Source organism: Coptis chinensis, chromosome 4 (assembly GCF_015680905.1).
Source record: "Coptis chinensis isolate HL-2020 chromosome 4, ASM1568090v1, whole genome shotgun sequence".
In the NCBI taxonomy this organism is placed as follows: Eukaryota; Viridiplantae; Streptophyta; class Magnoliopsida; order Ranunculales; family Ranunculaceae; genus Coptis; species Coptis chinensis.
In genome coordinates, this window is record NC_141459.1 from 56,613,723 (window position 1) to 56,685,811 (window position 72,089).

At 38.0% G+C, this 72,089-nt stretch overlaps 3 protein-coding genes and 1 long non-coding RNA gene across 7 annotated transcripts in view; 1 reads left to right on the top strand and 3 right to left on the bottom strand.

The window, feature by feature from the left end:
• Window positions 1-27,320: 27,320 nt before the first annotated feature.
• DHNAT1 (Thioesterase superfamily protein) lies at window positions 27,321-28,797 on the bottom strand. 2 transcript variants are annotated; one of them, XM_086557199.1, is made up of 3 exons: window positions 28,614-28,797; window positions 27,916-28,262; window positions 27,321-27,616 (listed from the first exon to the last, which is right to left on the bottom strand). In XM_086557199.1, the coding sequence occupies exons 2-3, from the start codon at window positions 28,243-28,245 to the stop codon at window positions 27,464-27,466; spliced, it is 483 nt and encodes a 160-aa protein (XP_086413325.1). In that variant the 5' UTR covers window positions 28,246-28,262; window positions 28,614-28,797; the 3' UTR covers window positions 27,321-27,463. The 2 variants fall into 2 exon arrangements, with proteins under 2 accessions (XP_086413325.1, XP_086413324.1); XM_086557198.1 differs by lacking the exon at window positions 28,614-28,797 and adding an exon at window positions 28,445-28,584.
• A 138-nt stretch (window positions 28,798-28,935) lies between these two features.
• Window positions 28,936-33,419, top strand: LOC147504100 (uncharacterized). Its single transcript, XR_015192956.1, has 3 exons — window positions 28,936-29,088; window positions 29,552-29,729; window positions 33,296-33,419. It is a non-coding gene; the product is annotated as an uncharacterized LOC147504100 (long non-coding RNA).
• LOC147504101 (hyperosmolality-gated Ca2+ permeable channel 1.5-like) lies at window positions 29,379-50,143 on the bottom strand. 3 transcript variants are annotated; one of them, XM_086557195.1, is made up of 13 exons: window positions 49,966-50,143; window positions 47,971-48,107; window positions 47,765-47,828; window positions 46,846-46,951; window positions 45,684-45,819; window positions 42,369-42,470; window positions 41,457-41,576; window positions 41,221-41,301; window positions 40,704-41,044; window positions 37,698-37,943; window positions 35,572-35,896; window positions 33,270-33,503; window positions 29,379-29,792 (listed from the first exon to the last, which is right to left on the bottom strand). In XM_086557195.1, exons 2-13 carry the CDS (start codon window positions 48,076-48,078, stop codon window positions 29,538-29,540), a joined length of 2,118 nt encoding a protein of 705 aa, XP_086413321.1. In that variant the 5' UTR covers window positions 48,079-48,107; window positions 49,966-50,143; the 3' UTR covers window positions 29,379-29,537. The 3 variants fall into 3 exon arrangements, with proteins under 3 accessions (XP_086413321.1, XP_086413320.1, XP_086413323.1); XM_086557194.1 differs by having other exon boundaries at window positions 46,846-46,992; window positions 47,765-48,107; XM_086557197.1 differs by lacking the exons at window positions 45,684-45,819; window positions 46,846-46,951; window positions 47,765-47,828; window positions 47,971-48,107; window positions 49,966-50,143 and adding an exon at window positions 42,661-43,151.
• A 21,569-nt stretch (window positions 50,144-71,712) lies between these two features.
• The window catches only part of LOC147504102 (lysM domain receptor-like kinase 3), a 9,706-nt gene continuing 9,329 nt past the window's right edge, over window positions 71,713-72,089 (bottom strand). The window contains exon 12 of the mRNA XM_086557200.1: window positions 71,713-72,089. This exon is cut by the window's right edge and continues 82 nt beyond it. Within this exon, the coding sequence (XP_086413326.1) occupies window positions 72,007-72,089 (83 nt within the window). The 3' untranslated portion in view covers window positions 71,713-72,006.

Genomic DNA, 72,089 nt, shown 5'->3' on the forward strand with positions numbered 1-72,089 from the left:
GTTAAAAATAAAATATTTTATTTTCACTAGTCAAGTCTTAATAAATGAATTTCTCTAGTCTTATGTTCTTATTTTCTTCTTCTTCGTGCTCTTCATTCTTCATGGAAGGCTAGTCCTCTCCTTCAAGAGAGAAGATGAAGCCAGTGCTTAGGGTTTGGTGATTCTTTTGGTTCATGATGTTCTATAATCAGGTTAGTTCTTTATGTTTGTTTAGTTATTAGTTTCATTACCCAGACCAGGGGATGGTGATTCATTAAATAGTTGCCCAAACTCACATAAAATGAAAGAAGATATTAATAACACATACATATGAATAACATAGAAGTAGACATAATTGTTTAACAATGTTTCACCCAAGGAGGCATCAACACTTGTTTGATTACCCGATTGTAATCTACTTATGAGAACAACTTGAAGCAAAATGTTTGTGAATCAAAGGGGCTCTCTCTCTCTCTCTCTCTCTCTCTCTCTCTCTCTCTCTCTCTCTCTCTCAATTCTTTAGTCTTTAGTTTAATTAGTTAGTAATACACAATCTCTCCAATTCTTTAGTCTTTAGTTTAATTAGTTAGTAATACACAATCTCTCCAATTCTTTAGTCTTTAGTCTTTAGTTAATAATACACAATCTCTACAATAATAGTGTTTCGACCCCCACCTACGTGGCAAACGTCCATTAGTAGGGGTCTCTATTTTATTCATTTAATCAACAGGGCTAAAGCCCAATTCGCAATATCATGGATCAATGTATATGCCCATTAACTCATGTGTCTAAGGCTAAACCTTAGCCACATGGCTTGCCACCAATATACGTTGATTTATGTCCAGATTCATTTCTCATCAAAGAGATAGTTATCAGTTGACAGTTATACTCTATCACAATTACTCAAGATACAAGATTACTTGAGCTACAAGGACTCTCTACTCTACCTCTATAAATATCAAACTATTTTTCATAAGGAACTACGTGGAAACTTGATCCCTAGAGAATAGATCTTGGGTACGTAGGCAGCCATTATTTGGTTCAGTTTCATCTCCCCCAACATCAAAATCCTCTGTTTCTTAGTGCGTTCGTCACCATTGCTCTCGTTGTGTTGAAGCAGTTTACTACCGAAACATAATTGGCGCCGTCTGTGGGGAATAGAGAATTCATTATCACGTAAAACAATCAAGATGGTAAGCACAAGAAGCAGACCAAATAGTCAACATATTCCTCCTACTAACAAGAATCGCAACCCTCGAAATTCAAATCGGCCGATGCATGAACCGTTGAACAATCAAGTTGCTCCTAGTAGTAGGATCAATTCTCAACATCCGATCAGTATAAATAAGAACCACCACCGCCTCGCCTCGCCTCCCAAGAAAAGGCAGTACAAGTGCCGCCACCCTTAACAGCCTTGCAACAAGAAAATCGACAAGTCAGTAGTCCTCCATGCGGTCCTCCGTCTGTCCATGTCGATCCTTCAGTTGACATGGATATGGACGTGGACATTACTCTCACGCCAACTAGCGGAAAAGGTGATAGTAACACCAATTCACCCCCTAATATGGTTGGCGGGAGTTACTTAACGAGTCAAAAATTTAAACAGAATTTGAGAAGGAAGCGGCAAAGAGGCAAAGGCGGTGGACGATGTTGCAAATTCAACAACATCAAGGCGACCACGAAGGGATGCAGGTCATTCCAGTGTATGGGACCATCTTGACGATCCACTTCGTGCCGTCCCCGAAAGAACGTGCTATTTCTCAAGCACAATCAACCCGAGCACGCTCTAGGAGTAATGACCCTATTACCCGTACTTATGGGGAGAATCGGATTGGCGGGGATAACTACTACCCTAGACATGTCCGATCTCAAAGGAAGATTTACCTCGAGAAGCAATTTCGGGGAAGACCGCCATCCGAAATATGTCCGACACGACCGGAAGGCGGGCATCCCGCATAAAGAGCAACAAAACATGGAAAAGTGGTATAATTATTCCGACCACCCGGCCAAGGGTGACTACCGGCCTAGACAGGCTGGTTACAGGGATAGACAAAGACAATCACCGGTCGGAGCTGATCGTGCATACCGCCAAAGATCTCTAACTCCAATAAGAGATAATGGAAGGTATCCTTCTCCACATGGGCACGACCGGGGGCGTCCAGTTGTTCGAGCTAATACTTTAACTCTAACAGAACAACAGCTGAAAGAGTTGATTGCAAAAGAACTTAACGATAGAAAGTCAAGGGATGTGATAAGAGCCCAAAACTGTAGTTTTAACCCCTTAATAATCATACTGTTAGACCAATTATGTGAATAATAAGTAAGAGTTAACACTGATTACGCGTTTTTATGCATTTCAGGCTTCAAAGTCCATTATGTGCGGAAATGTGCCACTTTAGCGAGATAAATGAGCAAAAGTCAGCAGAACTTCGAATGCCATATCTTTGGACTCGGACCTGAATTGGGCCTACTTTATGTCAAAACGACCGCTCGGAAAAGAGCTTTGCAATGGTCTAAGCCTTGACCCAATCAGAGGAGCAGAAGTGGACGAAACGTCTGTTGAAGCCAACTGCAGCTGAAGAGGCCTTTTGGATGAAGAATTGGGTTTTGGGCCCGATTCTCGGCCCAAAACATGGCTCCAAGCCCATGCACGATTTTGGATCTGAATGTATAAAACAAAAGCTTAGTTCATTGTTAATGGTAGATAGTTAGGTTAGAAAATAAATTAGATTAGTTAGCCTCCATTAAACCTTAGTTCTAGATCTAGTTTTTATATTAAAGTAATTAGTTTTATTCTTGTTTTAAATTTAGTATTGAATGATTGTTCTCCCTTGAATTAGATAATAAAATAGTTGTTCTTGATTCAATTTCGATTTGTCAATTACAATTGTTAGATCTAATTTCATTTACTACGTGTTATTCAATGCTTAGTTGTTAATTAGATTTTTGTTATTGTTTAATTTAGATTAGTTAAATTTCATAAAGTTAGAATCTTTATATTATGTTTAGTTTAGATTCAATGGGAAATGTTAGTTTAATGAATCAAGGCTAAAACCTCCATTAGAGGGGTTGATGAAGCCTTGATAAAAACTTAGTTGTTAGTGTAGAATTGTTTGTAGATTCTATTCCACTCTAGAAAGTCGTGTTTCGCCATGAGAATGGGTAGAGCGACTTCACATGCTAGTTAGTACTGGGTAGAAATGCCATGAACACTAGGGATTAGAACTTCGAATTTCTTGCCGTAAGAACGTGAGAATCGAGATACAAGAATCTATACTAGGTTATTAAGTTGGATTCGAGGTGGATTCAATTCCCTCTAATCCTTTATCTAGATTCAAAAAACAAGCATATTTCCATAGTATTTCAGAAGTTAAATTCAACGTAGACTCATTTTAGTTTCATCGTAGTATAACACCCTTCAGTAAAAGCTCTCATTGACTTAAGAGTTTACTAGTTAGACTTAGAAAACAATCCTGCTAGAGAACTAGGAGTGGAACGAACTTCGTACTCCATTTAGTGCAATTCGCATTGAGAGTAGAAGCTTTGATAATTGAGACACGTAAAAGTACCAAGTTTAGTTTACTTACGTTTTGGATTCGTAGTACAAACGTAGGTAAACTATTCATTTTACATTTATCAAATGGCTGCCATCTTAGTTGCACTTTAGCATTGTTTTCTTTGTATAAGTAGTCATTTTTAAGTCCCATTAAACCCACCCACCCTTGTTTGATTCATACTGTGGTTATTCGTTTCAGCGTCGAAAAATTCGAAAAAAAAAATACACCTGAGCGCCCATCAAAGGCGACCAGCTTATGTTCTTGGAATTTCATCAATACACCGGCCAGCAAAAAGAGCACGACCCACCCGCTAAGTTACTGTAATTTTCTTCTACCACAGAGCGCGCCCGCTTCAAGGAGAGAGCGCCGACCCGCTAAGTTCTCGAAACTCGAATTTACACCGAAGCGCCATTTAAGAAAGAAGCAGCCGCCTTTAGCTGAAAATTCGGATTTCCACAGGTTTGATTCGAACTTCGAAGTTGTCAAGTTTTTCAGTGTTCTAATCTCTTATATACACGAAACACGCGTAAACAAGGCGCTATTCAAACGCCAGAAAGGAGGCATTCAGTACTCCTTCTTCCACTCCTCGATCTTCGTCGGAGGAGTTTTAATTCTAGTATAATCGGGCTTGTTTTTGTAGAAATAAATACAAACGCCTATCTAGAATTTCACACACTACACCCGATATTATATGGAAAGAAGAGACTCCTCTCTCGACTTTTATAAAGCTTTGGCGATAGCCCTAAATCTTGCATCGTTCTAGCGTAGACCCAACGGGGATTTTGAATTCCCCAAACATATTTAATTGTTACCCGTTTTCCATGGTCTAGACCATGAAAACCTTACCAACACATCGCGTAGGATTGAACAAGTCCTTACATTCCATTCCATCATCCTACCGTTGGTAACAGAACAGATTAAACCGAGGGTATTTCCCTTCACCTTAGCTGATAAAGGCGGCGTGCCTTGGTTAAGCGCCCAAAGCGCTAATTCTCGTGGACTCGTGGGCCAAACTTGTTGTTGTTTATGGAACATTTTTACCCACCCCTAAAGACGGATGAGATGCTTTCCAAGATTCATTTTTTCCGACAAAATCCTCATGAATCATTTTCGAGGCTTGGAATCGCTTTCACCGATCCGCTTATAGAGTGTCCACACCATAACTTAGCTAAAGACACACTAGTTCGTGCCTTTTCAAAGGACTTCAACATCACCATAAAGAAGTCCTTGACATAATGAATGGGGGTAGTTTCCTAAGTAAAGGAGCCAATGAGGCTTACAAATTTTAGAGGATCAAACTAAGCGAAATAACAACGGGGGTAGTGACGATTACTCTCCGCTCCGCTAGTTCTTCTTCCACGATTAAGGCTACCAAGATGTTTGAGGTTAAACCCGATCTAGAACTTAAAAATTTAATCGAATCTCTAACTAAAAAGGTTGAGGCCATTTCGTACAACAAAAGCCTATCCCGTCATGAATGTAAATTCAAATCCATGTAGTTTCATTTGGAGTCCCGAAAGCATCCGACTCTTAAAAATCTATAGCCTATGAACATTCTTGTTCCATTAATAGTGAACCTAACGCCCCTTGGAGACAAAATCCCAACTTCGGTTGGAGAAATAACCAACAAGTCACACCTTCACGGTACAATAATCAACATGTTAGGCCAACACACAGTTATAACCATGCTCCTCCGACAAGGGTGGTCGGGGGTAATTATAATAATTATAACAACCAAGCACAACCTCGACAAGGTCAAGCACAAGGTCAATATAGTTATAGTAATTATAATGCTAATGGAGGTATCGTTCGTTCGAAATAATAACTATCACAATCCGCCTATAAATAATCAACGCGAGATAGTTCATCCACACCACCCGTGACTATTACACCCACACAACCGGATCGTCTTGACACCTTCATACAAGTGAGCCAACAACTCTTCCAAACCATGGCTCAATCTAACCAACACATTCTACAATCTGTTAATAATTTAAACCAACAAGGTTAGCCCAAGAGAAAGCCCAACCAAAAAGTGTTTCCAGGCCAAGCGATACCCAACCCTAGAGCAACAAAACCGACCTTTGAGGTAAACGGTAATACTAGTACGGAAACTACAAACGTGGGTGAGCTAAATGCCATCACCACTCTCCGATTCGGAAGAGTGGTTGATAACAAAGTAACTATGCCTATAGTTACCCCATCGAGACTCCCTACAACGGATATCGAACTAGATACCGAAATAGAAACTGAAGAGCCTGGCGTAGAGGTACCGGTTAAACCACAACCTAAGAAACAAAAGCCAAGGTTAAACATCCTGTTGATTCATATGCTAATTATAGAGAGAAAACACCGTTTCCCCAAAAATTAGCCATGTTAACTAGGGATACAAATTATGAGGAGATTAGGAGCGTTTTCAAAAATCTAACTATAAACCTTCCCTTTCTCGAAGCTATTAAAAACTACCACACCATGCTAAGTTTCTTAAGGAGTTGTGTACTACTAGGCGTAAGACAAATATACCAAAAGACGCCTTTTTAACGAACAATTCCCAACGCTTATCTCGAAAATAATGGAATTGTTAAGTACAAGGACCCCGGGTCGCCCCTATGACAATGCACCTTAGGAGATTCTCACACGACGACAAGCTTATTAGACACGGGGGCTAGTGTTAACTTACTCCCATTTTATTTGTATAAACAAATAGGTCTAGAGGAGATGCAACCTACTAAAATGGCGTTGCAATTGTGACCGGTCTATTAAGTATCCTAAGGGTGTGGTTGAAAAACGTGCTAGTTAAAGTCCAAAATTTTTACTACCCGGCCGACTTCGTTGTCCTAGACAGAACTCACTAACGACTCTGTACCTATCATTTTAGGGCGCCCCTTCTTGGCTCGCTTAACGGCTCATAAAACGCGCGATGGTTCAATGTCCTTGTCCTTTGGCCATCTTTTCGTTGAGGTAAATGTTTTCAAAACGAGGACCAAGATATCCCGATTCATCTACAAATGGCGAGGTTAGCATGATGATCGAGCTTAGCTCAAGATTACTTCAAAAATATGTTTCGGAAAACAGATTAACAAATTCCTTTCCCTTCGAAATTGACTTTAACAATGACTCCCGGTAGTAGGCTAAATCGAAGAAGAATTCTGCAACTTTTTTTGCACCGCTTCTTTACCACTTAGCGAGTCCCCTTGCCAACAACCATTCATCCCTTGATGCTATGACGGAAGATGAATTTTTCAATCTCTATCCCGGTGATCCTTTTGACCCACCTATTGAGGAATGTCTTGCATATATCAAGATTTTCGATGATATGGACTTGAGAGCTCTAGCGAGAATCATTCACCTTCCATCACCAATATTCCCCACCCTCCACCTTTTCAAAGGAACCTCGAGTTTGCTTTTCGATCCTTTAGTTTCTCCTGTGCTTCATGATTTTTTAAATCCAACTATTAAACAAATACTTCCCAAGGATAAACCACTTGACACCTTCATTTTTAGACTTGAGATAGTCCCTAACTACACCATGAATGAGTTTTGTGCTAAACCCACATCCTCATTTTTCCCATGCTTTCCCTCTAAAACTTATCCCAATCCACCATATCTTCCACAACCATTCACTTTTCCACACTTATTCACTAGGACACCCTCTCATTCAAAGATGAAACATAAGGTGCCTACTCGGTTAAGTTATAGGTCTATCCGACTTCACTTTCATTCCACTAGGCTGCGTCGTAGGAAATCTTGGTGCTTGATTGTGTTTGGATATGTTTTTGTGATATTTATTTATGGAATGATCCACAACTATTTAGGTTGTTGATATATGATAAATGCATGTTCATACATATGTTTTAGATAAAGTCTCAGTATCGACTATAAATCCACTCAATTTCTGTGTTTGGTGCACTTCCTTTCATTTCAATATATTATTGAGTGCACCATTCAGGTAACCGGGCCCTCCCTATGGAGTGTGTGGCTGTAAGTACCGGATCCTAAGTCCACGTTTCACATAATTCGCGTTTTCCACTCTTGCATGTTTTTCTCGGTTTTGAGTCATGTTTTCTATGGTGTGAATTATGTCTTTATCGCTTATTGTTTTCCTTTATATTAAACCTAATTCATAAAAAGTAAAAAAGTTTAAAGATATATAAAAATAGTAATCTAGCACGTCTCGGGAATCGACTTTAAAAAGACCCACGTTTTAAAACAAATTTTTACAAACTGTTTTTCAAAATTTGTTGGGGGAAAAGTGTTTGGTTTTTCCATTCTTGATCACTCAAATTCCTATTCTTACCCCCACCTCGCTCCTTGAAGAGTAGCTAGATTTCTACTTGTTTGTTGTTTTGATGTTGTCTTTTATTATTTTTAGTAGATAGGATGTTACGTTGTTAAATTCAGTAGTTAATTTTGACTTTTGTAGTGAAATGTTGTTTGAATGACAATATGAATATAATGTCGTTATTTTCATTCAGGCGTGATTAGTTAATGTTGATCCCACCTTCCCAAACTGTTTGGGGGTGGTGTTATCTATTCCAGCATGATTTTATATAAACTTCATTCATTCTACACTCACAACCCACACTACACCTAACTTCCATCACTCACCTTTCACTCCCACGTTTCGTCTCATTTTTCAATTTTCAGCAACTCCGAAATTTCGCTTTACAGAGCGACTTTTCGCTTTTTTATTTTTTGTTCTGAATTTTTGCTCGAGGGTAATGGCTTCAAGCCCGAGCGACCCTCATCTCCTGGATCGGACCTAGAGGACTGGCGCTTCAAGTTGAGCGACCGCTAAAACACTGGAAATCAAAATACAAAGAAGCCGCCTACGCTCTAAGTTGAAGCGCCAGCGCCGACTTCCGTGGACCAGAAAAATTCCAGTTTTCTACGGGTAGTTTCCAGATCATTCATAGCTATTCCAGAGCGTAATTTTGAGATGACATCTCCTATAATAATACCGAAACAGTCTTTCAAGATTTGTTTCAAAAGCACTACTTATGGTGCTTGGTTTTCATGAGGTGATCACACACGTAGGCTAGGAACCGCTTATGGGTCTTGCTAGCAATTGTTCTTGGACTTGCCATGCCCGCTGAAATACAAGACCCATGATGCTATTGGGTAGATAATATGCATGTCCGGAGTGGAGGTAAGTTTTAGTTTTTAGTGTCCGCTTATGTCCCCAAGCAATTTAATTGTTAACCCCATAATGGGTGGAACTCTTATAGAGTAAGCGTCAATTTTATTTCCTATATTAGCACGTTCTAACCTTGTTTTGCAGATGTTTATGAATTTCAAGCGTTTCCATGGTATTTTTTCTACCCTCTTTATTTAAATGCTTTGAGGACAAAGCATGCTTCTTGTTGGGGGCATAGAAACACGTGTAATTAAGATATCTGCTAGGATATAAATATATATAATATGCATTTGTTTTCTAGTTAAAATTTCAAAAATTTAAAAATATAAATAAATAAGTTATGCTATACACTTAGGAATATTGGTATTGTTCTTTCTCCATGCTTTTAACAATCTAGAAGTCTCACATAGTCACATTTGCATCGAATAATTGTTAGAAACTTAGGTTAATATATAGGTAATAATCTTTACATCTATCTATAAATATATTACATGAGTATCTATGATTGTTAGCTTGATAAGTTTCTGAAATCTAGGCTAGAGTACTTATTCTACAAATCCTGTGAGAATATAGCCTAAAAGCCTTATATGAGCCGAAACATTTGAGAAATGACACAAGGGAGAAGTAAAATCCGGATAGAGAAATCACACGTCCACTTGCTTGATCACTATGCCATATCCTAAGTGAGAATTTAGGCATTTCTTTGGATCGATATAGCCGTAAATTCAAACCTATGAATTATTTTCCGCTAGTCGCCACTCTCGAGCCTCTTCTTTAGCCTTCCATACACCACAATTCCTTTACCCTGTTATAAAACAAAAACAAAAAAAAAAAAAAAAAAAATAATAAATCAACCTACCCAATTTAGAATAAGTCCGAGAATAGAATGAGTGAAGAAAGAAGAAGAGAAAACCATTGTAAACAAAAATTGTTAGTTGCTTCAGAAAATAAAGAAAAGAAGTTTCCATCCAAAGAAAAGAAAAAAATAGAAATAAAATAAAACTCCAAAAAATAGAATAAAAGGGAGTCAAAAGCCAAGGAAAAGAAAAAGAAAAAATATGGCTAAGGATGGAAACAAAGTGTAGAAGCAAAAAAGAAAATAACAAGGTTTTCTCTAAGTTACATAATCTGAAGACTCTATTATCTCGGACTTGTCCTTTTGAATATCCATTTCCTTCCTTCTTAAACCATCTCCTAATCCCGTAACACCTAATAAAGACCTCTAGCTCAATTAGGAATAGGTTAGTGTGATAGTAAGTGGCAGATGTGTTTGATCGACCGGCTTCCTTTGTTGTCATTGAGATTGTAAGGTAAAGTGTGCCCACTTTGTACCTTTGGAGTTTAAACTTGAGTGGAAAAATCAGAGTGTTGTTTCTTGACTATTATTGTGAGAACCTACTTGGGGACGCTATTCGAAGTTCTCGAAAACAAACCCGCTAAACATTTTATAGTACTACTCATTGTGTATATGTTTATTGTAGATGATAGATTATTATGCATATATTAACTTAGGTTTCTGACTTGGTTATTCTTATTCAATTGCTAGAGATGTATAGATAGTTGAGCATGAATAAAGGAAACAATAGTTTTATTTTCTTAGTCGTTGTAGTATAGATAAAGTTTGTGAGTACCTTCATCGGAAAACTCTCACGAGGCTATAACTCGTCCACTAGGGAATTCCTAGTGGTTTAAGGCCTTGTTGCATATGGTCAATGCAATCGCGACTCAGTAAACGAGAATAGTTAGAACTCCATTTTTGGTCACTTATTCTAATTTTCATCTTTGCTTGAGGACAAGCAAAATCTTTGTTTGGGGTGGTTTGATAAGAGCCCAAAACTGTAGTTTTAACCCCTTAATAATCATCTTTGTTAGACCAATTATGTGAATAATAAGTAAGAGTTAACACCGATTACGCGTTTTTATGCATTTCGGGCTTCAAAGTCCATTATGTGCGGAAATGTGCCACTTTAGCGAGATAAATGAGCAAAAAAGTCGTGAGAACTTCCGAATGCCATATCTTTGGACTCAGACTCGAATTGGGCCTACTTTATGTCAAAACGACCCGCTCGGAAAGAGCTTTGCAATGGTCTAAGCCTTGACCCAATCAGAGGAGCAGAAGTGGACGAAACGTCTGTTGAAGCCAACTGCAGCTGAAGAGGCCTTTTGGATTTGAAAGATTGGGTTTTGGGCACGATTCTCGGCCCAAAACATGGCTCCAAGCCCATGCACGATTTTTGGATCTGAATGTATAAAAACAAAAGCTTAGTTCATTGTTAATGGTAGATAGTTAGGTTAGAAAATAAATTAGATTAGTTAGCCTCCATTAAACCTTAGTTCTAGATCTAGTTTTTATATTAAAGTAATTAGTTTTATTCTTGTTTTAAATTTAGTATTGAATGATTGTTCTCCCTTGAATTAGATAATAAAATAGTTGTTCTTGATTCAATTCGATTTGTCAATTACAATTGTTAGATCTAATTTCATTTACTACGTGTTATTCAATGCTTAGTTGTTAATTAGATTTTTGTTATTGTTTAATTTAGATTAGTTAAATTTCATAAAGTTAGAATCTTTATATTATGTTTAGTTTAGATTCAATGGGAAATGTTAGTTTAATGAATCAAGGCTAAAACCTCCATTAGAGGGTTGATGAAGCCTTGATAAAAACTTAGTTGTTAGTGTAGAATTGTTTGTAGATTCTATTCCACTCTAGAAAGTCGTGTTTAAGCCATGAGAATGGGTAGGCGACTTCACATGCTAGTTAGTACTTTCGGTAGAAATGCCATGAACACTAGGGATTAGAACTCGAATTTCTTGCCGTAAGAACGTGAGAATCGAGATACAAGAATCTATACTAGGTTATTAAGTTGGATTCGAGGTGGATTCAATTCCCCTCTAATCCTTTATCTAGATTCAAAAACAAGCATATTTCCATAGTATTCGTAGTTAAATTCAACGTAGACTCATTTTAGTTTCATCGTAGTATAACACCCTTCGTAAAGCTCTCATTGACTTAAGAGCGACTAGTTAGACTTAGAAAACAATCCGTGCTAGAGAACTAGGAGTGGAACGAACTTCGTACTCCATTTAGTGCAATTCGCATTGAGAGTAGAAGCTTTGATAATTGAGACACGTAAAAGTACCAAGTTTAGTTTACTTACGTTTTGGATTCGTAGTACAAACGTAGGTAAACTATTCATTTTACATTTATCAGGATGTAAGAATGAAAAACTTGACAGTCAATGATGGCGTACTTGATAAGTTTTCGGTCGACATTCAAGAAGCTTACCACCATCCGGACTTCAAACAACCCGATTTTGAACTTTATGATGAGTCGGAAGGAGATCCTGGCTTGCATGTTCTATCGTTCAAAAATAAGTTGGTGTTATGGGGTGGAGATGATCCGCTCATATGTAAGCTCTTTCCATCGACTCTAAAGGGAGAAGCATTACGCTGGTTTAGTGAGTTGCCTTCAAGATCAATTCACCAATTCAATGAACTAGAAAATCGGTTTGTTAATCGTTTCCGCCACAATTGCAAGGCGCCAAAGGATGTCGACTCACTTCGAACATCAAGCAACAAGCGTGGCGAAGTTACATACTTTTGTTACTAGGTTCGAAAGGCAGCGAAGAGATGTTCGAAGTTTCGATGGGATGCTTCTTTTAGCCTTTAAAGAAGCATTATATTATGAAAGAGACGAAGTTCGAACTTCATTGTAAGGGATCTTTACCACTCTCTAATTAAAGATGTCCTAAAACTTCGATCACGATCGTATGTTAGGGCTGAACAACACATCCAGATCGAGGAGAACCTATCGGCGAAAAGCAAACAAGGGACAAAGATATTCGACAAAGATTTTTTCGATAGCAAGAATTTTAAGCCGAAGCAAGGACGGTCGGATCAACAACATAACGATGGAAAGAATGACAATCGAAGCAAGTCAATTTCAATCGTGATGGAAAAAAACTCTACGAGTTAAAACCGACCCTTTCGGTGCCAAGTACTCGATTATATATGAGAAGTTGAAAAGTGGGAATCTTCTTTCCCGGCCGTATCCACTTTCGGAAGATACCAAAGCGACAAGGGACAAAGCCTTATGGTGTAAATTCCATAATGACTATGGCCATGAGATAGAACTTTTGCCATCTCTCTCGGGTCGGATTCAGAAATTAGTGGAGAAAAGGACTTTTGAAGCGAATATCTTACGAAAAACTCTCAACAAAGGCGATTCTTTGCAACTTATGAGCATGTCATTAATGTCTCTCATTCTCATGTTGAGTCTCTTTCCAAAAGTCGAGTAAGAATCAAAAGCGTTTGAAAGTTAGTTATGTTGGTGAATTTAACCGTATCAACAAAGTCGATTTTGTCAAAGGAATCTAGACCGAGACTTGAAGAAGAGAGCCCTCCGATTCAGCGATGATGATCTCGAGGGTGTATATCACCCTCACTATGACGCAGGTTATAATTTCGTGGTTCATAGGTGCTTCTCGTGTTCAACGGGTAATGATCGACCACGGGGGCCACTTCAGCGTCATTTTAGGTGGATGTTATTCTCGGATGCAACTTCGGCGAGGGTATGATCATCGCCGAAGACAATCCTATCATCGGTTTTGGCGGGACAACATCTTGGCCGGTTGGAAGAATTACCTTACCAATCAAATTAATGAACAAAGAAGTTGAGCTTGATTTCTTATTGATGGACTGTCGATCCCACTATAACGCAATTTTGGGCAGAGATTGGATACATTCCATGGGGGTTGTAGTCTCCACATTTCATCAGTGTGTCAAGTTCCCATTCTCTGGGCATATTTGCAAGGTTCGTAGTGACCAGGTATCTGCCCATTCCTGTCATGACAAAGCAATGGATGACTATAAAAAATCTGAAGTTCGAGGTAATACGATCCTTGCAAGTGCCCTGCCCAAGTTACAGTTACCAAGCGGCGTGCCCTCCATCTATAATATTGAGGCTCATGTGCAAGGGCCGCTTATAGTGGATCGACTTTTGGAAGTACAAGTAGGAGATTCAGCAGAAGAAACCACTTTTATTTCCGCTGAACTTTCGAGTGTAGAACAACAAGAGTTGGTTTCCCTTTTACAGCGAAATAAGCGTATCTTCGCTTGGAAAATTGAGGAAATGCCGGGAATAGACCCTTTTGTTGCCTGTCATAAACTCAACATTGATCCAAGTTTCAGGCCAGTTCGCCAAAAACCAAGAAGAATGGCACCTGATCGGAAGCTCAAAGTTAAAGAGGAGATTGATAAGCTACTTGCGGTTAACTTTATCCGACGAGTTACTTACCCGAAATGGCTTGCTAATGTCGTTCGATTGCGGTAAAAAGAACGGACAAATCAGAATTTGTATTGACTTTACAAACCTTAACGCGGCTTGTCCGATTCATCCGTATCCATTGCCACGAATTTCCGAACTAGTGGATGCCACCGGATTCCAACGCCTATCTTTCATGGATGCTTCTTCTTGGTACTACCGGATCTCTTTGAATGTTGATGACCAAGAGTTCACCGCTTTCATTACCGACCAAGGCATTTTCTGCTACACTGTTATGCCTTTTGGTCTGAAAAATGCCGTTGCAACCTACCAAAAGCTTGTCAATACAATTTTTTCAGATCTGTTGGGGATAATAATGGAGGCTTATATTGATGATATAGTCGTTAAATCGAAGCTTACTGGTGATCATCTTTCCGATCTTCAACTTGTTTTTGATAGGCTTAACAAGTATAACATGAGACTCAATCCCGCCAAATGTTCTTTTGGCCTCTCTTCTGGAAAATTTCTGGGATACCTCATGACTCGTAGAGGTATTGAGGCTAATCCTGATCAGATCCGTGCCGTTATTGATATGCCATCACCAAAAAATAAGAAGGAAATTCAACGGCTTCTCGGGAAACTTTGCCGCTCTTCATAGATTTATTTCTAAATATTCCGATCGTTGTCATCCCTTCTTCCGGACTTTTAAAGGGGGCAACTTGGAACATTGATTGTGAGATGGCATTGCAACAACTGAAGAAATACTTGGTCGGGAATCCTCCTATATTGACAAGTCCTTCTTGGGTCAACCCATTGGCATGTACCTAGCAGCTACAACTCAATTTGTTAGTCTTTGTTCTTTTCATCGATGATGGTAGACCCATCTTTTTATCAATAAGGCGTTAACCGGAGCTGAGTCTCGTTATTCAAAGATGGAAAAAATGGCACTTGCATTGGTTCATGCCGCTCGTCGGTTAAAACCATACTTCCAGGGGAGGTTGGTCGGAGTTTATACTGAGTATCCCTTACGCAAGATCTTTCGTAATGCACAGAATCAAGCAGATTAGCGAATGGGAAAGTTATTTTAGTGCATATAGCATTGTCTTTGAAAGTCGCATCTTGCTGAAAAAGGACATGCTCTAGCTTCTTTGATAGCTAATTTTTCCGATTGATGATTCTCCTATTGACGATTTCTTGCGCCAAGAAGAATCTATGGAAGACATCTTTGCCACCAATAAGCGGGGGTGACGAAGACCAACTTGCAAAACGCAATTCCTAATCCGACCGACCTATGGATTGTTTATTCAGATGGCTCCCATAATAAATCACGGGTCCGGAATTGGATCGTTTTTGTTAAACCCGGCGGAGAGAAGATTGAGAAATCATGCGACTTGGCTTCGCCGCTTCAAATAACGGCCGAAAGTATGAGGCTGCCGTTTGTGCCTTGAGAACGGCTTTTGAAAGCTCGGTTATACACGGATTTCGCCTTGTAGCCAATCGGTTTGGCGGGTCTTTTTGAAGCAAGAGATGACCGTATGGCGGCTTATCTTGGTTTGATACATAGTCTTCTTTCGACAATTTGATAGCATCTCTATCACTCAAAGACCCAAAATGACATCGTCATGCAGATTCATTAGCTTATCTCTCGCGCGCCGTTAGAAGCGAAGAGTCAAGACACATCACTGTGGAGTTCCAGAAAGAGCCAAGCATTGACTTTACCGAAAAAAAATTGCATGACTTGTATGTACATGAAAGCAATTACTTGTTTTGCTTGAATGCAAATAGCGAAATCGACCCGATATAATCGCACCAATCATGACTTCGGAAAGCGGAAAAGGGAGATGGAAAATTCACAACATGACCATACTTTGGATCTTCCATTAGAATCTGTAGATCCATTTGTTCCTCCGAATTGGCTCCCCTCAAAACGGATAGTGATTTAGTACATGAAGCGGATGATAGTCCTAAAGTTCCGATATGATACTATCGAGCCGGTGATGATCTCCGATCGCCAAGATTGGCGTCTTCCTTATATCCACTACTTGCAAATTTCTTTGCTTCGCGGAACCAAAACTTCATTGAAAGAATCAAAAGCGATGCATGGAAGTTTTTGGTGATATCATTCTTGGACGGAAGTTTGCAATTATATCGCAAAGGCTCGGACTTAAACCCTATGTTGCGATGCCTCTCAAAACAGGGAAGGACTTCAAGTTTTGGAAGAGATTCACTCCGGCTTATCACGGGAAGCCACTCCAAGGGCTTAAGTTTAGCTCATAAGGCTATGACACAAGGCTATTGGTGGCCAGAGATGCAAAAGGATGCAAAACACCTATCTGAGAGGTGTGAGCCATGCCAAAAGCACGATAATATGAGTAAACTACCTGTTACTGAGTTGCATCCCATGCTAAGCCCGTGGCCATTTGCCAAATGGGGCTTAGACATTATTGGTCCTTTACCTAAAGCTCCGGGTAGTATACGATTCCTTCTTGTGGCAACCGATTACTTTACCAAATGGGTAGAAGCAAAGCCTTTGGTCCAAATCCATGCTTCCAATGTCAAAATGTTTTTGTGGAGAAATATTGTTTGTCGTTTTGGAATCCCTGCGGCACTTGTATCAGATAATGGTAAACAATTCGATCTTTGAAGAAATTAAATCGGGTTATTGCTAATTTGAAGATCACGGCATAACTTCTCCACACCTTATCATCCATGAAGCCAATGGGGGGCGAAGCCACCAATAAGGTGATTTTGGCCAACCTAAAAGGCGTTTGGGGCCAAAGGAAATTGGGTCAAGGAGTTACCATTTGTCTTGTGGGCTTATAGGACAACGCCAAAGTATTCAATTGCATTATCACCTTTTAACCTTGCATATGGTCTTTGAAGCAGTCTTACCTCTGAACTGATTTCGGTACATCTCGGTCGATTCTTTGTTGAAGCAGTTCTTCTAATGTATTTGCTTTGGCTCGGTCAAAAGCTCTTATTGATGAGGTTAAGCTTTGAGGGACTACAGCGACTTATTAAGTATCAAAGTGACATGAAGCGGAACTACGACAAGAAGATCCGTCCTAAGTCTTTTGCTCCTGAAGACTGGGTTCTCTGTAGAAACCCAAAGCTTATAGAATCAGGAAAGTTTGGGGAAAATTGGCAAGGACCCTACATCATAGATCGTCCAGCATCTAAGGGGTCATATTTCCTCCGTACTATTTCTGGAAGAATAATAGAGAAGCCATGGAATGCTTACCACCTTCGCAAGTTTTACCGTTAGAAAATTTTTTGCAATTTTACATTACTCCATCAATAACAAATCTATCCATCTATGTAGTTCGTTCTATTTTATCCATCAATAAAGGCATTCAACATCCATTCTCTTCGTTTGGTTGTCATTTTACATTTCTCTATTTGTCTGTACTTTTACTTTCAACAATGTCATTCATTAACGTTCATTCTAGGGAGGTCATACATATTATGCCTTTTTCGGTCCAAGTAAGTCGCATTCATGCCTACTTGACGGAAATCCAAGTCAATAAGATGGTTATTCTTGCTCGGAACAATTATTGCAATACTCCTACAATACAATATCCGTGCTAAATCCTCTACTAAGGCAATGGCGTTGTGTTTTAGTTTGGTCCCAGTGCACGGGTGACGACTTTGAACCTGTGACAACTCCAACAGTTGTCAGACCGTGCTTCACGTTCGGTACAAATATTTTAACACCTGAATAGCTAGGTTCATGGAGGACGATCATGTCCCCTTTGCCTTTCAATAACTTTCTCCAATGGTTCTATATTGGGAGGTTTTTCTCTCTACATGGGGGCGTCTCGTTCTTTTACATTCATAAATCAACAACACTAAGTTTTATACAGGTATGTTATCTGACATCACAATAATATTCAATAGCCAACACATACTTTAGTTTTATTCTCATAAAAAGAATTTTTTAGCTCTACGATATTACATACTCGCAATCACATGATCATTGGTTTGGGAAAATCCAATGGTTTCTTCCCAACTTTTCGCATATACAACTCGTACAAATCCTTGTAATTCATCTTCTCACGTTCTAGTTCATCGCCCGTTTCTATTAAAGTCTCTGTCAGTTGTCTTACGGACGATTCACAATGTGCCATTTGCACGTGATCTTGCCGAGCCATTTCGTTTAAATCTATCATTAAGCTTGTTATTTTTCTCTATCTCTTTTTGCGCACGTTTAAGTTCCTGATCTTTGGTCGCCACGAGTGACTTCAATTCTATCACATCTGCTTTTAAGTGTTTGTGTTCCTCCATTATCTCACAGGCTTTCCCAAATTCTTCGTGCGATCTCTCCTCTGCTTCTTCCGTCCACTCGGTTAAGTTTTTGTTTTCGTCTTCTAACTCTCGATGGTAAAGCTCAACGCTTTGTTTGCCTCTTCCAATTTTTGGTTGAGTATCTTCACTTTCTCTATCTCTTCTAAGGCATTGACTTCATTAAGAAGCGATATTTTTCTTAGCGACTTTTTTCATGAATTTCTTTGGCCCATTACTCGTCGTTTTAACCTGCGCGGCGAAAAATCTGGTTTCATCATCTTTCGGACTTAAACACAAGTTTGCAAATAACTAATAAAAATAATACTATCATACCTGGTTTATACTATCGAAGATCATTGACATTGCTTTCTGTCATATTCTCCGATGTTCTCCGTATTCTGGTCACATTTTTGATATTTTTCGAGCCCTTCCATTGGCGTAATCCCAGGCGATTCCTTCACTTCGTCTTCCAAACTTGAACATCTCTGCTTCAACTACCAATTTCATCGGATTAGTGTTGGAAACAAATTTCTTTACCGTCCTAACGCAATAATAGTAAAATCAGCGGTCAACTTACCATTAACGGATTTCGTGGTTTTCCTCCATGAGTAGTATTACCCACGCCGGTACTTGCCGATTGGTTGTTGGATTCTTTGCTCCTGCATTTTGTTTTGCCATTTGTTTTCTTTCACCAACTTTGTGTTCTTCGATGCACTATCTTTTGTAAGTATCACTGTTTCGTTCTTTTCCCGCCATTCTTTTCTGTATATACCAAACCGAAGCGAGATATTACATTTCACCACACTTTTACATATCTATGTTTTCTACGGTACATACCTTTTCCTCTTGATGTTGCGTATGTATTATATTTTCGTGCGGGATGTTTGGTGCATTGTAGTCTCGTCCCTCGAGGCATCATACATTGTAATGTTGGTTGTCTCTCTTGGTCTCCGTTAAGCCCATTTTTTCTTGTGGCGCATCTTCTTTTGTACAATTCACTTTTTTTGCTTGGCAAACTCGGCACTAGTTCTCATTTGTGTTAACTCCGTTCCATCTTCTTTTTCACTATATGCCGCCCTTTGCCGAATATTGCATTTCGAGACTCTTACTCTTCTTAGCCATTTAAGCTATGTGTCTCCTTGGACCTATCGGGCCGTTGTTCGATACCCCATAATGTCGGAAATCAACGATATCATCAAAGTAGCTCGGATCTACCAATCTTTCGTCGAGCATTCATGAAAGAAGAAGCGAATGTTGTTCTCTACTTCTTTGTCTAATTCAATATCGGTAGTGTACTTTCGCGTTTTACGTTAGACACAAAATAACTTCGTGTTAGTCAACAGTTTACTCATAGTACTATTTTCAATACTTATGTTTTGGCTTACCTCGAAATTTGTTCGGCACTTTAAACTCTGTCGGATTCCACTTCCCTCGCAAGCGGTACAGAAATCTATCCCATCCGGTGTATACTTTTGGAAACCCTTTAAAACTTCTGTTTGAATCCTTGAATTCAACTTCAAATTTTATGTACCCTTTCGTCAGTATGGCTTTCGGTCGTATCACGAAGAAGATTTCTTGAGCCCCGAACCTACGTTAAATTCATTTTGTAAACGGTGCGCTCTCGTAAAGATTAACCAGAACGATATTGGCAATTGTCCCGGTGCAATTTGCCACCACTCCAGTAATTGCGCTATTTCTTTGCTCAACGGAATTGCATTCCTGCAGTTTAATTGTGTGTAAGTCATTACTACTTCATCTTCTTCGACTTTTCGTTTCAAATTGCATTACACTTCTTCCATCTCAAATTTCTCAAATCCTAGTATTTTTGTATTTCCTTAGCGACCATCGACGCGGTTCGTGTAGTCATTTGCCAGATCGGTCACCTTCTTTCCACCTCACCAAGTCTGCGGTTGTCATCGAGTTTCCTTCTCGAGTATTTTTCGCCCGTATAGTACAGTAGTTCTACCTACAAAAAACGAAGAGAAAAATCGGGTCAGATTGCTCGAAAACCGGGTTCACTAAGTCCACAAGGACGAACCAGGCCAACTCAATGGGACATAGGTGCGGTTGCCCTTCTTAAAGGGCATTTCACCGTATCATGTGTGTTGATAATTTCCGCATGCACCAAGCCAGGTTATTAAGTGCGGTTACGGTGCCCGTCCTTAGGAGGCGTTGCACCATAGCATGTTTATTCATATTGGTTTGGTTCAGCGCCATCATCATCTTCCTCATGCCGAAGTCGCGCACCACATGCCGAAGTCGCGCCACACCGTCTTCCTTTTTGTATCGCCACCACATGTTGAATACAGCCGGCATCCTAAGGAAGGAATTCAACAGTTCAACGCCCATGCAAAAAAAAAAAAAAAAAAAAAACACAAAACATAATGCACAAAGAATTCTTACCGCGATATCCCATTACGCTTGACGGGTGAGTTTTGGGCCTTCCAAGCCCAGCATGGGTCTTCCAACGACAAGGTGATGAAACTACCTACATCAACTAAAGCTCCAACGCCAACAGCTCGTACAACATCGTCAAAGTATAGCGGCTTCCATCGTCAGACACACACATAACTCAGTGCAAGCAGTAATGCACACACGAGCATATTGACCATAGATTTCCCCTTCAACACGAAACGGACTCCCGGATACAATCTCCTAGTGAATATGCGAATATACAAAAAAAAAAAAAAAAAACAAAACAAAAAAAAAAAAAAAAAAAAAAAAAGATGAGGAGAGGGGTTACACGGCGTAGGAGGCAATGAGAAGAGGTTGATTATTCGATATAAGACCGTATGTATAAGTAAACAACAAAAAGTTTATTAGTGCTAGATCGTGATTTTTTTTTTTTTGCTAAGTATGTATTTCTCTGTGTTCATCTGTTTTATATATCTATTTGGTCGGTGTTTAAGTTAAGTATGTAATTCTGTTTAGCCAAACCGACTTCATGTGCAAGACTTGATGATAAGCATTATCAATCGGATTTAATTTTGGAGTCCTAGTTCTATGGTATTTTTCGCGTTCACATCCTCTCGTTATTTGGACATATTTGAATTCCAATTATTTCGTTCACGGACATTAGCGATTTTTCTCCACAATTTTCAACGGTCTAATCCAAGTCTCGCTATTCTCGGCGCACGCATTGTCGAATTAAAATTTCGTATTATTACAAGACGCGTTCGGTACAGTTTTCGACAATCGAGTTTTTTTGCAATTTTATTTTTATCTGTGCATTTTCGGCTATTTTTATTTTAACTTCGTCATTGCGTCCGTATCGTTACTTTGACATTTTTTTTTTCATTTCGCTAATTCGAATTTTTTTTCCGATTGTCCATTTTCTTATCGTTTACGTTCACACGACACTTTTTTATACACTCAGCTTACTCTTTTCTTAATGCACGTTTTCCGTGATTTTTCTTCTCTTCTTTGCCATGTGACCTTTGTTCGCCTGACAAAGAGGGGGCGGTGTTTCGACCCCCACCTACGTGGCAAACGTCCATTAGTAGGGGTCTCTATTTTATTCATTTAATCAACAGGGCTAAAGCCCAATTCGCAATATCATGGATCAATGTATAGGCCCATTAACTCATGTGTCTAAGGCTGAACCTTAACCACATGGCTTGCCACCAATATACGTTGATTTATGTCCAGATTCATTTCTCATCAAAGAGATAGTTATCAGTTGACAGTTATACTCTATCACAATTACTCAAGATACAAGATTACTTGAGCTACAAGGACTCTCTACTCTACCTCTATAAATATCAAACTATTTTTCATAAAGAACTACGTGGAAACTTGATCCCTAGATAATAGATCTTGGGTACATAGGCAGCCATTATTTGGTTCAGTTTCATCTCCCCCAACATCAAAATCCTCTGTTTCTTAGTGCGTTCGTCACCATTGCTCTCGTTGTGTTGAAGCAGTTTACTGCCGAAACAAATAGTTTTTCATCCCTCGACACCCCTTTCCACTCTCGTCCTTTATAAGTGATACAAGTCAGAAGCAGATTGATACCCCTTTCCACTCTCGTCCTTTACAAGTGATACAAGTCAGAAGTAGATTGATACCCTACTTATCCTTTACTTTATAGGGATATTAGGTTTTGATCTTGTGTGGTTTTGACCAACGACACCCATCATCCATATTCTCTTCCTATCTCCATTCCATCCATAAAAACCATGCTTGTCACATACCCAACTTTGTGTATATCAGTTTATAATGTTTGGTATGCACAAACAAAACACCTTCACACACGTAACTGCAAAGTATGAACAAACAATTCTTTATGGCACATCTAATCATCAGACCCAACAACTACTCACAAATTTTAATTTATGCAAGGCGTAAACTCAAATTCCCATAAACAAAACAACTACAAAAACTCCATTTGCATTGTATGTCTGCACAGTTGTTAGTGCATACCATGAATTTTTATGTGAAAACTACAGTAACACGCATTTATGCAAAGTAGTATGAACAGTTAATCTTCTTCACTTCCATCTTGTTGATCGAATTCAATTTCTCCATTTCTATCTTCTTCTTCTTCTTCTTCTTCATCATTATCTTTGACTTCAATTTATCGGAAACCAACAACAATTTTGTTGTTGTCTTGATCTTAAACTTGAAATTTTTTGTGAAAAATGTCATTTAATTTAAATTGAGATTTGTCAAAAACGCTAAGAAAATTAGAGATTGCAGTTGAGTTTTTGAAGTGAAGGAGTTTCGGGGGTTTGTAATTAGTTATTATTACTTAGAGAATATGTTTGTGGACAAGCAACTGTTTGTTGTCCATAAGACCTCAGCTGGTGATTGGTAGAGTGGCTGCCTGAAAATACTATTTTTGTCCAAAAAAACTGTTAAACTGTTCGAAAATGGTTTTGACCAATAGAAAAGTGTTGTTTGTAGACAAGTCTGTCCACAAAATTGGACTCTATTACTTATGAGGGATATAATTGTATTTATGTGAGAGTTGTGGGGTATTTTAGTCCTTTAAATATGAAGTCAACAAATGTCCTTGAGAGTGTTTTTGAAATGTTGGTGGTTTTTTGGGTTCATTATTTCGGAATAAAGTCCTTATCAATTATTCCCCCTTGTTGATAATAAGATGGTTGGACTTGATATGAAAGTTGTAATCACTTTTGACAGTGAACTTTCCATTGTGTGTGCCAATCCATTGAACACAGCCCATATCATCTGAGGCTCTTAGGCTAAGTCCAACGGTTTTGGACTCTTTATCCCTACTCCACTTCATGTGGCGCAGAATGCAAATAAATAAAGAAAGTCATATTACTCCATTTGAACTGGAGGCAAATGGGCAAATAAGTCATATTACTCGCCAAATATACTCAGTATCTCAATCAAAAAATGAGGCTCACCTCCCTCATTCAGAACCCGTTACACTAAACCACCCTCAAATCGCCCCGACCCACTAAACTCCCCTTTTTTCAAACCGTTTATATATAACCTCCCTGTTTTTGTAAAAATAATTAAACCCGGTCTAATTTTAAACTCCTCACCAAAATTGTTTCCTTTTCTACCCTTTCATATGGGAGAATACAAAAATAGAGATTTAAGATTGAAGAACACCGAGGATTATGAGAAAAAATAAATGAAGAGCACCGATTGAATAACATCGAAATAGTGATGTTCTTGTTTCGCCATTGAAGAAACAAGCTTCCACTTTCAATCTCTCTTAATCACCTTCGATTTTTATCAGTAATCAATTTCGATAGGTTTGGTTCGATCTCTCTCTCAATCACCTTCAATTTTTTTCTAGACAGGAGCTTGGTTTGTTTGAAAGATTTGATTTTGAATCTATTAACTAATTTTCTTCAACTATTTTAGATCTTCTTCAATTTCATCTTATTATTGGGTCTCAATCTTCTTCAAATTAATTGAATAGACTTGATGATATCATCTCAACTTGTGGGTTTGAACAAATAGTTCCATTTTTTCTATTCTTCTATCTTTTTTCCTTTCTTCCTTCAATTTTTCAGTGCAAATGTATTCTCACTATAAATTATACTATGTAGATATATTTTTACATATGAGTTTTTCTATGTAAATTTATTTTTGCATACTCGTTAAATTTATTTTCGCGTACTCGTTTTTCTATGCAAATTTATTTTTGCATACCAATTTTTCTATGTAAATTTATTTTTGCATAGTATGCAAATTTAATTTTTCAAACTAATTTTTCTATGCAAATCTTTTTTTGCATAGTAGTTTTATATGAAAAGTTGTTTTTGCATAAGAATTTTACGTTGTGGCTTCTTAATTCATGAAAAGTACTATGAACTTTGCTAATGTCAAAATGCATGGCATCCTTCACGATAATCTTCTAGAAGTGGTGCGGTGAAGAGAAGATGGTGTAGGAGATTCTTGAGACTTTGGACGATGCTGATGCTATAAAGGCCAGCAATCTTAATAACTCTTCAGATGACTTTGCAGCTTGGGATAAGAGGCTTCAAGCGGTTGAGATGCTTGGCATGAAAGTGGGCTTTTTACAGGCCGGATGAAATTAGCCTGACATCTGACATAATATATGTAAATATATTTTTACACAGTCATTATATGTAAATCTATATTTACATAATAACTTGACCTATGAAAACTTAAATTTATATAGTAACTTTTTGGTAATAAAAATTGCCCGACACCTAACATAATATATGTAAATGTAAAGTACAAAAGTTGTTCTCTATGAAGATGTAAGATGTAGACACAATCACTGAAGTTTATCTTGTATCGGTGGCATCTAGAATGAAGCAGAGTAATACAAGTTCACTATTATATTTAGGAATTGTGGTGCAAATAACCCAGGAACACAAATTGCAGGAGTTTATACAATTGGGAATAAGCGGCAAGGTTATCTGGCTTCCTGATTCTTTCACAAGATTTAGTACAACCTTTAACCTTTCTGCAAAGGTCACCGGGATTTGATTCATTAAATGCGTCAGCTATGTTGAGCTCCAATTTTAAACTACTAATTGCAAAAAAATGCATTCAAGGAAACTAAAACTTCATATTAACCACTTGTATAGATACAACTTGGTTATACTTGTAGATCAATAATAAACAAGCAAATGTACCATCATATATGTCTACCCAAACAAAGTTCCTAATCTAATCAAAACTAAACCAAGCTCAGAGACGACAATTATTTCCTAAGGCATGGAATTCACTTAGGATTAGGTGGGCGGTTGTTAGCAGTGGAGACCCTAGAACACCATTCAAGCAGCCTTGTGGCAGATAATCTCAATGAAGCACAAACAATCCTTCTTTGCTTCTATTGCTGTCTCAATTGCTTCCACAAGCTCTTCCTCATATCGAGGATTTAAATGTCTTGTACAACTTCTTCTTGCTTACATTCTGTTATAATGACAAAAAACTAATTAATAACAAAGATCATCTATGCAAAATTTAAAATGCAGAATTGTATTACTATGCAAATTTAAGAATGCAAAGTATAAATATTATGCAAATCTAAGAATGCAAAGTAAAAGTACTATGCAAAGTTAAGAATGCAGAGTAAAATTACCACCACACATTACACAAACATGAAAAAGCAAATAAAAAATACTGTGCAAATTTAAGAATGCATAGTACAAATACTATGCAAATCTAAGAATGCAGGGTAAAATTTAAGAATGCAGAGTAAAATTACCACCACACATTACACAAGCATGAAAAAACAAATAAAAAATACTATGCAAATTTAAGAATGAAGAGTAAAAACAACTACGAAAATATAAAAATGCATAGTAAAACTACTACATACACAAACATAAAAATCTAAAGTTGAAATTGCAAAACTATGAAAACTTGAACTGATTTTAACAAGATTTGGTTTGTTTGTAGTTTTTGGAGCAGCCATCTTCTCAATTTTATCTCCATCTCTTCTAGAACTTGAAGGTTTGATTTTAAGAATGCAGACTAAAACTACTACACAAATATAAGAATGCAGAGTAACCACAGACTACATCTTCAGAGATTTTGTGAATTTAGTCTGCAAATATAAGAATGCAGACTAACCACAGACTTTACATTCAACTTCAATAATTAAATTATATGGAAGATGCTTACCCATGCAAATGATGAGAAATATAAACACTTTGGTGGAGAACATCCAATTAGCTTCACCACTTCCTTGGGGAGATGGAAGAACACGTACCAATCAATAATCTACCATAAACAGTAAGAAAAATAAGTAAATTGCAAGTTTTTTCATTTCAAAATATTTGAATAATCTTTTGTCGAGAAATAAAGAGAGAGTGAAGAGAATTTATGGTGGTGTCGGGAAATAGAGAGAGAGAGTAAAGAGAGACGAGGGTTTATGGTGAGAGGAAAAAATTTCAAATGTGAAAAAGATGAAAGAGAGGCTAGGGTTGTTTACGGTGGTGTTGGGATAGTTTTCGGGGTTATTTTTGTCAGTTTATTTTTGTTTTATAAAAGAGGGGTGTTTTGTTAGTTTGTTCACATACGAGGAGGTTTTATGTAATTATTTTTTGGTGAGGAAGATTAAACCGAAAACCTGGTATCTCAATATTACTCTCTCTCTATATAGAGAGTAAATTGCAAATAGAAAGTGAAAACCTCCACTTTTATGGGGATAAAGAGCCATTGGACTCAGCCTTGGTATAGTGTTTTGAATTTCTTGACCAATAGTGGGTGGGAATAAACACTGCAGCTTGTTTACATTCCAGCCCACCCCTACTTAGGCAAAGGTCTTTCACTTTTAGAACCCCAAGCCCACCCCTACTTAGGCAAAAAGGTCTTTCACTTGTAGAGCCCCAACCCCTTCAGTATCAAGACAGTGATCCACGTTATTGAGTTACAATAGAAAACATTCACTTTTCTCTATATGGATAATGGATTATAACATACCCTTATCCATTTATTTATTTTCCTAGGGATTTACTGATTTACAAATCTGGGGAAAGGCCTCCCAAGTATCGGCAGTTACATCAAGATGGGTCTAATGCGACTTTCACACCTACTGAAAGAGTACGAACTAACATTCCAGTCTTTGAGGCATGCTTACATTTTAGAGATGGAGTATCCATTTTTAGTTTTTTGCTTTTTCTACATGATCACAGTCCAAAACCATTATTGTTGGCATTATCAATCATGTCAAAATTATTTGGTATGTAAATAGGATAGACATTACACATACACTTGATAACAGTAAACCTCATAACTGGGCGTACTTCGTACACATTCATTTTAAGAACAATCAACTCATAACTTGGCATACTTCTTGAGAGACTCAGCTGCATCCTTTGCACTTTCTGGCACTGTCATGTTGGATAGAATAGTCACCCTTGATGATGATATCAAAATTTTATCATCAGAGTTGGAAGGATCAAGTTTCCAAAGTTGAACCTCCCATACCTACACAACAAGTTGCAGTTTTATCTTTTTCATGCATAAATTGTTAGATCTTCAAAAACCAATACCTAATCCCCCTAGTGGCTTTACTGTAGCTAGCTTGCCTATAAAGGCATAAGCAACCTTAAATAGTTCAATTGCAACTTTGTACTTTGTAACAACACGATGAGATGGAAACTTTAAGGAAAACGTGCTTCTTTATTTAATCAAAGGACCCTAATTTGTTGGGAGAAGCATCATTATACATAATACAAATGTAAAAAGCAGCTTACTAAGAGGGAGAATGAAAGAAGAATTATAACCTGAATGGTTTTGCCAACATTAATAGGCATGGCTTGAGCAACCACAACGTCACCCAATTGAGCAGCTTTGATATGATTAATAGACAAATGTATTCCAGCCACTCGTTGGAACCCAGCTGCAATGTGAGCTCCCATACTAGCCAGAGCCTCAGCTATTAGAGCCGACACTCCACCGTGCAACACCTTAAATGGCTGGCATACTTTCTCAGTCACCTTTAACCTCCCCGTCACCTTCTTTGCAGATACTTCTTCCATCTCGAATCCGATTCCGTTTAGCGGAAGGTCCAATTCTGCCATTTTCGGCTTTGCCCCCATCACTGACTGATCCATATTGCCAATCCAATAATCTGAATTGGAAAAAAAAAACGTTTTATACAACTGAAGGTTACACAACTACTTGTAATTGAAGACAGAAGGATATGTTTTGTAAGGGGTTGCCCATCAATATTTGTAAGTTCAGATATCAACTTAGCACAACTACATAATTGACTTTACTTGATCAATTAATTAATACAATTCAATTATGTACCTAAAACCACCATTCAACAATATTTAAAAAGTAAACTACAATAAGTAAAAATTGTCACGGTAAATATAACTCCAAAAGTTTGAACAAGAAAAACTGCAAAAAACCAGTTAGTCCAAACACAAGAAAATTTATTGAAGTAGAGACAAGTTGAGTTGAGAAAATAGAGAACCTGCTTGGCAGAATGGTTCTTTTTTTATTCTATGAGAGGGAATAAAGGGAGGAAGACAGAACGTGAGAAGATTACAAAGAAACAGTCTAAGGAGGTAGGTGCCAGTTAAGCTTTGTCTTCGCCCATATATGCCAACTAACGTGTCCGTGTAGTTCAGTACTTCTTCAGCTTTGGTAGTTGGGGGGAGATAAGATTCATAGAAACAAGACAATAGGCCAACAAGCCCATCATAGCTACAGTTCCAATTATGGTATAGGCCCACTTAAAAATGAATATCTTTGATCTTTTGGAAGGACTAAATATTGGTTTGAATGATAGAAAAGTCAGCCTTTTTGTACTTGCAACTCAAGTTAACTTTCATATTGACAGAGCACTAGCTACCAACCACTCAAACGGTTGTACACAGCAAAAAAGATGGTTAACTTGAACACCAAGTATATACTGATAGAAGCAGAAGGGAAGCTAGAAAAGTCTGGTAATTCCCTTCAATCCCCTTCTCTTCTTCTCAATCTTCAAGGGATCGTTGAATCTACTGCTCTCGCCATGGCATAATTGTCTATCTGCTTCTTTTTTACGAACTATTATCTTCGCATATCTTCTATTACATCACCATCACCCGATGTTTCAATTCTAATTAAGACGTCAAGCTAGTCTAGTACCATGTAATGATGTAAGCGCATGTCACTTTGAGAGGATATATGTAACCGATCTGTATTCAACATTCTTTTGCAGTAAATATAAATATCAGCACATTATAAGGGTAACTTTGAACAGCAAAATTTATAGTAGATTGTTTATGATTGAAGCGCCAAAATCAGGAACACCTTTCTTTCCTAAGATACCTACCCATCTTTCTCATGTACGTTAAGATAGCCTAAATGTACAGTATATATAGTATATATAGTTCAAAACTTCAAATTAGCCTTAATCTTGTTCAGGAATATCTTCTGGCAGTAGAGGTGAAGATGAGCCACTAAATCTGCCGGGCAGCAGTGTGTTCATTCGAGATTGACGTTTCGTAGGGACCAGACTACTCTGTCCCCATTCAGCTGATACACGATCACTGTCTTCATCTTCTCCACTCTTGAAGACTGGGTGGAGGTAAGCATTTTGAAGGTACTCTTTCAAATTGAGGTTTCTCTCCCTTGTACGTTCTAGTGTATCTTTCATCATCGCTTCCTGAAAAGGATGATAAGAAACAGTTAAAAATATATACAATGCCGTGTAATAAAAATTATCAAACCCCTTAGGCATAGTACAAAATATCCCGATATATCACGATATTTTGGAATATCTATCCAGATTTCAAATAAAGATATATAAATATCACGATATGCTCAGAGATATATAGGACTACAAATATCAACAATATTTCAACGATATTTGTGATATTTGGAGATATTTTGCAATATTTGGAGTTATTTGACGATATTTTGTATATATAACAATTTTATTTAATATTTATCATTATATTTTAAATAAATATAAATAATGTATCATGATATATCAATAAATATCCACAATATCCACGATATTTGTCGATATTTTAGATACATCCACGATATTTGCATGTGAAACAATATCAAATATCTCCAAAGAAGGGTATATATCCATGATACATATCTAGAAATTGAATATCGATAAATACCCATATCCTGACATTTTGTACTATGTTAGGCAGTACATTTGCAAAAATGAAGGGGTAAAATAGATGTGCATGCAACTGAATTTGTGGAACAAATGACAATAAAACTAAACTGGGAGGTCTGGGAGGAATCTAACAAGTCACTTCCCAGATGCCCTCTGTAATGATAATATGATATACCATTCCATTTTTCTAGCTCAACAACTTTAATCTTTAATCAAGAATATATATATATGATATACTCAATATTAAGATCATTTCTACAAAATTTCAGCTCATTTGGAAACTTCTAACATTGGAAAAAAACAATTACAAAAATTCAACATTTCTGGACCGTTAGATTTCTTTTTAAAGATGACAACAATTTTTATCTATGTTAGAGGTTTCCAAATGAGCTGAAATTTTGGGAAGATAATCATTATGGTGAGTGCTTTATAACCACAAAAAATTAGGTTTGAATTCATTTTGTAGGTGAAGTTTTTTACGCATACTTATTTTAAGTTAACTTAAGTAGCTTACTTTTTTAAGTATATATATATATATATATATATATATATTTATATATATATATATATATATATATATATATATCAAACTCTTGTCTCACCAAAACAACTTTCATTAACAGTAACGCCCTTGGGCCTAAAACTTTTCTTTTGCCTTAGAAGCCTTGAACAAAAAGAAATTTAACCTAAAACGATCCTAAATAAAGTAGGAACCAATAAGATTGGCAACGTATACTTCACACTTTAGATTGTATCCACTTTAAATGAACGCACACATGCTGGGGGAAATTTCTCTTACCTAACACGGAACACACATAACCCACCAAAGGAGACTACGTTCATCATGGAAGCAGCTGCAGCCTGCAGGCACACCCCTTTGGATACAAAATGCATGCTTCTCAATGGCAGGTTCGTGCAATATATTAAGGTTGCGCAGGGAAAATTTTAAGGGAGATGATACAAAGATGTTGTCTTCCAACAGGGAGATGATAGTTCCATATCATTTTGGGTACAATGTTTGGCTGCCTAAGACGGCAACCACTTAGTGTGCAATATGCGGCCACTTGTGAATTAGCATCTAATAAGAATGCAAAGGTTGGTGACTATGCAGTGAGAAGTGGGAAAGGGCATGGGCAATTTTATTAAGATAGGGTTTTATAAATTAGAAGGTCAATGCTCGCACACACTTGTTCGCATCTAGTTAACAAGGGGAGAAGTATCAAGTAGGAAGATGGGTGAAATTGGGTATGGAATAGAAGCAAAGAGTTCACTATGAGATGATAGCCAAGTCCCAAGCCTTAAAGATCTAAGAGACCTCACAGAATCATTGCTATTCATTCTTATAGGACACTTTGGATGGCTTAAATTCCTTTTAGGGTGGCATTCTTCAGATGGGCAGAGCTGTCAGTTTTGAGGACTAGTCTTTCGGTAGTATTGATGAAGATGTGGATGATATTCTTATCCAGTAACCATCTGCCAATCGAGTGTGGGTACTTGTCTTTGCATTTTAGAACAAGCCTTGGGCACCGCCACATTGGATTAATGAAGCATTTGGTGGTGGCATCATCAGCCATATTTTCCAGAGGCAACCTGAATAGCGGAGCACCTTCCTAAAAGAATTGTATAGGTTCTTTGAAATGAAAGGATTCAGAGACTCGTTGAAAACAAGACAAAGGAGATGTAAAATTGTATGTTGTTAATGGAAAAAAAGTTTGGAGAGAAAAGAGAGAAAAAAAAAGGATATGGCCTTATTTGTTTCGGCCTTTTATCACTTCAGAATATATATATGAAAATAAGACTTTACACTAATAGAAACTTCCTAACAGAAGACATTTAAAATCGTCTTAGAAATCAAGGAAATCTTCTATGACTGGTGTAGGGGAGCAACGGCTTGAGGGACTACGTAAAATCTAACCTCAGAACCTAGCATTTTGCTAAGTGACTATTGTATTTTACATCATATTATCTTCCGAAGAAATGAAATACATCATTTACCGTTCATAAAAGGAAAAAAAAAGTTCTCAGACCTTTGAATGTATGACCCAGATCCACTACCAAATAGAAATAAATGCATACTTGTCACTTTGTATACTTGTCAAATGCCCAATTCAAGAAAAACAATGCAGCCACTATGGAGCAGCAAGTTTTATCAGAATTGGTATCCACCGTGAACCACAGCTTTTACGTAGACTTCTACCAGGATATGAATAAATATCTAAAGCCGACTCTCTCTCTCTTCTACCAGGATATGAATAAATATCTCTCTCTCTCTCTCTCTCTCTCTCTCTCTCTCTCTCTCTCTCTCTCTCTCTCTCTCTCTCTCTCTCTCTCTCTCTTTTCAACCAGGTCTTCATTCATTTTCTGGAAACCAGCACAGACTAAGCTAAAAGAAACAGTAATCATTGCATGCTAATCCAAACTAGTACTATCCAAAGCAAATATCAAAAAAAACATATAGACATAATAGTCCATAATTGCATCCTGATGCTTGACACAAGGTCTGTTCATGATGAAGCCTCATTCTTCTTGAGTAAGAAGGTAACATGTGCCAATATTTGGAACATTGCTATAAGAATTTAGTTATTTACAGTTGGCATTCACAATGTCAAGAAATGGACGTGGTTTTGGATCTGAACTCAGTCTATCACTCTATCCCATCCCTCAAATAAGTGGTTTTAGTATTGAGCTTATTCAATCTGATTGTCAAGAGTTTCTTTAATTCTTTCTAAATTTGGGGCCTTCCCAGTTGTTGATGTGGTTAAACAACTTATACACATACACAGTAATAGACACTATACAAATTTTGAGAACATTAGCACTTTAAGGGGGGGCTATATTTCTTTTTAGCGCATTTTCTCAACTATGTGCTGCAGTAAGTACTATATTATAAGCTTCTCCATGCAGCACATGGAGTCGGTTATCCTGTGTAAGTTTACAACAGTATTCATGCAGTACTACTACCAGCAAGTAATGACCTTACAATCCGTTAGGGAAATTCTGACATACCTTTAATGGGTATCTAACAAATGCAGGTTCAAAACGGCTTTTGCAGAACCTGTGAAACCATATCGTCAATACTGGAAGCACAATGAGGAAGGGCGTTGATTGCGCTGCTTGTTTTGTGCTTAAGAGTCCCATCAAAAGCAGTTGTGAAATAATCAATGCAGCTATAATGCGCCCATGTACATCAGGCCAGAATGCCGCTGCGCTTTCATATTCTTGATTGTAAACATTAATGATCTACAAAATAATGTAAGAACTTTAATTAGAAAAAAGCACTTTACCATGGAAAAAGTTCTAACTAGCAACCACCATCGATGTTGAAATACGAAAACATTCAAAGGTAATACGAAGGTTTCATTCCATTTAACTACCCCACTTTCCTCTTCCATTTTTATCAATCTTCAGTAATAAATAGAAACATCAATCTTTCAATAATTTCAACAAAAACACCAACCAACCAGCCAAATGTAAATTCAGATTTCTCAACTATTTCTTTAACATGGTTTGTTATTTTTCAATAACAGATTCTTATATGCCAATTTAACGTGGTTTTTCAATTGGGTACGTGGTATTAAACATGGGGCATCCAACTCAAAACCAATTCTTAATTGAAAATCGTTTCTCAGTCTCTGAGACCATCTGCACCACCTTTGTATTTGGTGAAGAATATTTTAACCTGTGGGTTGGGTTAATATCATACCCAACAAATGAAAGTTTTGGGAGACATTGGTCATTCAGAGGGCCATTCTTAAGAGGAAAAGTAATGCAATGCTTTTGTCTCAAATTAGAATGTGGATTTTCTCCGATGGGAACGCAACAGCTCAGAAAAGTAATTTGGTGCAAATATTTCACACATACCAAGCACAACATTGTAAGAGATGGCGTGTGCATTGTTCATGATGGAGCAACATATTAAGCTACATGTGGACACGTTTCACACTGATTTAATGTAGAGAGGACCATTCTAGCTATTGCAAGTGCTACTGCCATTGCCCATTATCAAGAGGGAAGTTCGTTCGTTAATAGAAGACCAAACTTGGATCTGCTTACAACCTTATAATAAGCTGCCTTTTAATATTTCCAATTTCCGCGCCTTGGGGGAAGGGGGTTTTTTTATATGAAAATTTTCCAACAGGTTATGTGGACTCTTCCCAAATTCAGGGCTCTATTTGTGATTTTACTATTTTAGCTTTTCAAAGGTAAAACTTGCTCACTTTTCCGTTTGTACTTGCAGAAAACAACCTGTTTATACTCACTATACTGTTTGTTAAAGTTCTAAGAGGACATCGTTGTGTGCAGATGGCCCATTGGGGGTTCTGGGGCAGCGCCCCCGACCCAAATATTTTAGAAGTCTCTATTATTGTAAACTCTTATTTTGAATATATATATTGAAGGGATACAAGGCCGAAATTAATAAGGCTGTATCCTCTTTTTCGCTTTCCTCCAAACTTCCTCTCCATCAACAACAATACAATTTTACTATGTTTATAGGATTGATAATGATTAGCCATAATACCTTCACCTAAGGAAAAAGTAGAGAAGTAAAATCATTTTGGCAGTAGCCATGACGCGTTGACATGTACCTAGTAACCATAATTAGTACCTAGGTTTGTAGGGGATTTCATTGAGTCGGCTTTTGTCCATTATGCTTGAATCTATAAAGCATAATCTACCTTGACCCTATTGGTCTGCTAGAAGCAATGCCGGTTCCATCTAAGAGGTAAAGTGATCAAATCGAGGAAAAAAACAATACTGTATGTACTTCTCACAGTCTTACTTATTTGTGATTATATGAAGTTGTCATAGAATTCTTTATAAATTTGTGACAATGTGGCTAACTAAGTAATTATAAATTTTATTTAAAAAATTACTAGTTCCAAAATTTGCCAAATATATACATATTTCGTCATGGCTAAATTTTGTCAAAATATTTCTTTAGTCAAGGGTCTGTATTTCTCCAAAATCACTCTTCCAAAATTACGAGTTTTTATTGAGTGCCTGAATTAACAAGAGCTGTAGTCCCAAAAGTATGTGGGGAGGCATTTTTTCTTTTGTTATTAGATTTTAGATGAACATGATTTCAAGATAACAAGTCTTTTGGATATTGACAACTCCAAGAGTTTTTATCTTCCCGGTTGTGGCAGTTCTCAAAAAATTCTAGCTCCCACTTTCTTTCTTGAATCTACACATGGATAAGTACAATTTGGTTTACACTTACTAATAAAATAAAATAAAACATATCTATTACGCAAAAAAATAACAAAAAGATTCTCAAAGTTGTATTGGTAGTATATTAAGTATCTACCTGATGGCGAAATACAACGTATGCCAGGCAAAAGAAGACCACGACGAAAGGCAGTAGAATGGGTGTCACTACAGCATACACCAGGCCAAGCAAGAAATAAAACTGTATTTGAGGTTCTCCTGTGTTAAAACCAAGACTCCCTGGATCCATTGCCTCTTCTCTGTCCTTCTCAGTCTTTACCATGAAGAAATTCTTTAAGTGGAAAATGATCAACGGTTTCAACCTTATAATCTCCCCAGCTACTCCGGCCCAACCATCGATCATTATGTAGGTTATGAAAAAAGTTGCTTTCATTGGAATAGATACACCAATTGTCTTGGGAATACTGCACCAAAAACAACCTGTTAAATATGGGGACCAAATAAAGCAATATTTACTGAGAAAATCAGTAGTAACAACCTAGTCAAGATGAAATTCAGAGATGCAGAAACACATAAAAAAAACTCTATGTGAACTTTTAGAGTTCTTGTCTTAGGAACTGTCACATCACAGCTACGTGATGTGTGACCATTTGTAAAATCAGCTGGCAGGCTTTCAAAATTGAGTCCAGTCAATGTATCTAAAAGAACTAAATAAGTGTTAGGTATCCTAAGAGTCATGATAGTTAATGGTGGAAGTGTCTAGGAGGTTTAGGGACTCTATATAAGGTTTGTAAGTTTGCTGAATAGTCAGTTGTATTTGTTTCCTGAGTCTTTCTTTTGTTATCTGTGGATAACTTGCTGATTTTAATTGTTTCTACACTTCAAACAGCCTAGTCTTTGTTGGTTTTCTTTTAAACTAAACCATTAATTCTTCCCTAGTAAGTCTAATTGCATTAGCTGCAACCAACACTCCACAGCATAAGCAAGACAATCTCCCAATTCATCATGTTCACTTAGTTTTGAGACCCCTCTTGGAAGAGTTAGACAAGAACACTGTAACAAATTGCTGATAACTAATGAATTGATGCCCGGGTTGCTATGCAAACTTTCGTTCCGTCCCGACTGCATTGCAGTAAACTAGTAACAAGGAGTCACAATGTGACTAAAGCTGGATTTGGCTTCCTTTGATTTTGTACCTTATACCACATTGCGTAGCAACCACTATTGAACTCAAATGTGTATATATTTCACTCTAAATACTGATTTCAAGAAGCATGAATTTAAAACATTTGAAATCACTTCATACATCTTGGATATTAGTCTGAGTCCAACAATGGTAGTCCCTCTATATCTCTAAAACTGAAAAAAAAACTGTGTTTTAAGGATAGAGAGTACGAAATTGCAGCCAATGGTTTGGAACATACTACACCACTTCAACTGGCGTAGTTTGAAACCATCCAATTTATTACGCCACTTCGACCAGAGCAAAATGAAAACAGAAAAATAAAATAAAATAATTCCATTCTACCCCACTTCAACTGGCACCAAATGACATCCATTGTTTTTCTACGCCACTTAAACTGGCGCCATTTGGTTTTTTTCAATTTGCGCCAATTCAACTCGCATAGAACGCACTTTGTATTCCTCAATATTACTCACTCTCTATATATAGAGAGTAAAATATAGATAGAGAGTAAAAGCCACCAGTTTGGACTCCACTTTTGTGGGAATAGGGATCCATTAGACTCAACCTTAGGAATTATAATAGTGCATGTACAAGAATATAATCTCTAAGAAAGAATTCAGATAGGTCTTTTGGCAATGACACATGAGGAAATGGTGATTTTATAAGTTAAACAGAAAGAACTCCCCGTCTACTTCCCTCCCCTCGCCTCCCACCCAGCGCCCACAAAAGAAGTAAATCTGGTGATTCCAAAAGACAAAATTCAGAGATGCGGCAGTGTAAAATCTATGATTTCAATGACTCCTCTTCTCCCCTTTGGGGGAGGGGAAAAAGAACTCTTCTTAATATGAACTCAGACCTCCGATGTCTGTGGACAAATTCATACACGATGGAAGTGCTGTTTTAGAAATATATGGATCCTATGGGTGTAGAATCAGCTTTAACATGAGTCTTGTCCCTTCAAGAAGATATAAGGCCAAGCTCAAACAGTTTTTAACTTAATTGAGCAACATATATTGATTAATGTCTAAAAGAATAAGCGTAACCAAACAAACATTGAGAATGGTAGCTAGAAAACATACTTGTTCGCTGGCTCATGGCTAAAAGAATGTAGCTGTTCAAATGCCGTTCCAGTGACTATGCTCCCAAGGAATACATTGACAAGCTTAAAAAGATAATATCTACTTGCAGATCTTCTCTCCAGATATGATATAGAGATGAAACCCTCAATTTTAGACATTATCATCAATATTGTTGGAAGAAGAATGAGGAATATCTTTAGTACAATTCCAGGAAGAAAACCTTGGATAAAAGCCTTAATGGCATGCCTGCATTGAAAGTCAAGCAATTAAGCTAAAAGTAAGAGAAAAATATACAAACGCTATACTTTAATCTGTACCAAAAGGCAGGTTTTGCAATTTCATTGACACTGATACACATTATTCATCTTTTGATTTATCCTTACAAGTAATTGATATAGAACGAGAAACCTGAATATACTTGTAAATGGTATAGTTTGTTTTGAACTTTAAACCAAGGAACTCCAAAACTTTGGGCAAAACATTATTATAATTTAGAGCAATATTCAGAACCTACAACTGTATGAACGCCGCTAAACTCCAAGTATCTTTTTATTCTCCTTAGGAGTATGTTCATATAGAGTCCAGAATATAAATCTTGAAGTACAACTGTCTAAGTAGTTTTGAATCCACATATATATTGAATATCAATAGGAAACAATAATAAAAGATGTTGACAACCTCCTTATTTAAAGCCCGCGACATGGGGAACGTCATAATACAGTATACTCAAAAAGGGGTTATGGCCCTGACATTGGGCAAGTATAACACATAATAATAAGAGTAATAGACAGTAAGAATGATAAGAATACGAATAAGAATCTACAACTGATGCATAGCTACTTCCCAAAACAAGACGGTACAACACACGTGTACAAATAAAAAACTTATGCAGAGTCTAGATTAAGGGGTCCTACCATGCAAATGAACAAAGAAACCCTAAAAAGCAATAAAGAGCTCACCAAAGCTACACTCAAAACAAAATGGAACTCCAACTAAATGACTCAAAGGGAGAGCTCCTCCAACACCCACTGCTTGGATCATGTATAAGTCATTACTTCATAGCCAAATGAGAGCTGCGATACTATCTACTAAGTTTGGGCAACCAACTCAAAACCAAATGGCGATTAGTTTGGGCATCCAACTTATAACCAAAAGCCCTAGGATATAATTATTTTAACTTAAAATCAAAAGGATTTTAGATACCCGATACGGGATTATACAACTCAACACACACCATCACACCTAGCATATCTTGAGCCATACACGTAAAATATTTTTAAATGGGTGATGTGTACATGGGCCTTTTGGGCCAGAGAAATAGTCCACTAATAGTCTACTCTGATACCATATTGAATTCGGGCATCCAACTGAAAACCTATTGGCAGTTGAGTGGAGTGGCTCCAGGAACTGTGCGAGGATTTACCTATTATGCAAGGGTTTACAGATCCCACATAGGACTATACTAACAATACTATTTTCTCCCACTCCCACATAGGAAACATATGACTCTTGAACTTATCATTTATTTATTTTTAATGATATTAGGAACATTTACTCTTGAACTTATCATTTATTTATTTTTAATGATATTAGGAGCTTTACTCCCCTCGACACGAGTATCGATTTAGACACCAGTACGGAGATTCAGACACGGCAATACTGAAAATCAAATTCGTAGACAAGAAGGTTATAGAAAAGATAAGTTAACTTTTAAAGTTACAGGATTTCAATTATAGTATTCACGTTCCTTTTGTCGTATCTTTTTTAAGGTACAATATCATCCATCTCTTCATCTAGAAGTGTCGGTGTTGTATCTGAGTCATGTGTCCATGTCAGACGCGCAACAGAGCCTTTGGCCCAACATCCAAGGATCTCAATTTGATAATTTGTAGGTAGATACAAAGATACTTTGGAACATAAACAAGAGACAAAAGGGAGAACATCTCAGATCTTAAGACACCTAGGGTAATAAAGTTGCGGCATTCTTTTATTCTCTTTCATATTTACACAATATAATATACATGTTCTTATCTGAACAAAATAAACATCTTAGCTGAGTCTCTTCATAACAACCTGATACATGCTTCCCAAATACTTTAAATGATACATGGGGCATGTAGTTTCGAAATCGGCTGTTTAACTTCAAGACCAGAAACTAGCTCAAACAAACAAAGGATCCCAAGGAGAAACCTCAATTGTTATGGTAGAAGGAGAGGGGCATTGATATAGTGAAATTGTATTGTTGTTAATGGAGAAGAAGTTTGGAGAAAAAGAGGATACGGCCTTATTGGTTTTGGCCTTGTATCTCTTCAATATATATATGAAAAAATAAGGGTTTACAATAATAGAAACTGCCTAAAATATTCAGGTCAGGGGCGCTGCCCCCGAACCCCTAATGTCCTCTTAGAACTCTAACAAATTCTATGGGTAAATTTGGAGAATATGATCAAATATGGATTAGTACAAAATAGGAGACAGGTATCTCGAGAGTTATCTTAGATGTCCTCTAAGAACTCTAACAGATATGACCCAAAGAACGAGGTCGGACATCTCCTAAACCATTTCCACCACTTCCACCCAAAGATCATGCGTCTCAGCAGTCCAAGAATGTCACTGACCTGCCTGTCCCTAATTGCTTGATGGGCAATCAGTATCCTGTCTCGGATCTGTTTACCATTCACAAAAGATCATTGGTCACCAGAACAAGATTGGAAATCACAGAAGTCTTAAAGATGATCTTACACAACAGGCTCACCAAACTTTCTTTTATCAGTAAAAGATGATTTATTAGTATAGATTTGGCAATTACATCAACACACCAAGAACAATAACAACCTATTCTTCAGGGAACAAAACCAGACCAAAGTACACCCATGTACGTGACCCCACGCCAAAAGACCCAAAAAAGAAAACAGAACCAAACGAAGATTAAACTAAGACAGTAAAAATAAACGTTAACATAAAGAAGGGACTGCTATCATGTGAATAGGTGTAGAACAAACTCACACTTCAATTACAGGTTTCAGAAATGGAGCGGCCTTCTCAATTCCAGTGATGTTTGCAAGGGACTGTACAAATGCTATTGGGATCATGAAAAAGAAGGTAAGGAAGAAGAATGCAACAGCTATAATCAACCTCCGAATTGTAAGTGTAACAAAAGGAACTGCAAGGTTGTGCCAATATACATCTCGCGGTTCTGGAGCCCATTCTGTTAACCACATAGTGGGATCTCTGGATTGTTGAGTTTGTGCAGAAACAGCAGCACCCCACCGGCTTTTGAAGGAAACAAATGCTGCTGGCATGATAGACTTAGGGTTGCTTATAATCCTTTCTCGCTCTGCCTCTATCTGCCATTGCGTAGAATCACCGTCCCAAATTAATAACAACATGAGAACATTTTTGGGAAGCATAATGTTAAAGAATTACTAAGTATAGAGCAAAACTATATTTGCCTTCAACCAGATAACTGATGACCGCTACATTCTTGAAAAGAATATCATGCATGAAGATAGGTAACACATACTTCCTCTGATATCTTCTCCATCTCAGATGTGTAAAAATCAATGGCATCCACTTCATCTCCGAAAAAGCCTAAAAGACCGGTCTGTTACACATCCAAAAAAAAAACAGAAAATGAACATTTATAAGCACGGACATAAAAAAAGTAATTAAAAAACATAAAACAATAATAAAGAAAAAATAGCCAATATATTGTTGAAAGAGATTGTGAAATCCAGCACAAGGTTTAATGTATAGTACCTTCATTCTTGGCCTTTTAGATTGGTTTCTAGAATATTTAAGTTGATAGTAATCAAGCCAGTTCTGCATCTTTTTCTTCTCCTTCACCAAATCTGCAAGCTCATTTGCATTGTATACAACCTGCATGACATACACAAAACTGACAAAAGTAAACAATAAGCTATGTCATAATAAAATAATAAAATTAAACAAAATAAAGGAAGGATAAGGAAGAGACATTGTTGTACTTTTACCATTTTGAAATGTAAAAAACCAGTACTCTTTTCTTTTATTGGTGAATAAACTTTTACAAATACAGCCAACTAAAAAGGCAAGTAAGATGAGAAGTAATACAATAGAGATTAGAGACTACAAGGAAAACAAATTATATAAAAAAAAAAAAACACACACACACACACACACACACACACACACTAGGAAAAGCACAAAGGCTTGCCCCATCTCACGATGGACTCCCATCTAAATACAAAATACTCAAAGGGCATTTAGTGCGTCTCCTCATGCACTTTGACCAGGCCCATTATTCTTTATTGAGAACTACTTTACTCCAAAACCCGAGTTATCAAACTGAAAGTCCCTCTAACAAGAGGCCACGAGAGAACACGGGTATGACAAATATATCAATCCAAACCACTTTGTGATCCGCTAAGTCACGCCAAATGTGCCAAAAAGTACAAGCTGTGGCAGAAGCATGCTAACGGGGACAAGCGCTAGTACTTTTAAATAAATAGAAACAAACAAACTGAGAAATTTTAAAAATTTGCATCAAACCCTCATAATATTCTTTTCCTCTTGCACTTTGATATACAATATACATTTTAGAAATTTGCATTAAAAGACACAAAATATGCCTCAAATATTTCACACTGCGAATTAGAGATGTTTACCATATAGTGGAACTATGACTTCTACCTGATGAGTGAGATAGTGATCAGGATGGTTGACCAGAAAAAAATGCTCTACAAGCTCACTAACTGTTTCGTCAGGGTCCGGTGGCACATTTCTCACAAGGACCTGCAAAGAACCATATCTCAGACAATCATGTGAATTGAAAACTTTCTGCTATAATCAAATTGGATATGCCGTATGTAAAGATATTTCAAAGACCATTTCATGTAAAATCGATTCTGTAACAGACACGTGCTTGAGCACATGGACATATATCGGAGGCACGACACATGCATGTCTTAGGATGCCAACTTACTTGCCAGAGGTTTGTATTTTTTTTCAGCATGTCCCTTCATGATTGAGGCATGATCCAAGTAAAGATGTGTTGTAGGTGATGCCAAAGGCACGTCTACATATGCTCGGTGCACGATCCCTACGGAAGGTATGTTAACATGTGCTAAAAGCTCATGGACACATGCCAAAAAAATAAACTGCGTTGACAGCAAAGAATTGAGGGAGCAGCACAGGCACATGTAACTGCTGATGCGTGTTCATGAATGTCTGTGCATTTGCGTACTTCAACAAGTATATAATATTTTAATATCAAAGGAATGATAATAATGTACAGGTGAATTATATACTTCTTTCTATCACCATCTGCGGACAACAATACGAAACAAATCATTTCGGGGTAATTTTGCATCAACCCCTAATACTATTCAACAAAATTGTATTCCCCACAAATGATTTGAAACAGCAGGCTTTTTCTCAATTATTATGATGGGCATCAAATTCAAATAACGTGCCGAAACGAATGAACAGTGGTGAACAGCGAAAACCGTTATAGGCATAAATACCCTATTATGAAATGAAGTATTTCAATTACTTCACTCAGTTTACAACAGAAACTGAAATTGAATCCCCTGATTCGAGACTTATCCACATCAAACTTTACAACAGAATCCTTGGTTGAAGAATTCTTATGCCTAAGTAAAGATTTACACTATACATAGGTCTATCTGTTAATAAAATGCACATCGTAAAAAAGGGTACCTTATATTAGTAAGAATGCGTAATAAGTGCACTTCATATTTGTAAGAGTACAATTTTCCATTTTCCAAAAAATCGAAACCCTAGATTACAGTATAACTAATTGTACCATTTTCCAGAAGAGCAAAACAGATAAACAAATAAAACAGATACACAGAAACGAAATACATCAAAGCACACTTACACCTAAAACACGCATCCAAGTTTTGGCCTTTGGCCTTGCAGAAAGTCAAAACCCTAGATCACATAATCAATTAATTGATTTTCGACCATGGAAAACATTGGAAAAAAAAAACAACAACAGCACCTAAATTTTGTATAAGAAATTAGAAAATCTCGTTGCGGGAGTAGAGGAAGATGAAGATCGGATGTTTGTCGCTTTTTAGATTTTTCAATGTTTGGTTGGACTAATATATGAAAAAGTCTACCTTTGCCTGATTTAACAAGTATCACCACCAATGTACACTTACTAATCAGCCCACCTAGGGGGTCTGGTAGGGGAATTACTGAAATTGGAACAGAAACCCTCTAAACGGTTATAGAGGACAGTATCCATAGCAATATAGCATTAGTGAAACTTTTGTGATCGACCATTTAAGGGCACTAGCAACATGCACACGTGCATTACATTGTGTAAAGATTTTAAAGAAAGTACCACTATTTGAATTTTTAGTTTTTCAAATAGTGTCTATGTCGTAGAGCATGAGCACACTGGATTTTGTTTAGTGGATTTCTGTCAATACATTGAAATATTTTCAAAATTATAAGAAAAACTTCAATACAATTTTTGAATATGTATAGAAATATTTCTGAAATCGATATATTGACGATATGTCCGAGTGAATATAATTCAGTGTGCTGATACTTTACAACATAGCCATTATTTGAAAAATCAAAACTTCAAATAATGGTAAAAACTTTAATATCTATTCAACAATACAAAATGTAATGAACATGTGTGCCACGTGTGTTGCTAGTGCCCTCAAAAATTTGCAGATAGAAGTTTCACTAATGTTAGTTGATTTTGTGTTGATGAATAGAGATTAAAGGTATGAATTTGTTAGGGTTTATGAAGAACTATGGTTCTTGTTATTTAACGTATGTGTAGATCTGTTAATTGTTGCTTCCGCCGATTAAATTTACATTAAAAACCATGAGCTGTGTTACTATAATTCCAGTAACAAAGTTCATGGTTTTACATCATTGAGATTAACAACCACACATTTGGTGTCTAAAGTCTTGCAATAAAATATATTGGTTCCTGAGCCGCTTCACTCATAGCCAATGGGTTTTATGTTGGATGCTCCAACGTTTAAGAAACAACTTTAAGAATAAAGTTAAAGTAATCGAGAACTGAAAGAGCTTGCTATGGAAATGGTGGGAGAAATTGGTGGCAAGGAAACACAGAAGGCTGAAGTGAGGGAAAGTAAGCTGTAAAACACTAAGGCAAGAAGGTGGCAAATCAGAAAGAAGACCAAGAGGCCATGGTAAGATTCGAGAACTGATGAAAAAGGAAGAGATGGCTGAGGTTGAAACAGATGATAGAGACGAGTAAGACCACGAAAATTGTGAAGACTGAAGAGGATGAGATAATAGACCTTGAATTCTCAGACGACATTTGGAGGCCGTGACAACCAGCGTTATCTATTTGAGCCACTCAGGTGGAAGACGGCACCTGATCAAGGCTGAGAAAGCATGTGTGTCAAATTAGTTACTTTTCTCTTTTGTGGAATGGTTCAATGGGTCATCTCATTGGTGGTTCGTCTTTTGCTGTCTGTTGTGTTGTATGTTTCTGGCTTTTCCTCTTTTGCGTCAGAATGGTGTACTTGGGTTTATCAGGTCTCATACTTGGCTGCTTATTGTAATTTAGGGCTATGTAATTAAGGGTAGATGTAGCATAGCATATGGGTTCTTGGTCACAGGGCTAGATTCTTGCTAGTATCCTTAGTGCTGATGTAATCAAAACTCTGAATGCATCAATAATACATCTTGTACTTGTAAAAATATAAATGTATAAAGTCAAACTAAAAATCCAGTAGCTCTCAGAGTCAGCTTGGAAACAAGATTAGAAAACAAATGATGGTTTTGACAGTTAAAATCCACGAAGATGAGGCAACTTGATAGCCATACTGATTTCAGTATATTGAGAAAGTGTAGGACAAGATAACTTCAACGGGATAAAATAGAGAAAGAGTGGAAAAACCAACAAACAGGCTTTTGCTGAAAAATAACACAATTACAGATGCCTGTTTAAAGTATATTGTATTGATAAAAAGACATAGATCTCACTGTAAATTGATCTGGACGGCGTTGCTCCGATGAAAGAAAATGCAACCTCATAGATTCTACTAGTCCATACTCCTTGTGCAGAACATAACATGTCCAAAAAGTAAAAACATACGCCAGCACTATGTGAGTCCAGAACCTGCAAAGAGATAAAGTTTAATCCAGTTATATAATGACCTAATCAGCTAATCACAATTGATTTACGATGTTAATCCAAATTCCAAACCAACTTAACGTACAGTTGTCTACTCACAATGGGAAACAGTTTTTCTCAGTAACCAATGTATGTATACAACATTAGCCATTTAGCCTGCTATTAAGTGCTAGGAAGGGAAATGGAAAACGGCATAGCAAAGGCAAGCAGAAAAGGTGAAACACAATGAAAAACCGCATTTAGCAATGGGTGTCTCAGAGATGCAAACACTTTTACCTTTGCTTACTGCAATAGTTAGGTCATCTAACATAGTTGGTAACTCAAAATGATCTTTCACTAGATCTTTTTCGTTTTTACAGAGGTTGACTATGGTAAGAATTTTGTTCAAAATTGAACACCACATAAAAAGGGAGACGTAGATTTAATTTTGAATTTCGATATCAGACTACTAGGAACGCAACAAATAGGGTAAGCTCTGTGTAGCCGGAAGAAGAGAACGGGGTGAGAAATAAAAAAATCTCGATGAAAATCTCTAATCCTTGCCCATAAGTCCATAACCGAAAGTTGCGTAACTTCACCTGGTCTTACGAGAACAGTCTCTAAACTTTGCAACAAGGCAACAACACTCACAATATCCCTATCAGTCAAGGAAAGATGAATGCCTAAGTCCCAACTCCCAACTAAGCTGCTCATTATTTAACCGCATGAAATCACAAATAGGACGACTCTTAAGAGCAGAGATGGCATGGGGTCTCGGAAAGAACAAGAACAATGCTTGCTCCTCCAACCACTTAATTATCACCAACTCATCATAGAACAAGCCAATGCTGATCTAGAATATTAAGGCTTAAGGATTAAGGCTTCAGTTTCCAAGGAACCAACAGATACTACTAGAAGTGCATAAGAACTAGTTGTTACATTTAATGCTATATGAGATTCAAGTTTCAAATTTAATGTTGAACAAATAATTTCCAATTAATGTCTGAAAAATGCAAAAGAGCGGCTCCACACCTTTTTGATCCAGTTGGAATGTTTGAAATAGAAAGCCTGTCTATGTCATTGAAAGTTACATGAGAATGTTCCAGCGTGTCATTGGTCCAATTGACAGGTACCAGCACTGTAAAAGCTATAAGTGTGATAGGGACAAATAGTTTAAGCCTGCAAGTAGGAAAATATGACAAAGATAATTTGAACTTGGAATAGACAGCAAAATACTTTGTATGGGTATACACTGTTAATAAGATTTTTTATGAAGTGTTAAACAAACTAAATGATGACCATTCAGCAAACAATTTGAAAAGGCCTAAACAACTTAACTTATGAAAATAATTGTACGTTTCATTTCTCAATAAAAAGGACAAACATCCACTTAAAATAACATTATGGCGTTATTTTCATCAACCAGTCGGCGCCAGCATCTCAATGGCATGAGACTATGAGTGCACATATTCAAGGGATGCTTAGGCAAAAGATACTTAAAGGTCAAGCAAAAGTCCCAACTAGTTTAGTTTTAGTGCCGCGTTGAAATAAAAATTTTAGGTATCTGCAACTTTTAACATGTAAAAGCTCACAAAACAATGCCTACTAGGATAAAAAAAATCCTATCTAAATGAAAAAGATAGCACTCGTTAAGATAACCCTCACTAGCCTGTTGATATACTATCTCTCTCTTTACTCAATTACACATTAGAGAAGATCATGTGAGACTTCCCTTCCGGCTCCAGTGTAGTCAGTGGTGAGAGGATACCCACCCACTCACAAGCAGCTCCCTAATACTTTTCGGTGTGACATAATAATATCCTTTCTGTAACTAAACAATTCAATTAATTCATTCTCATAAAGAACAACCAAATTCAACAAGCACAATTATAGAGCTGATAACTGAACAAAAAGAAAATGAAGTACATTGTTGGGATATATTTGGCCATACCCAAGTAAGTAAATCCGCAGGTAAACAGCAGAATCAAGTCCTGCATGATTAATAAGCTCCGGCTCTGGCATTTTCAATGCAGAAGGCATCCAGTTAAGAAAGGAAATATATGATCTATAATCCAAATTGACAAACTTGTGCACAAATGCTCCTGAATGCACCGGACAACTTCTTAGACCTTTGAGATACCATTTTGGAAAATATACCCTATCATTGAATGGCTGCAAGCGTAGTATGGCAAATGCAACAAAGAAAGCAAACACACTAAGAATATTAATGGCTGCGGCGACCCCTATGTCTCCAAGTGAAGCCATCAATCGCTTCCCAAGTCAATATAAGCTCCCTGCACACGAGAAAAATCTGAATGATAGGCAGTACAATTACAAAACAAGAAAGCATTTCTGTGTAGTCCAAGAAAAATGGAGCTAGGGGGGATTCATTATTGACAATAATAGGACAATACTTCGGAGAAAATCAAAGTAAACTTTGTTATAAATCATAACTAAAAGCTGTAATTAAAGATATAATGTAGAAATGATATGTACAAAACTAAATATTAAAAGGATTTTCAAAGATATGTTATGCATATGATCAATAGAAATACAAAGTATAGCACGGAGATGTCTTATCAGAATAATCCAAAAGCAAGCTCGAGACAAAATGAAGTACACTAAAGCTCACTGAACAAGTCCCATCAAAGACTCCCATCAGAACACAAAACTCCAAAAAGGAGTATCCGCCAGTCCTCCCATATCTTTGACCAAAGGAATATATGTCCCTTGATCAAAATAACAACCTCCTTCAGAAAAGACAAATTATCATCAAAGTTTCTCCTGTTTCGCTCCAGCCAAATAGCCCACATGATCGCACAAGGAATGATCATCTACAACTTACAGTTTCCAGAAGAAAGAACTCTAAAAACCAGGAACGTAAGAGCTCCTCCACGGAACAGGGAGCTATCCAAACAACCCATGATGGGCGAACGGAACAACACCAAACGTCCCAAGAATATGGAAAATGAATGACTGTGACTGACCAACTCTTCATGAGACAAACAAGAGGTACAAAAGTAAATGATAATTTTCTTTCTTCTGAAAATATAATCTATAGTAAGAACAGCACACCACTTTAAAAAAGACAGATGACATGGGCTCTCAGCTTCCAGATAAAAAGTACTAGCTAGGAAATACTATATTAAAAGAATGTACTCTTGATAGAAAATGTCTTATACATGCATTGTTTCAAAAGCGGACACTGCTTGCACAAAGGAGGTGAGATTTTTTTGATGCTTAAGATCGTACATGGGATATGGCTCAAAAATGCATGTGGTACTGCTAGGACAAAGACCCTAATACTATCGCCAAAGACAGCAGAATAAGAGAACACGTGCACGGCTAGAGATTATTATTTCTAGGGTTCTTGTCAGCTTAGTAACACAGGTAGAAAAGGACATCGCAATGGATGAATAACCCATTACTTGTATTTCGGATGTCTAAGGGTATCATGAGCATAGTGAGACAGAGATTTCTGGTTCTTTGTATGAATTAGGATCTAACTACGTCCTCATATGTTTTATCAGTGTGGACTCCCTGCTCTCATTTTTTTGTGGCTATAGGATGCAAACTTTGACATCAGTTTCTTTACTCAACGGACGGGAATCCTTCCAAAATCATTCTTTTAAAAAGCTCATCTAACTACATTACTGGGCAGCACATTCAAAGACATTGGCATATCGCGACGCAGTTTTCATCACAAAAGTAAAAGGAAATAGATCAAAAACAAATTCTCACTCATTTGATCAAAGTCCCGGATCAATCAAACCAATGAGTCTTCCAAAATAACCCACATCTTTTAGGACATTAACATTATATGAGCTTGTAATACTAATCATTTACTGTTCATTGGAGTACGTGGTACTTAAACAAAAGTTAATCTAGTCCACCTTCCACCTTAAAACCCATCACACTCAGGGAGGTCCAGTAAATAATATATTCAATGCAAGTTTGAAAATGCATTTCATTTATCATCTAAAAGTACAACCTTTATATATATGGTAACCTTTTTGTCACTATTTACATTTGGTAATTCCATGAGAATCACTATCAATTACACATTACATAAATTATCAAAAAACAAAGGCATGCATCAAGCCATCAACTAAAAATACACCAAAACAAAGAACATAAAGGTAATGGACTAACCTTAAACAGTTCCTTTCGTTTCAAGTTTTAAGAAGTGAGAGTGGAGCTAGATACATGTATAGTTTCTCGGGATTCGTGCATGCAGTGGAAGAGAAAAAGAAGTTTTTTTTTAACTTGTAAAAAAGTAGAGACTGTTGCGTTTCGGTTTTTAAGACGAGACAAAATTTTCTAGTTTCGGTTTAAACCCTGTTGAAAAGGTTTTGAGTTTTAAGAGCACGTGGGGTTAACGGCTACGTGTTACGTAAAGTTTCCAATGGGCTGGGCTAGTTGAACTCATGGGCCTCCACAATGAAAGTCCGTCATCTTAATGAGAAAGTTTTGTTAGGTTGGCCCAAATAGCTAAAAAACAACACAGAACAGTTCAAACCGCATATTGTTTGTTTGATCACAAGGTTTTTCTAGAAAAAAACAACGGTTAACAAAGTGCCAAATCCACTGAATATTGTAAGGAGGTAATATTCTCATTAACGAATATTAAGCACGCGTTAAGCATAAGCAGAGATCATAATGAACTCATGTCATCGACCTCCAAGATCGAGTCCTGATCAGCTCGCTTAATGTAGGTGGTACACTTCAGCTCGCTCAAGAATACCTCAAGACAAATGAATGACCTAAAGGAGAACGCTTCGAATAAAGACACCATCCCTAATCCAAATGTAATCATCATCAGAGTCTAACCTGTACTTCCAATCACCATGAAATGTGAACTACTGCACCCACTCCCAATCATCACACAATTCCTACCAAAACCAACCTAACACACATTCATAATCTCCACCCTACATATGTACAAGAGATTACACGTGTCTCGAAGGTCAATACTCTCTTATGCCTATAAATACCACCTACATGAACTACGTGAGACCTGATTCTTCTCTCCCCCCAGAATCAAGAGAAAATACGTAGGCAGCTCGCTCCTTAGCGAACTCGGTCTTTCCCAAATCCAAACCCCTTATTCTCCCTCCTTTGTATGTAAAGGAAAAACACACATTTACATTGGCGGCGTCTGTGGTCTCGATTACTTGAGAAACCACTTTCACACAAATCAAAAATCAAAAACCAAAAATCTCAAGCCCACGAAGCATGGTAAGCCTCGAAGCTCAAGTTTAAAGCCTCGCAAACCAACTATGTTTAACAAATGAGAGCATTTCCTTGCTCCGGCAGGAAAATGCTGCTCTTCGCGCACAAGTAGACAAGACGCACAACAACAACCAGCTAGGAACGTCATTGAGAATGGCATCAACGAAGTTAATCGCCAGAAATTAACGAACTATTGCAAAGGATCGGCCAAAGTGCAGTCAGAAAAGACGCAACCCAGATCGTCCAGAAAATGCTCAAGACGTACCGCGCATCGTCATTCACTACGGAGGTACTAAATAAACCATCTCCTCAAGATCAAGATTTCGTTCAGCCACGTTTTTCGATTTACGATGGCAGCACGTGCCTTGGTCAACACGTGGCTCGTTATATTCAAAGCTTGGCACTATATAGTGCACCAGAGTTCGATCACCTCCACTGCCGTTTGTTTCCTGCCAGTCTCAAAGATGGTGCACTTGATTGGTTTTTCTCACTAGAGCCAGACTCGATAAATACCTTCGAGCAACTTACTGATTCCTTTGCTAGTCAGTACGTGCATAATAGACGTAAGAAAGCTGATTTGGATTCGTTGTTCCAACTCTCACTTGGTGAAGACGAAACAATTCGTGAATTTCTAAGTCAGTTCAAAGTCAAACTACTATGCATGGAAGTAGGTCTGAAAGAGTCTTTCACCACCCTGGCATTCTACAATCTGCCGTGTGCGCAACACGGCACTCGCCAGATCGCTGATGAAAGAGCGCCCTAAGACTTTATTTGAGTTATACACTCGAGTCGACAAGTATATAAAGCTGCAGGAAGGCCTGAAACGCCAAGGCCTACCAGAAGAAGAAGAGGTCGTAGCAATATCAGATGACCCCCCAGCTTCAAAAAAGCGTCCCCGACAGCAAGAGCGGAAGCCGGGAAACAAAATGAATAACGACCAAGAGTTCACTATCCTGACACGCTCTCCCAGTTACATCTTGGAAAAGATCAAGTGAGCTTCATATTTCCAACCTAATGTGCGGCAACCAGCGGACCGACCTGACAAACCGTACTGCGCATTTCACCGAGCCAAGTGTCACGAGACCGATGCATGCTGGGGGCTAAAGCACTACCTTCAAGATCTCATCGAAGCAGGGAATATCAAACAGTACACCAACATTGCGGACGGCGATTTACGTCATAAGCTCATGGCTCGCAGAGTGCGCAGTCGATCCCCACCCCACCATGACCACAACAATGTTCAAGCTTGCTCCCGTAGCAGAGGATGTCCCAGAGACCGTTCCCGCCATGAACGCCGACAGCACTCGTCAGATCGCGACAACACCAAAATATTCATATGATCACTTTCCCTGATGATTCTGTAACATCTTCTAGAGAGAAGCGAAGGAATGTCGGCGCCCTTCAAGAAGTTTATCATTTTTTTCGCAAGCAGCACACGCCCCGCGCAGTTCAGTCGCAACGCAGGGGATATCACTTTCACAGAGGCCGACCTCAACAAGGTCTGTCTCCCTCACAACGATGCACTTGTCGTCCATGTCAAGATTAGCGACTAGATAGTCAAGCGCGTCCTGATAGACCCTGGGAATTCATGTGATATTTTGTTCTACCATACCATCCAAGAGATAAACTTACCCAAGTCAGTCTTTATAGATCCGATTGCTCCTCTCTACGGGTTCAATAGCTACAGGGCCGACCCAATCGGCGACATCATACTCCCAGTTTCGGTGGGATCTAGAGAAGACAAAGTCAGCTTCAATACACGCTTCAGCGTTCTAGACATCAAGTCGCCCTACAATGCTATTCTAGGACGACGTTGGATTCATCAAATGCAAGCTATACCATCCACGTTGCATCAAGTTCTCCACTTCCCAGGCATAAGAGGCATGATGGAGCTTCAAAGCAATCAGCTCGAAGCTTATCATTGTAACCAAATCCTTTCAGCGAACAAGACCGCCAACCTATATACTCACACAAGGAGCGATCCCACCAGCTACACAATGGCCAAAGACCTGGTTGCCGATCTAGTTCTGAAAAAGACTCAAGATGACTCCAAACTAGCACCAACATGGGAAGACCCATACATAGTGGAACGCGTGGTAGGCAATGGAGCGTACTGGATCAAAACCCAAGAGGGGAAATTATTGCCATGCCCTTGGAACATTTACTTGTTGAAAAAGTTTTATCAATAAAATTACTTCGTTGTATATTCCATGTTTTCTTTTGTTGAAAATTCAAGATTAATTTACTTATGTTTATTATTACAATCAACTCCATTTACTTGCGACGACAAGTTACGCAATTCGCACCGCAAGCACGACCAGTACACTTACACTATCGACACTTTCCGAAATTTCAACGCTATCAGTGAGCAATGCACTTTCATAAGCCAACACGCTATCCATGAGCAGAATGCTCTCTTGAGCTTACAGGCTCCACAGCCTCTCCGAGTCTTGCTAGTCGAGGACCTATACTTCTAGGATCGACTCAGCAAGAACGCTCTCAGTGAGCAATGCGCAATGCGCTTTCATAAGCTAGCACGCTCTCCGTGAGCAGAACGCTCTCTTGAGCTTACAGGCTCCACAGCCCCTCCGAGTTTCGCTAGTCGAGAACCTATACTTCTATGATCGACTCAGTGAGAATGCTCTCAGTGAGCAACGCACTTCCATAAGCCAACACGCTCTCCGTGAGCAGAACGCTCTCTTGAGCTTACAGGCTCCACAGCCTCTCTGAGTCTCGCTAGTCGAGGACATATACTTCTAGAATCGACTCAGTGAGAACGCTCTCAGTGAGCAACACGCTTCCATAAGCCAACACGCTCTCCATGAGCAGAACGCTCTCTTGAGCTTACAGGCTCCACAACCTCTCCGAGTCTCGCTAGTCGAGGACCTATACTTCTAGGATCGACTTAGCGAGAATGCTCTCAGTGAGCAACGCGCTTCCATAAGCCAACACGCTCTCCGTGAGCAGAATGCTCTCTTGAGCTTACAGGCTCCATAGCCTCTCCAAGTCTCGCTAGTCGAGGACCTATACTTCTAGGATTGACTCAGCGAGAACGCTCTCAGTGAGCAATGCGCTTCCATAAGCCAACACGCCTCTCTCTTGAGCTTACAGGTTCCACAGCCTCTCCGAGTCTCGCTAGTCGGGAACCTATACTTCTAGGATCGATTCAGCGAAAACGCGCATAGCGGGCAATACGCTTTCTTAAGCTACTACGCTCTCCGTGAGCAGCACGCTCTCTCATGCGCACAGGCTCCAGTGCCTTCCAAATCCACCTAGTGGCAAACTCTTAATTTTAGTCTCAGATTAACGAGAATGCTCTCAGCGAGTCTTGCTTCATAACGTAATGACCACAAAAGAAAGCGATAGTTACGAGCGAAACACTTCTTTAAGCTAAGTCTCAGGCTCCTTAGCCATTTCACACCGTACACATTATAAACAGGGTACTAGCTACAAGCATTCAAGCAGAAACATGCACTCCATACACATTCAATAGAAATACTCGCCCAATGTCAAGAAACTAGGTCCACCGATCTGCTAGGTCTACCCAGGAAATCCAGATCGGTATTTCTTACAATTTAACAAAACATCGAACCGCCACTTTCGTGAAAACCAGTTCTCTGTATCAAAATGATGAACTGCTCAGGCAAGCCTGAAGACACAACTCTATTGTTAACTCTCGTATAAGAGAGGAGAACATACAAAACACTCACAAATTTTCAAAAACTGAAAAGACAATAGTAGAATGCACCATCAAGCATCAGCCACAACATGCTTATCTTTCGGGGCAGCACTAGTAGAAGGAGTATGCCTTGCAGATCTCAACACCACACGCATACTTGGACCCTGCTCCCCGCCATCACTCGCCTTTTTCAGCTGGTGATATTTCTCATCCAGCTCGGCATATTGAGCACAGGCCATGGTATACGCATCCTGCGCCTTGCGCGCCACCCCCTGACATTGTTTGTCATATTCAGTCACTTTAGCTAGCTCCCCCTGCAGATCAGTCATACTAGCACAGCGTTCTCGTCAGTAGCATCCCAATACTTCTTGGTCATCACCTCCAATTTCTTCTTGTCAACTCCCCACGCAGCTCGCATACATCCCAACTCAACGTGCGGGTTAACGTCAGTATCAGCGTGCTGCACAGCGTTCTTCAATTTGTCATACCCTGCAAGAAACTGCAAGTACAATACTAAAGTTAAAATTGCCCAAGAAATGAAAAGAAAAACACAACGCATGAGAAGCTCACCAAACAAGCAGCCATGTCCATGGTCCCCAACAACGTCTCCATATCTTCGTCCTCAACCTCAACTTTATCACCATCCAACACGATCCTTTTCAGGAGACTGGTCGCTATGGGTGCCGAGTGGAAGCTGCAGTCAGAACGTTTCATAGCACACTTCTTCCCCGTCTTCCCCATATAGTAGAATTTGCTCCCTATATCCCCGAGACGCTGGGGCGAACTCTCACTAGCGACGTTGTGGCCTCGACCCGGGTCGCTATGTTCCTCAGCAGCCCAATCGGTCTCATCCGTCTGCTGAGGAGACCTGAATACAATGCCACCAGTCGAGCGACCTGAACTCCTGGGTCGCTTATTGCCCTTAGCTTCTGCAGCAACAACTTTTCTCTTACCTCGATCACCATCCACATGCGGATGGAACTCCATTTCCTCCATTATAAGAGGGGAGGTTTCCCTCAAACTCCCCTCCCCTCTAGTATACTTGCGGCACCTGGCCATTGTGCAATTAAAAAAGCACGCAACACGTAATTATTTGTGTCGTTGTTTGTATTACGTATCTTTTGCAAATCTTACTTAACCTAATATATATTGATTAGTATAGTGGCTAGCAAGGTATCAATCTTACTCTAAATAACTAAGTGATGATAATAGAAATTCCTAATTTAAATTACTCTAATGGATGCAAGTAAAAGATGTGGCTAAGTAATAATTAATATATAGTTGATTTGATTTGAGATTTAAGCTATGCATAAAATAAACTAAATTAAATATATAAATATGAATCAAGAGAGAGAATATCTTGGGAGAGATGAATCCACCAAAATTATAAAATTAGTCTAATAGATATACCTATCATGCTTAATATAAATCACCAATAGAAACTCACCATACCTACAAACCTTATGCTCATAACCATGATGATAATATGTGGCTTTCAACGTGTTTTCTATCTTTCCATCAAATACTTCTTCAATCTCCAATGATATCTTCTATCTAACCAAATTGTGCTTTAAGTGGCATTCAATATACAACTCTAGGTGCCATGGAAAATCCACATGGGGCATTAACCATACAACTAATTGAGGTGCCATAAAGAATCCAATTATCACACTAGAACACTAAAAACTAGAAGAAAAGAATCTAGGGTTTGTGGTATTTGGCTCTACACAATCTTGAATTACCCTAAGACCTCCTAACCTCCACAAGAGCGTTAGATCAATGGACGAATAAGAAGAAACTCAGTGATGGATTTAAACTAAAACATGATAGAAGAAGAACTAAACTAAAACATACGAAAAAGGCTTCATCTCCCCTCCCAAGAGAAGGGAGATTAGCCCCTCATACTATGCTATGAACACAATATGAAAAGGAATAATCTTTATAGCTATTAATGGTGAAAAGGTCTGAACTTTCTTCTCTCTTAATTCTAGATCTAAGATGCAAACACTAAATTTCCTAGATGATGTAAACTGAGATTTTTGTGCCTTATATATTGGCTTACATGCTCGTCTGGATAGAGATCCGAATCCTATGTTTATTTGGTGTCAAACTCTCTGTAATCTTTCTAGAAGCAATCCTGGAAAAGTTAGATTCGGTTGGACCGAAGTTGGACGTGGCCCACTTTGCTCTACGGGCTATTTCCCAAGCTACAGCTTCTGACAGCTTTCAGTTTCCTAATTCTTGTGAAAGTCTGACTTCTTTTCCATGTTGATCTCATCTTCCTATGAAGTCGAAATTAAGGCTTTGAGATCAGATTGAAGACTCTTCTAACTCAATTATTATCCTCTTTTAGAGTCCCATTAGGCTTGGCACTTATGGAGACAAATATGACATTTTTGCCCTAAGCCTTTAGCTGTAATTCCCAATGACTCCTTTTTGACTTGTTTGACTTCTTTTCCCTCCATATTTCACATTTAGGTTCTTTGACCTGCAAAAACTCAAATTGCATCATATTAGAATATTTAAATATAAAATGGAGACTAACATACACATAATTTGGGTTATAAATCATTACTTTTTAGCACTTATCAGAACCCCCAACTAGCATTTTGCTAGTCTCTTAGCAAATATATGTTATACTAGAGAAGTATTTAAAGCTAACAATACCTATTAAATAATAAACTAACTCACTTTCGCAGGTATCGCGGTTGCATTTACCATATACAACAAGGCCTTAAACCGTTAAGTTACCCTTAAAGGACGAGTTATAGCCTCGTGAGGGTTTTCAGTTGATATACCCACAAAATCAATTTTACATATGAACTATGGTGAAATCTAGATAAAATAACTTTTTCAGTTAAAATGTCTAAATCAAAAAGTTATTACTTATCATACCCATGATCATAAAACATTAGGCTAAGGTTCTATTCATAAAGATAAAAAAGACTGACTAATCATCCTAACTAGAGCTTATTCATTTTTAACCATTTTGATTCATTTCTCTTTTCCAAGTAACGAAATTTCTACCTTACCTTTGGATTAGTATTTTGACTTCAAATCTCACCATTTCATACACTCACAAGAAAGTCTCTCTCAGATAAGTTTTCTATTTTACCTCCATATGTAGGGAAATGAGTAAAAAAATATAACATCCCACATATTTAGTCAGAATGACGGAAATTTTCAAATATATAAATAAAGTCTCATGGAACGAATGTCAATCACATTTGAAGTGTCGGGTCCTTCACTTTAGCATCCTCTCACCTATTATACACTTCATATCATACTTTAGTGATAAGTCTGGGTATTAAAACGAGGCTTAGGACAGGTTAACAAGAAAAGGGTAAAAAGGATTCAAAATTTTTTGAGAATATACTAAAGACTTTGTGCTAGCTTTTGACCTTCTTGGAAATTTTCTTCACTTGTAGACTGCAACACTTGACCTTTATCACTACTTTTGCTCAATTATTTATATTTCTTTTCTTTTTTTTTTTTTTTTTTTTTAGCAAAAGGAATGATTTTCTTCATTTGATTTTGGTAAAATTTCCTTCAAAATCTTCTTCGTTCTAGCTTTCTCTTTAGTTCTTTAGAAATCCTCAGAAATATGGGTAAGGCTAATAATATGGGATATACTCCTTATCTGGAGTTAGGTTTAAGATGATTGGTTTAAGAATAAAAGGTTTAATATATAAGGCTCAAAAGTGGTTAACATGATAATCCTACTAGGTGGGATAAAGGTCGATTGGTTTACTACTTGACTTATCAAGATGATATTCCGCTTTGAATAGACTACAAGACCTAATGGCTATCTCCCCCAGTTGATGCCACCCTCGTGATTGACCAAATCAAGAATAAATGAGACTACACAACGAATTTAAGCACTGAAAAATGGTTGAGTCAACTTGGACTCAGATTTACGTAAAGACTCTCCAAGAAATTAAAATTGAAAGGCTCAAGTCTCACAGGTCAAGTCTCTGTACTAATCATCTAGTTTGGTAGAAGTTTAAGTTGCTTTTTCATTTGAAATTCCTCTAGTGGTGTATTATATGAACTTACTCTAGAGTAAGACTTTTATCAGTGAGATCTATTTCTAGTAATAGAAACTTAGTCTAAAAGTCTTACTAATCCTGGTCATGACTTATAATTTCCAATTTCATTAGCCAGTTTAAATGATAAAAATATACTTTTCACCTAGAATCACCATAATTCACATATGAACTTTCCAAATATTGTAATTAAAATATTGCAAAATTTTAATTCTCACCCCCTAAATAAATTAGGCATTGTCCTCAATGACTAAATAAAATAACTGAAAGCTTACCATAATTGAAATAATCAGAGAAACGGAGGGATATTACCTTAAATGCGTGCAAAATTACATCAGCTAAAATCTGTAGAATTTATATCCTTAATAAAACAAATAAGAGTGATGATTTATAAGGATCAATAATTACTACAACGACTAAATATTTGTCATGTGCTCAATCCGTAGAGTGATACGTCTCTAAAAAGACAGAGAAAATGTGCTAGAGTGGAATGTAAGAGTCACATGTACAAAATGAAAAATAAAAATTAAAAATTAAACAAAATAATAAAATAATAAAATAATAATAATAATAATAATAATAATAATAATAATAATAATAATTTAAATCAATAGTTTCATTTTTTTTTGCATGGAATACAAGATTTGTCTCTGCCTACAAATAAAAGTGATAAAACCATAATAGACAATCAAATACATGAGTGATCAAAAATAGTTTTTAAAGAAAATGCGGAATTGTGAGCTGAGTTCAAATTTTTCTACCAGAAAATCAGTTATGATAATAAGCTCGGATTCATTATCCCAATACAACTCCATTTTCCAAGGTCGCTCGCCTTCTCATAATCGATTCGACAATCATAAAAACATCAAACAATATATCTTCAAGACATTTGTCACCCTTAGAATAAAAGAGACAGTCCCAACCCCGATTTTCACATTCTTGTTTTAAAAAAAAAATTCAGTTCATGGCATTGTTATCAAACAACTCTCCTTAACAGAGTTCTGCGTGAATTTATCGTTTAGCTGCCATGTGCAACTGTTTGCAAACTTATCCTCGAGCTTTCATAATGCGTATGGCCAAACAGAGGGTAAAATAACACAACAACACTACTGGAACAATACTGCAAACAGTTGCTTAGTAAACCAAAAAAATCGTCCTGTACAAAAAAAACTTGTTTCTCTGGAATTTTTCAAGCCTAACTACAGCACCCTTCCTTCTTCACAGTTCAACACCCATTAATACCTTCATGTTTTTCCCATTCTCCTCAATCAACACCAAGCCAAAAAAAAAAAAACTGAAAAATTAATTCAAATCGCGAATTTCAGCCACCTAGAATCGAAGCTGAGCGGTGATACATTCATCGTGGTTAATATGGGAATCAGGACGTCCCATTATGCTTGACCTGCGGTCGATCTTGTCGGTGAGCAAGTGCTGAACACGACGATAAGTGCGTCTGATCGGCTGGAAGTTGCGAGTTGTGGTGGGGGCAGCTGGAAGTGTGTCTGGAAGTGTGCAACTTGTGGTGGGTGCGGCTGGAAGTGTGTCTGGAAGAAGAAGAAAAAGTGTGGAAGGGTGCGGCTGGAAGTATGCGACTTGTGATGGATGCGGCTGGTAGTGTGTGTCTGGAAAAAGAAGAAGAAGTGGAAGGGTGCGGCTGGAAGAAGAAAAAAACGTTTTTTTTTTTTTAGTTGTTGGGCTTTTTGTTTTTTTTTTAGTTTTTAGGCCCAAAATTGATTATAGAGAGTTTGACTAGGATTGGGATTCAAAACAAGGTGGGATTCTAACTTACTGGTCAGGAATAGAGAGCTAGTCTGTAATGGAGAAGAATTCCACCTTACTAAAGCACAACTTAACATATATATGCATCGCGCATACACTTTTTAGCTCATATCAATTTCATTCTTATTCATAAAAACTAATCACTCACTCCATAAACTATTGATATTTTAAGAAATTAAAAACAACTAATCCCATGACAATAGAAAAATAAAATTAACATCTATGTAAACTCTTCCATATACTATACCATAACGAGTAAAAATAGATTAATTCTCCGTGTTCTTGATACTTAAAGTTCCTTCCCGAACCTTTTGTGGTGATGGGATAGAGAATACAGAGATGTAGAAAGTGTTGATGTAGTGAACGCAAGAGACGCTACAAAATATAGCTTTATAGGAAAACTTTCGAAGTGCTCCACGTCGTTACTAGTCCTAATCGTGAAGCTTCTGACTTCGACGTATTTGGGTAGATTTCAACTCCTATCTTAACTTTCGAATTCCAAAATCTATCGCGACTCTCTCCTCTTTTTCCTTGCACTAACTAGGTTATGTTGGACTATCCTAAGTCCTCTATCGTTGTTTGAATTGGATTTGGAGAAAGCTATTCACGGTTGGAAATATAAAAGCTCAAGAATAATCAACTCACCGAATTCTTTAGCTTTATATTTCAAAGACAAAGTTCAGTGCACGATCTATTTTATTTTATTTTTGTTCGATTTTCTTGTCATGAGATACTATCTATTTAAACTACTTGGGTTGCCTCCCATAAGCGCTACGTTTAATGTCGCCAGCCGACACAGAGGGGGAAAACTTAAGGTTACCCCCCTAACTAGCTTAGGTAATTGATTTTTTTTTTTTTTTTTAAAAAAAAATTTGTGGGTCTTTTATAGTCACATTTTCTAGACTTAAAACTTGTTTGTAATCCAATTTTTGATCTTTTGATCTTTCTTCTTTTCCATGCGTGGCCTATACATTTTAGTAGAGGGCGAGTCATTTTAATTAAATCTTTGATAAATCTACGATTAAAAGTAGCTTGACATAAAGATGCTCGAATGTCTTCTATTTTTTTTTTATGAGGTTGACCAGTGTCTAGTGGATGGGTTGCATCTAGCAATGCATTAGTCTGGTGTATAACACTATCCTTGTTATAATTCATGCCTAATTGTGGTACACATGATAAAAATGGATCTTTGTAGTGAGTGTTCCTAAAACTTTTATTAGCTATTGTGTGTATTGCACATAGATCATCCATCTTTTCCGTATCATCGTCAGGGTTTCTAAATAATGTAAAGATGTTTACATCTACTCTCATATTCCCTAAAGTGATGGACATGTTCCCATTCCTACAATTAATTAAAGCTTCTGCTGTAGCTAAGAATGGTCTACCCAAGATGATAGGAATTTGGTTTCCATTTGTAGGTAAAGTGTCAAGAACTATAAAATCAACGGGGTAATAAAAATCAGAGACCTTGATAATCACATCCTCTATTATTCTTCGTGGAATCTTAATAGATCTATCAGCTAACTGTAGTCTAACATTTGTTGGTTTCAAGTCTTTTAACCCTAGTTTGTTTATAAACCGAGTATGGTAATAAATTCACACTAGCACCTAAATCCAATAATGCTTGATCAGTGTAGTCGTCTCCTATTCTACACGTAACTGTAGGACTACCGGGGTCCTTATGTTTTACTACGGCTTTGTTCTGTAGAAAGGATGAACACCCTTGTGCAAGGAAAACTTCTTTTGGGATATTTGTTTTCTTTTTTACTAGGTCTTTTATGAATTTGGCATAGGAAGGCATTTGTTTAATTGCACTTAGAAAAGGAATATTGATATGTAGATTTTTAAAAATATTCATGATCTCATTATATTGTGCTTCCTTTTTGTTATCTTTTAACCTAGAGGGGAATGGTGCGGGTGGAATTTTTTCAGTTACTTGCTCTTTGGTTTTCTCAGTTTCAACTGGCTTTTCCTTATCTTTTGTTATAACAACTTCATCAGAATCAGGTATGTCAACTTTGTTATCTACTTTCTTCCCTGACCTAAGGGTAGATATTGAGTTAACTGCCTCTGTGGGTGCGGATGAAGGGTGGTTTCAACTTGATAAACATTTCTACCTTTTGGATTTTGTTCAGGTTGGCTTGGTAAGGTTCCTTTGGGTCTCTCGGCTAGACTAGCTAGTATCTGATTGAATTGTTGGCTTATCCGTTGAAGTTATTTGTTGAGCCATAATATCAATTTTTTGGTCAATTCTTTTGAATTCATTCTCGGTTTTGGTGGCTAAAGCTTTCATGCTTTCATCTGCGGTGTTGGGTTGGGTTTGGTAATTAGCCATAGGATCAATAGCTAATTCTTTGTTCATGTTTGTTTGTTTGTTGTTGTTGTTGTTGTGGATAATACTGTGGAGAAGGTACTACTGCGCCTCTATTATTCATGTATTGTTGCCTATTGTTCCCTTGATAACCCTGAAAACCATATTGGTTTTGCTGTGGAGACATGTTCTGTCTCCATTGATAATTATTTCGTGGATCTTGGTTATAGTTATTACTAAAGTTATGGGCAACAAAAACTGGACAAACTAGTGTATCATGGTCTGTGGCAAAACAACTTTCACAAAATTGATTGGCACTCATTGCTTGTTGAGGTTGATTATTCATTGGAGGGTTTGAAGTAAATGAATCAAATTTCTTGTTTAAGTTTTCGATTCCTGTGGTTAAACTAACTAGTGTAGCTTTTAATTCTTGATCATTATCGTTTCTAACCTCATACATACCTGGTTTATTAAAACTTATCCCCCCATCTACCCGTGCCATGTCCTCATGGTCACTACTATTGGCCCAATCCTTAGAACTCTCAGAAAAGTTTTGCAAAAGTGTATGCTTCATCTAGGAGTAAGACTAGTAAATCTTCCTCCATTCATTGATTCAATTAACTTGACGGTTCATAGGTGAAAGACCTTTTATAAAGTAATGTACGATATTAAGTACGTCAAAACCATGATGTGGACAGCGGACAAGTAAATCATTAAATCTATCCCATGTTGTATGAAACTCTTCATTAGGTTTTCCTTTGAAGGTTGAAATAGCCAATTGCATGGCTTCAGTTTTACGTAAAGGGTAATATTGTTTCATAAACTTTTGTGATAGTTGCTCCCAAGTAGTTATAGAATTAGAGGGTAGGGATCTATACCAACGTAGTGCGGCATCCTCAAAAGTCAATGGGAACAACCTTAATCTAGTCTCTTCAGGGGAAAGATGAGGTGCTTTAAAAGTACTTAATATGCTCAAGAACTTACTCAGATGATTATACGGTTCTTCATTTGTTTTGCCATAATATCTTGGCAACATATTAAGAATGGTGGGCTTAATCTCATAGTTATTGTTATTGTCGGGCATCACTATGCAGTTCGGTGGTTGAACCGCGATAGGTTGAAACAAGGTGCTAAGAGTTCTTTGATCAGCCATGGTGTCTAATGGTACTCTCTCTGGTGTATCCTCTAAATCTACTAGTGGTGTGTGTGTTTCAGAATCAGAATTAGATCCTGAGTTTGATGGTGTGGTCTCCTCCAAAACCAGAATTGGAAGATTGTTACAAGAATTAGCTCTTATGATTAGATGTTTACGAGGTGAATCACGAAACCAAGTTTTCATGCACTAGATAATAAAGCTATGTAAAATAATCTAATATGCACTTAATTAACTAAATTAAATTATCAAACTATATGATGCTAACTATTAATGCTAATTATGAAACCCGCTAACAGGGGATTCACGGTGGAAGAGAAGCACTTACTGTTACAGCAAGCAAAACAAGTCCAAAAAAATTTGAAATTTTTATAGAAGCTACCTGATATGTCCAGAAAGTAGCCTGTAAAATTTCAGAGCAATCGGAGCTTGGTAAGTCCCTCTTCTTTACTGTTCAATCCTGCAGAGTCCAGTGAGAAGTTTTCTGCACACACTGTAAACAATCGATTGAATAAATAAGTAAAAGAGCACTAAAAATCACGAAATTTTTACTGGAGTCTCCTGACGTGTCAGGGATGATCTTGAAAAAGTTTGGATTATTTAGAATTTTATAGATCCTTCTTCTCGACTGTTCTTCCAGAGACCTTGGTCCTGAAAAGCTGCAGAAACATACTGAAAACAAGCAACTAGTTAAGTGGTCAAAACAGGTAAAAAAATATTCAAATTTTTACTGGAAGCTCCTGACGAATCGAGGTTCCTCCTGTAAAAAATTTAGAATTTTTGATATTGTGCAAATAACTCTGCTCGACTGTTTTTACAGATGCTTGTGTCCTAAAAACTGAAAACGAGGTACTGCAAAGACGATGTTAGTTACTAAGGTAAGACAAGTACTAAAAATTCCAAAAAAATTTAATAAATTACCGATACTGTATAGATCAACTCTGTAAAATTTTAGAATTTTTTGAAATTTATAAATACGTTTTCTGTACTGTTCTTTTCTGTTAAACAAACACTAAACTTTATGGAAATACTTTCTACTATGCAAATCTAATTGAATTATGCTAAATTAATATAATTATGCTAAATATGCAATTTAAACTATATGAATTCTTAAATTAAAGTAAACTAAATTAAATATTATATCACCTAATCAATTTAGAGCGGGCAGCGGCGCCATTGAAAAAGCACGCAACACGTAATTATTTGTGTCGTTGTTTGTATTACGTATCTTTTGCAAATCTTACTTAGCCTAATATATATTGATTAGTATAGTGGCTAGCAAGGTATCAATCATACTATAAATAACTAAGTGATGATAATAGAAATTCCTAATCTAAATTACTCTAATGGATGCAAGTAAAAGATGTGGCTAAGTAATAATTAATATATAGTTGATTTGATTTGAGATTTAAGCTATGCATAAAATAAACTAAATTAAATATATAAATATGAATCAAGAGAGAGAATATCTTGGGAGAGATGAATCCACCAAAATAATAGAATTATTCTAATAGATCTACCTATCATGCTTAATATAAATCACCAATAGAAACTCACCATACCTACAAACCTTATGCTCATAACCATGATGATAATATGTGGCTTTCAACGTGCTTTCTATCTTTCCATCAAATACTTCTTCAATCTCCAATGATATCTTCTATCTAACCAAATTGTGCTTTAAGTGACATTCAATATACAACTCTAGGTGCCATGGAAAATCCACATGTGGCATTAACCATATAACTAATTGAGGTGCCATAAAGAATCCAATCATCACACTAGAACACTAAAAACTAGAAGAAAAGAATCTAGGGTTTGTGGTATTTGGCTCTACACAATCTTGAATTACCCTAAGACCTCCTAACCTCCATGTGAGGCGTTAGATCAATGGACTAATAAGAAAAACTCAATGAGGGATTTAAACTAAAACATGATAGAAGAAGAACTAAACTAAAACATACGAAAAGGCTTCATCTCCCTCCCAAAGAGAAGGGAGATTAGCCCCTCATACTATGCTATGAACACAATATGAAAAGGAATAATCTTTATAGCTATTAATGGTGAAAAGGTCTGAACTTTCTTCTCTCTTAATTCTAGATCTAAGATGCAAACACTAAATTTCCTAGATGATGTAAATTGAGATTTTTGTGCCTTATATATTGGCTTACATGCTCGTCTGGATAGAGATCCGAATCCCATGTTTATTTGGTGTCAAACTCTCTGTAATCTTTCTAGAAGCAATCCTGGAAAAGTTAGATTCGGTTGGACCGAAGTTGGACGTGGCCCCACTTGCCCTCATTGGCTATTTCCCAAGTTGCAGCCTTCGACTGACTTTCAGTTTCCTAATTCTTGTGAAAGTCTGACTTCTTTTCCATGTTGATCTCATCTTCCTATGAAGTCGAAATTAAGGCTTTGAGATCAGATTGAAGACTCTTCTAACTCAATTATTATCCTCTTTTAGAGTCCCATTAGGCTTGGCACTTATGGAGACAAATATGACATTTTTGCCCTAGGCCTTTAGCTGTAATTCCCAATGACTCCTTTTTGACTTGTTTGACTTCTTTTCCCTCCATATTTCACATTTAGGTTCTTTGACCTGCAAAAACTCAAATTGCATCATATTAGAATATTTAAATATAAAATGGAGACTAACATACACATAATTTGGGTTATAAATCATTACTTTTTAGCACTTATCAGCAATCTACAAGCAAAACTGACATTAAGCGAGTTAACAACCAAACCACAGTGTCCCGATCAAAAGATATAACTAAAGATGTAAACAAACATACCTGGGTGAGTAGCGAAGGAAATGGCACACAATGGTTTGGAGAAGAAGAGATGCAGCAGCAAGACAAGCAAATGCCCTTAGTATTTTAGGAACAGTTCTACTTATTCTCAAATAACGTATCTTCCCTAGGCATGTCATAATTACATCGAGACACCAAAAGTCAAGCCACCTGGCAGCTATCATTGCATATCTCTAACCGCTCACTTGCCTACACGTGCCACGCACGTGCATAAATGTTTCAACTCTCCAAAATGAAGAACTCAACCTACGTCCTACTATCTCCGTAATTCCTCACGAGTCGCCAACTCTCGTTACATGCGACCTACAACGCTAAAGGACCTATTAAGGACAGGACGCTCATTCAAAGATTGCAGGTTACTTAAAATCAACTACTTTCACAAGGAATCGTCTACGCAACCACACAGATATATCAATATCTCCATTCATACATTCAATCATACAATAGTCATACAAAGCAGAGAAGCAAGTAGCAAGCATAACATATAAGCGAAAGACGACTTGGTCGGACAAACCCAGACCACAGTTTGCATTTTATCCGAGCTGCTGAGTCTACTAAGGAAATCCAGCTCGGCTAACTACCATTTAACATCATATTGGCACCCCAGACCAATACGAGACGCCAGGTCGTTCAACGTATCAATAAACAGAAACAAGAAAAACGAACTGCCCAAGTCACCCCGGGAAACCAGCTCTATTGTATCACAACTTACAAACCTTAGAATCAACAAATTAATCTCACAACTCGCCAGCTCCAGGAAGGACAACCAAATCTCCAGCCACTAGTGAGTCTTCAACTTTAGCATCCTTCCCCTCGAACACAATGGACACACCATCCACATCTAGACTCACAACTACATTAGACACATTAGCTTCAGTTTGAGGCACAACAACCTCTTGAGCAACGACCGCAGAAGCAGGAACATCACTAGCACCTCCCTACACCCTTACCACTGAGGTACAAGGAGCTCTGCGTTCATGCTCCTCTTTCAAGGCATTGTAAGCGGCCTCCAGATCAACGAACTCAGCGTCCAGAACGTCATAAGCTTTCGTAGCTTCTTGAGCAACCCCTTTGCAGTGTAAGGCGTACTCATTCAATCTACCAATTTCCACAGTAGCCACATGAACGTTCTCTTTAGCAGACTGTAGTTTCAGCTTCAGTTCATCCGCTTCAGTATCCTTCAGCAGTTTTGCCAAACTAAGAGCTTGATACATCTTCTTCAGCTCCTCACGTTCCATACCAGCAGCGTCCTGAACATTTTTAGCTCGTCTGTCAATTTCACCACAGTTTCTCTATCTAACTCAGCAAACTGTGCAATCTCCTTCAGCTTCTGAAAACCACTCACAAACTACAGCCGCACACGTATATTAACAATCAGTTCGCAGCAATTTTCATAAGCAAACAAGTAAACCAAACATGGACAATTTCACATACCAAACATTGCGCGATCTCCATCCGCCTCAGGTTATCAGCCAGCCCTTTAGCATCTAGTTCTTTGTAGTTGCCATCCAGAGCTATATGTTCAAGTAAACAAGCCGATACCTTACTCGACCTGAAGCTGCAATTAGTTCGCCTTACAGTCTGCTGCACCCCCTAGTCATCCAAGTACACTAACTGCAACTCCAAGTCATCAGTAGTCACAGGCGACTTCCCACTAGCCTTACTGGGACCCTTCGCCTTCGCCAGCAGGCTGGGCTCTCGCAACAGAGGAGACGAGCTCGGTCTAGCCCCAAAAGTGGCCAGGTCAAGAACTTGTTCCGACCTTGATCGAGTACTACAAGTGGCTGTACCGCCAACTCGATTACCACCAGAACCGCCCCGTCTTTGGAGCCGTCCCCTGCCGCGATGCCTCACGGCCTTTGGCGACTTTTGCGGCGTCTTGCTTTCGATTCAGCGTCTGCTTTCCTCTTCATCGATCTACTTCGCGCGCGAGGGTTGAAAACCACCCTCTCTAGTTCTACAGGCGCATCCATCGACCCCTTCAGGTCGCTAGCCCGACCCACCAGTCCCCGAGGCACCAGCACCTTCGGAGGGTCGTCTAGAATTACCACGACCTCGGTTCCTTTCCTCCCGGGTAACCAAGTCGCTTGTCCGTTTCTCCATTACTCCTCCCCTAACTTGACCTCGATCCCGGTCCTTCTGAATTCTTCTTTTCTCTCTGATTGCTGGACCCTCCTTTTCTACAAAGAAATGAGCTACTTCAGGCAGTTTCGCTCGTTTCTGTGCTCGAGTCAACCGCGGGAACCTCTCTATCTCCTGCTGATTCGTTCGTATCTTTACAGAGTAGTCTGCAAACAGAATAAAAGTATGGATCAACTAAAATAACAATAAACCACCCATCAAAGCAACATGAACAAAACGCTCCCACCCACCGGAGATATTGCAAATCCTAATTTGCAACCTACATCCGCTAGCACAGTAATTGCCAACTAGCAGCAACGACCTCTTTTTCCAAGCCTCATTGCTTACACCGTCCATCACACTGGAACGCTTCGCCATAGTTTGCAAGCTGAAATTAAAATTACCAGTTCGCCTTACAACGAAGTGCTCAATAACATCAGATACCCCTATGTGGTATTCACCACTCGCATTCAGTAGGTCGAACACCTTGAACAGCCGCCAAGTGTTACCAACAAACTGACAAGGGGATTTCCAACATTCAACTAAAAAATCACAAACCAGCTCCGAAAACGGTATTTGCATATGCGCTCTCAGTTGACCCTCGCAGATTATAATCCCACCGTGTGGAGGGTTATATTCTTCACTCCGCACAATCTCACGCGACTCTGATTCGTATATCTCCAGGTCGGGTACATCTATCCTGTAAGCTGCCCTCAGTTCGGGGAACGCACTCGCTGCAAGCCAATCCACCATCCTAGGGGGCAACCCACTTGAAGACGACCCCTCATCACGACCTGACGTGCTAGCCACATCACCAACAGAGCCAGATCGTATACTACCCTCATCCTCCCTAACTTCAACCTCACCATGCTTAGACTGACTATCAAGACTCACTGACTCTTCCTTATCTTCCTCATACTCACCACAACTTAAAGAGACTTCTCGAACCTCTTCAGATCGAGTATCATCAGAGTCAGACATTTCTACGTTTTCTTCTTATCAAACACCTAAGCTTAAACAACAAAACCTAACACCGACCTACTTAACAGACACACTGCACTTGAACAAGAAGAAAGAAAACTGGAAATGGAAAAGCAGCGGCAGCAGAAACACTCACCTGAGAAACCCTAGCTTGCGGTTTTGCTGAAAAAGAAAATAGGAAATAACTTTTTCAGCTGTCCCAAATTTGATTTTGTGCAACCGCCTGTTCAGCTACCAAGGAGTTATGATTACAGCCTACGCCCTAGCCCACACACATGTCTCAAGGACCTGTCTTTTCAAGACTCCGGAAAATGTGGCAACACGTTTCTTTATCAACTGTTATGATTCTGTCACGTGCAAACCACGTGCCAATTTTCAATTCCAGTCAAGAAGTCATACAAATACGACTCAAGCTCTACGGTATGTCAGTCGGGTCCGTTCACACCAGCTCGCCCTTCCACTCATGCTCAACACGCACTACCGTTTTCTCTCAGCAGATCGCTTATATGTACAACACAATCTACTGAGAGGGGGCTGTGTAAGGGAGTAATATTCTCATTTAGGAATATTAAACACGCGTTAAGCATAAGCAGAGATCATAACGAACTCATGTCATCGACCTCCAAGATCGAGTCCTGATCAGCTCGCTTCATGTAGGTGGTACACTTCAGCTCGCTCAAGAATACCTCAAGACGAATGAACTACCTAAAGGAGAATGCTTCGAATAAAGACACCATCCCTAATCCAGATGTAATCATCATTAGAGTCTTACCTGTACTTCCAATCACCGTGAAATGTAAACTACTGCACCCACTCCCAATCATCACACAATTCCTACCAAAACCAACCTAACACACATTCATAATCTCCACCCTACATATGTACAAGAGAGTACATGTGTCTCGAAGATCAATACTCTTTTATGCCTATAAATATCACCTGCCTACATGAACTACGTGAAACCTGATTCTTCTCTCCCCCTGAATCAAGAGAAGATACGTAGGCAGCTCGCTCCTTAGCGAACTCGGTATTTCCCAAATCCAAACCCCTTATTCTCCCTCCTTTGTATGTAAAGTAAAAACACACATTTACATATACCAAAATGGTGGTTCAGACAATATCATACTTACAGTTGCTCATAACTCATAAGTTCATACATTGTTCAAAATATGAAATGATTGTGTCGAAGAAATGGGCAATTTTTTGTCACTAACAAAAGGAATTAAAGGGTGCCTATGGAAAATTAAGCTCATTAATGAGGAGTTGTCTACTGCTCTGCGCTGAGTCTGAATCTGATTGGTTGATAGAGATTATAGAAAGAAGGTTAGTGGCCCTAGGGGTTTACACAATAAGAGAGTTTAGGGATAGAAAACTCTCTACCAAGGATGTGAAAGGTCGACGAAACTTATCATGAGATATACATTTCCCACAATGATCTGTTCAAGCGGATTGTAATCTTTTTACTGAAGAGTTTAGCTCCGTCTAAAAAGACCCTAATAATACCACTCAACTTCATTCTCCCTTCAACCAATCAGATTAGGACTCAGTTTCAGCTTAAAAATACAAACAAACGACCCCTGAGTCCATTGTCCCGCAGTTTCAATGCTTTTTTTTTTCCAATCAACACGGCAATGCATATCTCGGGGACCAAAATCTGTAAATGATCGGATATTGACCTGTTACCAATCCCATTAGTTGGGGTGCTAATTCTGCCGCCTATGAAATATCACCGCCACCCGCACCAACAAAAAAGAAAAGAAAAACTATATATTATAGAGACACAATTCACAAGCAAACGCAATGTCGCCTCATTTATTACTCAATTCAATGCTTATAACTTATTTTACAATATACATCAATGAACAATCACTTTTTTCGTCCCATCTCTTTCAGATCGGGACCTTGCTACGCAGCATTCGTCAGTATAGAACCTCAAACCTTTCTAAAATCCTTGATTTCAGTTACTTTACAGAACATAGGTGTAACTTTGTTCAAAATTGCTCAATCGGCTCTACCGATATGGAAATACTTTTAGAAGGCCTTCAGCTTTCTAGCAAGGTTGGGGCATAACACAATTTTTACCTCCCTGACATTAGATTCATTAAAGCCTGGTTTTCGTAGAAGGAACCAACATCCCAATCCTCAGTTGTAGATGAAAGTG

Coding starts and splice junctions, on each gene's coding strand:
- LOC147504101 (XM_086557194.1), bottom strand. CDS start 48,078: ATGGCTTCACTTGGAGACATAGGGGTCGCCGCAGCCATTAATATTCTT. Junction 41,577..42,368: donor ATCACTATCTCACTCATCAG/GTAGAAGTCATA, acceptor TATGTCATGCAG/GTTGTATACAATGCAAATGA. Junction 29,793..33,269: donor TTGTTAGATACCCATTAAAG/GTATGTCAGAAT, acceptor CATCCTTTTCAG/GAAGCGATGATGAAAGATAC.
- DHNAT1 (XM_086557198.1), bottom strand. Junction 27,617..27,915: donor ATGTTGGCAAAACCATTCAG/GTTATAATTCTT, acceptor CTTGTTGTGTAG/GTATGGGAGGTTCAACTTTG.